The sequence below is a fragment of the Capsicum annuum genome, chromosome 6 (assembly GCF_002878395.1).
Source record: "Capsicum annuum cultivar UCD-10X-F1 chromosome 6, UCD10Xv1.1, whole genome shotgun sequence".
Lineage (NCBI taxonomy): Eukaryota > Viridiplantae > Streptophyta > Magnoliopsida > Solanales > Solanaceae > Capsicum > Capsicum annuum.
Genome location: NC_061116.1, coordinates 64,251,035 through 64,323,123, shown reverse-complemented (window position 1 = coordinate 64,323,123; position 72,089 = coordinate 64,251,035). Strand labels below are relative to the sequence as shown.

General features: G+C 36.3%; 1 protein-coding gene across 2 annotated transcripts; it reads right to left on the bottom strand.

The window, feature by feature from the left end:
- Positions 1-38,254: 38,254 nt before the first annotated feature.
- LOC107873375 (autophagy-related protein 3) lies at positions 38,255-53,709 on the bottom strand. Of its 2 annotated transcripts, XM_016720213.2 has the most exons (10): positions 53,284-53,709; positions 52,703-52,773; positions 51,477-51,593; positions 51,227-51,393; positions 43,462-43,547; positions 43,298-43,349; positions 42,607-42,672; positions 41,387-41,514; positions 38,628-38,746; positions 38,255-38,528 (listed from the first exon to the last, which is right to left on the bottom strand). In XM_016720213.2, the coding sequence occupies exons 1-9, from the start codon at positions 53,442-53,444 to the stop codon at positions 38,650-38,652; spliced, it is 945 nt and encodes a 314-aa protein (XP_016575699.1). In that variant the 5' UTR covers positions 53,445-53,709; the 3' UTR covers positions 38,255-38,528; positions 38,628-38,649. The 2 variants fall into 2 exon arrangements, with proteins under 2 accessions (XP_016575699.1, XP_047270697.1); XM_047414741.1 differs by lacking the exons at positions 38,255-38,528; positions 38,628-38,746 and adding an exon at positions 38,950-39,034 and having other exon boundaries at positions 53,284-53,678.
- Positions 53,710-72,089: the final 18,380 nt, after the last annotated feature.

The window sequence follows — 72,089 nt, the reverse complement described above, 5'->3', positions numbered from 1 at the left end:
AAATGGGTTTGAATTAATTTTGTCACCCTTACTTGTAAGCTATTTATTTGATCACGAAAAATTGATTATAAGTTGTCTGCATGAAATTATATACTTGCAAGCTACTTCTTTGCTTGCAAGGGTTTTCATGAAATTATAGGAATATTAATTGAATATTAACAATTTATTGTATATATAACATTAATGACTAATCTGATTCCAAGCTTGGTAATTGTGATTATTCTCAATCTGAGAGTTATGCTAAACTACTGCTTCATTGGATTTTTAATCAAGCAAGTGATGGATAGACACCGGGGCTTTGGGCTGTAGGTGACAAAAAAGTATTTAAATGAGGTGTAGGCGGCACAAGTCTTAATAATTGAGTGGAGGTGACAATTACTTAATTATGGATTAAGAAAGTTTAGAAAATTTTAAAATAACTCACAAGTTTTTAAATTTACACTTTGATCCAAATGTTAGTTAATATAACGAAAAACGAAGGAAAAAAAGACGTGTTTTTCTCTCTCTTCATCGTTGTTATTTTCTCTTTCTTCATAATATTTATTGTTCATTGTTGTTGCTGCTTTATTCATCATCTTCTGATTCATTATCATCATCTTATACTTCATTATCATCTTTATATTCTTCTTGTTGACCATTGTTGTTGTTGTTGTTATTGCAACTGCTGCTCTTTGACCAATTTTTTATGTCAAATTTTATTTTGTACATCACTTTCAACTTTGGCATTTACTTAAGAGAAGACTTTGGTAAGTCAAACTATGCTTTTTAGTTGAATTTGTCATCTGGGTAACTGCTAGTGTGCTATTTTTTCAACAATAGCTAGCACACGAACATGGATGCAACATAAGAGCAATCTGTTTAAACAGATCCATCATCTGTGGCACCAGATAAATGTTCTGTTGCAAAAATAGACTCATGTTGGATTCATGTTTATAAGTCTCGGTGCCCATAATATGAATCGAATAGATGGGTATTCTGTTGCATCAAATTAATAATCTGTTACACCAGATTAGTAATCTGTTTCAACAAATAAATAATCTGTTGCACCAAATTAGTAATCTGTTCCAACAGAATATATATCTGTTGCAAAAGAATATTTATCTGTTGCAAAAGAATATTTATCTGTTGCAACAGATAATTATTCTATTGCAACAGATGAATAATCTGTTTTGAACAACAAAATACAACTCCTGTCGTAAACCCAACAGATAACTCAACTCAAATGTTGATCTCTTGCTATTGATACTGGATTCAAATTATTTTTTAGTTGTAGACATGTCATTTTTTGAGAAAAAAATAGACAGCATGAAAATTAAATAAGAGTTAATACGTCAAATGCATCAAACATAAATTTTTACTAAACAAAAAAAATAAAAATACATAGGCAAAAGAAAAAAAAGCTTAATTATTATTATTATCATCTTCATCATCAATATTATTTGTATGGCTAGCCGGCTAATCTTCAATCAGCAGCAGCAGTGCCCTTCTCAGCCTGCGGATCTCCGGCAGTATCCTTACTCTGATGGCGGTCAACTCCCATTGCAGGTCATGAACCTCCTTCTATAGTTCCTGCATGATTTCTCATAAAATAGCGACATCCCACATTGGATCATCCATATCTAGAAAATACATAAGTTGACAAAATGATAACGCTCAAATTACACCTCTCATGTGAGAATATAAGCGATCGTTGTCAATATATAACCCAACTAGGTTGGGGTCGAATCCCATAGGGAATATGGTGTGAACTTAAGTCGTTTGCGATTTAATCAACTGATAGTTGGATGTTTCCTAAAATAGGAGGTTTTGGAGACTAGCAAATAATCGTTGGTCACTTTAGTTTCAGTGTTTGTAATCAAGAGTTTATGGAAAACCATAATTATGTTCACTATGGGTTTTGGTACTTAACAGATGCTAATAGTGATTCAAGATTCTCACGATAGGTAGGAACAACAGATTGTCTTTATCGAAGTTATGCCTAAATGTCTCTCAACCTACTTAAACATTTAATTACCTATCCTCTCGGACTTAGGGAATTTATATTCACTGACCAGACTTCACCTCAGGTTAATTAACCTTGTTACAACGTTAATTATTAAATGGAAGGTTGGTAGCTTCCAAGTCCCTGTCAATAATTCACTTCCTACTATAGTTGATTTCTTATCTCAAGCAAATCAAAGTAGGTGCTATCTATCATTTGCAACCAATAGACAATAATTAAAACCTCGAAATTATCAAGGAGTCCTATTACCTTTAGAATATTGAACACTTAGCAACTTACCAAGACCTAACCCATAGATCCCATCATTCAGGTTAAAGGGATTTAGCCACTCATAATGTAATAATCGATACAACAAGTTGAATTCATAATTTGAAGGATGAACTTACAGCAAGATGAATAGCAATGAGTGTTTCTCAGATTAGATCAAAGGAGAAATCCCAAAATATTGATGATAATCTCTTCAAAGTTAATTGTTTTGTTCAAGCCAAGAAACTCGAGAGAAAATAACAAAATACGTGTGTTCCAAAATAGGTTTAGAATGTCGAGTCCCCCCCAATAAAACCCTAAACAATACTTTAAATAGTTCACCCTAATTATGGAAACAAAATCACAGAGTTTAGTAATTTCTCAGACAGGTGACGACGTTTTGTGACGCCTTATTAGGAGTCTAACAACTTATCACAAATGTCATTAGCTCTTCTTCGTTTTTGACATTCGCTGCCTTAGACTGACGGTGAATCCTGATGGCTTATCAAAACTATGATGACATATCATACAATGTCATCACTTCTCCACCTCAGCTCTCATGTTTTGTCTAAGGCTGACGGCGACTCTAACGGCTTATCACAAGGCGACGGCTTATCATATGTTATCATCACTTCTTGCAACTGAATCTCATTTTCTGTTTAAGGCTGACGATGAAGCTGATAACCTATCAGAGTGCTGACAACTTATTAGGAATTTCATCAGCCACATTTCTCTTCTATTTTCTTCAGATTTCAACTCTTTTACTTCCATCATTGTTAGTTCTCTTGCCTCTTGACTTCCACTGCAAAATCAAAGATAAAACAATCAAAAACGACAAAAGTTGCTTAAGACTTTGCAATTATTCTCAGTTAAAAGCCTCAAATGTGTTAGCATCTGCTCACACATCAGCACCCTCAACTTAAAACAATTGCTTGTCCTCAATCAACTAAAACACAACCAAGAGAATACATAGTACATTCAGCAGTCAACCATCCATATTATCTCAAAACATCTTCACCATCTCCAAGCTCAATCAATTTACATACAACTGTGTATGTTATTGAAGAGCAACAACATGACACATAGGAATCAAGATATGGCATCAAATTAGCAACAACAACCATGCATGTATCAATCTTACACTATCCAAACAAGTTAGGCAACGTAACCAGTGTGCCCTCACTACAAAGAAGTCCCACTTCACTTATATCAGACATTACATATGTAACCATGGGGACAATCACCAGACACTCACTCTCAGAATGAAGTTCCAATCAATGTATTCCAAATACCATTTTTGCATTATTTTCATTACCAAGACTTTTAGACAGGTTATCTAGGATCACTATAGGTCTTCTCTTAGGCTTGTAATGTAGGCTAGGGGCTGGTATGACACTCGATGATATTTAAAGTGACTAAGTCTCCTTGACACTACACTAGCTTTTGGTGTTTCACTCATTAGCATTTTCTATTCTTCTCTTTTTTTTATCACACTCATTTAGGATGGGTGCGGTTCTTTTCTACAATCACTTCTTCTTTTTCAGAACCTTTCTTTTCTTGATCTTTTCCATCGCACCCAGCTTTTTATTCTATTCTTTTACTCTACCTTTCTTCATACTCATTTTACATCACGCACCCCTATGATAGCCACCCTCAACTTAGACCATTTGTCTAAGTCAAGGTGCAAGTGCTCAAGGAGGACCAGGGCCAAAACAGGTTTATTATGATATAAAAATGGGACGGTGATAGGTATCATAAAAAGAAATAGGCTATTCAGGCTCAAAATAGGGATCAAGGGATATTTTGCATACAGGGAAGGTCATTTAGGCTAAAGTGAGCTAATATTAAAATGGCCTATGATCCTTTCCTAACCCCTATCCTTCAACCTAGATAAGACTAACGGGGCAAGTTCTGAATCTAACATACAAAGGGAACTAAGTAAAATCTCACCCGCACATGGCACACAAGTATATCACAAGTTACTACTTATCCGGTTCATGCAATTGTTTAGCAATGGTTATCAAGTTACTAGAACTAATACCATACAAAGATGAACAGTGGTCACAATTAGATGCAAATCACATAGTTAAAGAATTAGACCACTTGAGAGGTGTTCAAAAAATAACAAAACCATGTTAACTGCCTCAGGTACTTGTATTTCTCATAGTCAACTACAAAATGTTACAATAACAACTCACCCTACACTCTCAACTTAAAATTAAAGAAAAATTGAACTAAGGGTTAGGGTATACTTGGAGTAGATCAAGCACAGAAATCATGGGTCCCTGACCCTACTGTTGCATCCTCAGCTGCCTTATCTCCATTAGGAGTCCCCCCCTTTCAGACGCATTTGGTCTAGCAGTTGTTGGAGGCCTACTAGTTGAGGCACCCACGGCTCTCGCTCACAGGGCCTCCTCCTATTTTTCATTGTCATCTAGTGACTTGATCATCGCCTTCTTCGTCTCCTCTTTTTCAACCTTCTTTCTTGCCCTCTTCTCTGTTTTTCTTTCTTCATCACTATCAGGCCTTTCTCTCTTACCCTTACCATTCTTCTCACCCTTTTTCTTCTTTTTATTTATTGGTTCCCCTATGAGATCAAGCAATAGTATTTCACCCTCAGACTCATCAACAACTGGATCTGCTGATACCATAAGTTGGTGTTGCTGTAATACTCTAACATCCGCCTTCACCTTGTCCAGGGCTGCTCTGAATTGTGAAAGGTCTTAGCCTGACATTTCTCTTACCCATGTATTAAAATGATTTTCTAATTCATCAATTCGACCAGGCAAGGCTCGAAAGGGCTCCAGTGCGATTTTAATCCTCTTGTCCACTGCAGAGGCAAATTTCTTGGAAAAAAGTTGCAGCTGGGCCTCACACCACTTAGCTTGTTTGGCCACTCTATTGAAATTCATCAGGTTCAAGGCAAATTCTATGGTAGAAACAACATCTGACAGATTTGTTTTATTTATAGGCACTGATTCTGCTATTGCTGAGGAGGTCGGTGCTACAGCCTTAGAACCCTGTACTGCTACATTAGGTGCTGAGTTGGTACCTGTAACTGGTGGGTCTGTTTCAAACAATGCTTCTCTGTCAAGTGTCAGTCTCGGCTATTTTTCATCATATCGAATAGGATTGTGGGTCTTCTTGGCAAGCAGTTCTTCGTCTAACCCCACAACCTCAGGTACATGGGCTACCTTACATAACCTTATAATTAGACAAGGGAAAGAATATGCCGTATCGATCCATGAGACTCAAATTTTTATCTCCTCAACAATGATTTCCCCAAAGTTTAACTTGAATTTAGCTGCAAGACTTGCGACCAATATTGCTCTATCATCTCTAAGGATATTATATCCCTTAGTAGGCATCAAATGGGTGCGCACTACACCTCACCAAAACTTTGCCTCTTAAGTCAGGGAAGCCTTAAAAATCCTCTCATTAGGGTTGGTCAGCCATTCAGGTTTTCCTTCAGCTATGAGGGTCGTTAACCAAGACCGTTGATTCTCACGATGCTTCAACTGTGCATAGAAAGTAGGTGAATTGGCTTGAGGAGTGAATCTGGGGCCATGAAGAAATATGTTGATTGTCATTTCTAAGAGATCCACTATCACACCCCATACTGGAACTCTACCTAACAAGGGTTGATCTGCTAATTTCTCCTCTTCTTTACTCATGTTTCCCAATCAATCCTGATAGTTTGCATAGAAGTCCCTAACTAGTGTAGGGCAAAATAAGCTTCCTCCTTTTGCGGTCCATCCCAAGTCGTAGTCTCAAAATTTTTGCTCCACTTCAGGATATCTGTTCATCTCGGTAGTGATGATTTTATTTTCTTCAAAGATTGGCCTTTTAATGGGCCTTTATTTTTTTCTGCGAAGCCCATCATAGAAAATTCTCTGTGCCTTGGGAATTTGCCACCTAGCACTGTCTCGAACCTCAGGGTTCTTGCATTTAACCATAGTTCCTCGAATCAGAGATTCTTCATCATCTTGTGGCTCAACAGAAGGGGACTTTGATGATAGTCCCTCAGATTCATGTTGCTCAGACTCATGTTCCTTAGAATCAGGATGATCTGAATTATGCTCTTCAGATTCAGAATGTTCAGACTCTTGTTTCTTAGAGATCGTCTACTCAGAAGCTGTATGTTCAGATGTTGTTGGCTCAGTATCACTCTCTTCACTCTCCTCCACCTCAACTGGTGGAGGTGGTGAAAGTTTTTTTGAGCTTTTTTTTTCTTTTGTTTCCTGAGCAGTGGCTCCTTCTCCTCATAATCGGAGCCTTCATGAAGAGTCTCCGAGGTACACTTCCCTTGGTCCCTTTCTTTGAAAATTTTGGGTTATTTTCTTTGGGTGCCATTATAAGACCTGTAGAAAGAGGAAAACCATTAGTCGACGCTCCAGAGTATATACACAAACACAACAGTCATTGAAGTTCCACACCCCTTGAAAGGGTTTATTAATGCTTCAGGTCAAAAGTGTGACAATATTCTGATAAGCCATCACTGTTGTGATAGCTTATCATGAACGTCGTCAGCTCTAAACAGAACCCACAAAATTTTATCAACTTCTGACGATGTGTCTGATAAGCCGTCACAAATATGATAACTTATCAGCCATGTTGTCGGCTCAGGACACAACCCCAACTTGACTTTAACTTGATTTTTAATCTAATTTTTTCTTAAAATTCCATCGATTCATGTTTTTGAGATGAGCTTTAAGTCCCAATCTTGCACAACAAACCCTAGTTCCCGATTTTCACACATTGGCAAGCTAAACTTGACTCAATCTTCTTAGGAACCTTGGTTCACATCAGTTTATTACTTACCAACTGAAGAGAAGAGTTAGGTTTTGAGCATACTTGATAAGTGCCTTCAACTTGGTTACACGAGTAAGAGGAAGTAGATAAAATAAGAACTCTTGATTTTGACTTCAACCCACACTCACAAGGAAGGAAGTTTTCTTTTGTTTTACTTGGAAATACTCTAGAAAGGGAAGTAGATAAACTAAATATGGAAGGAAATAAAACTTGAAGAAAAGAAAGAAAATACGCAGGAAGGTGGAAAGACAAAGCTGTGGGCAGGGTTGGATCTTTATAATTTGGCTCAAAATTTCAGCTACTCTTTTAGTCTTTCTGACGACAAAGGCTGATGGCTTATCATACTTGTGATCGCCTATCACGAATGTCATCAGTCTTAATAGAACGTGCCTCAGGTTTGATTTATTTGATGACAAATCTGACGGCTTATCACAATTATGACATCCTATCAAATATGTCATCAGGAATACTTAGATGGATACATCGATTCCACCTTCTTTAAACTAGAACCTAACTACAAAAATAGATACTTTGCTGGAACATAAAAATTTTGGGTTGCCTCCCAATAGTGCCTGATTTAATGTCACGACACGACTTGGTTATCTTGACTACTCAGACTTCGTCAAGACAACCTGCTGATATCTCTTTACCATCTTCATGGAATACATCTATGATTGAGCAAACACTCATCTCCTTTTGCTGGGTTATGGATGAGTGTATTTTGAATCTTGCTTATTTGTCATTTAGCCTGAACTTCAGCTTATTAGCTCTATGTCCACTATCACTCTCCAGTTGTAAGGAATGGTCTACCCAGGATGATGGGTAATTTGAAGTCCACCTCATAGTCTAGGACTACAAAATTAGTAGGCAATATAAAGTTGGCCACCTTTACCAATACATCATGTAATATGCCTACTGGCCGCTTTACAGACCTATCTGCCATCATCAACCGCATGTTTTTTGGGGTAGGATCCCCCTAACCCATCTTCTTGTACACAGTAAATGGCATTAGGTTTATAATGGCTCCCAAGTTACATAGAGCTTTTGTAAAATTCAGAGACCCAATAGTGCATGGGATGGCAAATGCTCTCGGGTCTGCCTTTTTCTGCACTAAAGACCTTGTGGAGATAGCATCACAATGATGGAGATTTTCCTCTGGCTCATGGCTAACCTTCCATTTCTTCGTGACATGGTCTTTCATAAACTTAGTGTATCCTGGCATTTGCTCAAGTGCCTCCACCAATGGTACATTTATTGTTAACTGCTTCAACATCGGCATGAATTTTCTAAATTTTGTGTCCTCAACCGTCTTCTTCAATCTTTGAGGAAAGGGAGATGGTGGTCTTGGGAGAGTTTTCACCACTACTTCCTTTTCCTTCTCTTTCATTTTTTCTAAAGCATAATCAGAACCATCCAGCTTCTCAGACTCCACTGGAGCACCTTCTTCATACAAGAAAGATGGCACTCAATTCTACTTCTACTATGGTGTCATCGGAAAAGACACACAAATTAGAAGAAGAAGTAGTTTCCAAGACCAGACATTCCTTACCCTTAAGAGTACTTTCATCTTCCAAGAAGAGGTTTCCTTCTTTAGGAGGAATGTTGTCACACCATAGTGGGTTAGTATATATGCTATGGCTTCCAAGGAAAGCTATACCATCATTTTCACCACTAGGTCTATTAGGAGTGTTTAAACTATCTTCAAACAAGACATTGTACCTAAAGAGTGAATGATCTAACCTGCGGACAGATTTGGAACTTTCACTGTCTAAGGAATCATTATCAAGTTCCAAAGATATGTCAAGAATACGATTAACCCTATGATCCAAGCAAACATTAGAATCCTTATAACAACATAGGCTCACGAGTTCACTCCTTTTTTCTTGACCAATATTTTCAAATTCTTCACTCACTTGAGACTCATTAATCACATCACACATATTCTCAAGTGGTGGGAAAGTTTTACACACAAGTTGGTCAGTACAATTTTCATACGATGATGTACTTTCATTCAATACAACAGCTTCAACACTAGGTGGACACAAATCGATCTTACTAGAAGAGTCGATTCAGTCATGTATAGGATCAACTAGTGTATCCACTCACACAACATTTAAATTATCTACAAGTGGTAAGGAATCAATATACTCATACGTAGGTAAGCTACCACACTCAATGGTTTATTAGTCACACGTTCATCATCCATATGTACCAAAGTATAAGAGATAGCTATTTTACATTGACGTTCATGAATATGTTCGTCTTTACCTTGGTATGAAAGTCCTTCACAAGTTTGGGCAGCAACTTCCTTCAAGAAGATCTCACCGCAAGGTTTTTGGACCTTAGGTTTTGAATTTGGTGGGATAAGTGTGGATACCAATTGGCATAGCCTTTTAACGTGCCATTTCATGTCTTCAATATTGTCGGTGATGCGGTCAAACGTGGCATTGAGATTGGTGGTAGCCATGGTACCTACAATAAAAGACAACAATGAACAATAAAACAAATAAAATTGTTAGCTCAAAAATGCCTCACCACACTCTCACTCTCAATTTTTACCTCACACTTGGTTTCACAATTGTTAAAAGTCGGCTTGTACTTCGTGAGTGATTGAGGGAGGAGTCCACCTTGGTGTGGAGTAGATTTTCGTTCGAGTTGACTCAAAGAAAATTTGCTTACGGACTTGAACCATTAAGATACAATGAATTCACAAAAGAGAAAAGCACACAAAGAACGTTAACACGAACAAATGGACACAAAACTAATTTACAATTTAGTAGGAGTTTACTAGCTTGTCAATTAGCGTTTGGACCAATCAAATGAAACTACGGAACAATAAAAAGAAACTAAGAAAATCTGAAATTTGATGCATGAACAAGAACTTGATGACATGGCAGCCACGTATTGGTTGCGGTCTTTCTAACGAATTGTTATTCTCAAATGTTCATGTCTTGGTCAAAAATTTAATTTGAATTGGTTGAATTTTATTTTAGGAGGGAAAAATAAGTCTTGGAGCCTTTTTCAATTTTTAGGACTTTGACTTTACTTGTACTTCTCCTTAAACATAGGTCCTTGGATCATGGAAAGTTGTTGGAAAATGGTTGAGATGTGATTGACTAGTTGATGAGTGAGTCTTTCAAGACTAACAAAGCTTCACCTTTGTCACTTCACCATTATAGATATAAAGTTCACTTTATTTTAACAAGCTATGAAGGTTGTGAATAACTTCGAGAATAAAATCAACAATCACCAAGAACAATCAACAACAATCTCCAAGAACACCAAAAATTTTACACGGCCAACTTCCAATTTTCACAGTACAATATCTCCAACACTTGGCTAAGACAACTACAACTTCACCAAAATTGTTCTTAGGCCACCAATGAACAACAATATCACGTGGCCAAGATTATAACAACAACAAGATGAAGTCCACAAGGACAAAATAGTCCACCACAATAATGTTCAACAACAAATCGGCCAAGTCCAAGTTCACGACTACAACTTCAACAAATACAAGCTCAAACTTAGATTTAGACTCAAAGTATTAGTGGAGAACAAAACTAAAACTAGAAACAATCAATACAAGTAAAAATATCGGCCAAGACTCAACAAGAACACAATTTTTGGCCAAGAACACAAAATAGACAGATTGTTCTTTTTCTGAAATTTTTAAATTTTAATTTTTTTTCAAGTGAGCTAGCCCAAGATTTGATCTTGTAGGAACAAGATCATTCTTTGATACCAAATGATACAAGAAAGAAAAGAGAAACAAAAAACAAACACCAAATCAGTCCACAAGTTTGAAGAACCGAGGACCCCTTTAGTGACCACTCTCGGATTCACTACAACAACAATGAAAACACAATAACAACAAGATATTGAAGGTGTAAATACACCAAAACAGAAATAATATGATGATATGGACAACAATAATAAGATAGGAACAACACATGGTTTTACTAACTAGAGATAGAAACGGCTACAAGAACACAAACTACTACAAGATTACTATAAAAGTAAAGGGATAGTTAGATAGACTTAATGAAGGTATATTCTTAAGAACCCAAGAGCATATTACACTCTTGGACCCTTAACACTACACACAACATTCACCTATCTCTTACGAAGACACAAGGTCAGAATCTACCTCCCAAGCATCACGTTTCCAAGCCATGAGTCAACAAGAGTGATTCCACACTCTCTATGCCTAATTTCAGTTTTGGTGCATCAAGGAGAGAAGACTTGTGTTTTTTTGTGTTTCAAGAGTTACAACATCATGAATAATCTAAGTCTAAAAGCCCTACAATGTTCTATTTATACTAGGTTACAAATAAAATATAAAATATCCAAAATGCCCTTTAAGAGCTAGGCTCCCTTCAAGTGTATTTTGGGGCTGCCTAGTTGTGTTCCAAGGCTCCTCTTTACACTCCAAGTGTGAGATTAGGGTTGGTTTGGTGTGTTTTAAGTCCTTTACTCGTACACTCTAAGCCCCGGTTTATTACATTCTCACATGAGTCCATCTTCGTGATCGTACTTGTATCACTTCTTCTGGTTCATTATCAACTACCTCATCAACTATATTTTTTCCCACAGAAGGGCCAGGTAATATCTTACCACTTCTAGTGGTAATATCCATACATGAGCCATCATTCTGTGGATTCTGGACTGTATCACTAGGTAATTTTTCACTTTTCCTCTGATTTAGCACGGTGGAAAGTTGGCTCATTTGCTGTTCCAACTGCTTGATCGAAGCGAAGTGCGAGTTTACTAACTGACTAATAGATGACAGATCGATCTTTATAGTAGTCACTCTTGAGTTGGTAGCCTCCACTCCCTTTAACAATTTAGCTATCATGTCCTCCATGGACATCTTTTTAGAACTTATTGTAGCAGCCTCACGATTTCCAGGAGGGACATATAGCCCACTCCTATCGTTATTACTCCTCCACTTTCCCTGCTCCCTATCTTTATAACCAGGCTTATCATAATAATTCCAACCTTGATTCCCTTTGCTATTGCCTCAAAAACCCCCTAATTATTAACATAGTTCACCTCTTTTTCTGGATCAGCATCAACTCTATCTTCCGATCCCATAGCTTGCACCTTTTCAGTCTTGGCTGATAGCAAGTGCTTGGTTAGCAAGTCCATCTGTATTTTTAGGTAAGCCATGTCTTGGTCATGCTTCTCGTCTCTTCTGTTTTGTTCTGCAGTCATACCCATAGAAACAGTCGGGCTTGCTACCATAGAGTCTCTGGTATGCCATGCCCGACTTTGTTTGGTCATTCTCTCTAGTATTTCTGAAGCCTCTGGGAATGTAAGATCAACAAATGAACCACCAGCCATATTATCTATAATTGTTTTTGTTACAGAGTTAAGATCCCTGTACAAAGTCTCCATCAAGTCTATGTCTGTCATATTGTGGTTTGGTACTGCGTCAGCTTCTTTTTGAATCTCTTCTAGGTTTCATGTAAGGCTTCAGTTGGGAGCTGTCTAAATTGCTAATCTCATCCCTCTACTGTACCCTCCTGGAAGGTGGAAAGAACCTTTCTAGGAAAGATTTTTTCAACTACCTCCAGTTAGTTATAGAATCGGGTGTCAGCTCGTTAAGCCACAATGTTACCTCCCCAGACAGAGACAATGAAAATAATCTCAATCGGATAGTATTCTGACACACTCTTGGGTTATCAAAAGATTTACAGATGGTGACAAAGTTCACCAGATGCAAGTTTAGGTCATCCTCAAGAAGGCCATCAAACAACCCCTTTAAATTGAGGAGTTGAATCATAGTACTCGTAATATTGAATTTTGCCCCAGGTGCCAACAGTGGAGAAATAATTACACCCGTTGAACCTGATCCGTCCATTCCATCATCATCATTATTGAGGTCATACTGGACCGGCTGGTAATCTTTCCTTCCTCAGAACGGACGGTACGTGTTAGCATTACACTATACTGGTTCAGCTACTTGCTCTGAATGCCTTGGGTTACCAGGGTTTATCAACTCGTCGTCTCTAAAATCTTCATTCTTAGGATTTGGATGTCGTACTTGTTGACCGACATTCTGTACATTTACCTGAGCTCTAGCTAAGGCTACTAACCTATCAGCCTCCTGTTGGTCTGCTATTCTTCTAATTCATTGCCAGATTAAATGGTAATAATGGTTCTCCAGAGCTTCTAGTTCTTGGCATACACCACAAAAGTCCTACAAAAAACAAAAACAACAAATAAATGTAAAACTAGGAAACTTGACTAACAGTCAATTAGTGCACACAAACTTTAATTTACAATCATATTCCCCGACAACGACGCTATTTTTGATAAAGCTCAAACTACACCTTTTATGTGAGAATGTAAACGATCGTTGTCAATATATAACCCAACTAGATTGGGGTCGAATCCTACAGGGAATATGGTATGAACTTAAGTCACTGATAGTTGGATGTTTCCTGAAATGGGGGGGGGGGTTTGGAGATTAGCAAATAATTGTTGGTCACTTTAGTTTCAGTGTTTGTAATCAAGAGTTTATGGAAAACCATAATTATGTTCACTATGGGTTTTGGTACTTAACAGATGCTAATAGTGATTCAAGATTCTCACGATAGGTAGGAACAACAGATTGGCTTTATCAAAGTTAAGCCTAAATGTCTCTCAACCTACTTAAGCATTTAATTACCTAATCCTCTTGGACTTAGGGAATTTATATTCACTGACCAAACTTCACCTCAGGTTAATTAACCTTGTTACAACGTCAATTTTTAAACGGGAGGTTGGTAGCTTCCAAGTCCCTGTCAATAATTCACTTCCTACTATAGTTGATTTCTTATCTCAAGAAAATCAAAGTAGGTTCTATCTATCATTTGCAACCAATAGAAAATAATTAAAACCTCAAAATTATCAAGGAGTCCTATTACCTTTAGAATCTTGAACACTTAGCAACTTACCAAGACCTAACCCATAGATCCCATAATTCGGGTTAAAGGGATTTAGCCACTCATAATGTAATAATCGATAAAACAAGTTAAATTCATAATTTGAAGGATGAACTTATAGCAAGATGAATAGCAATAAGTGTTTCTCAGATTAGATCAAAGGAAAAATCCCAAAATACTGATGATTACCTCTTCACAGTTAATTGTTTTGTTCAAGCCAAGAAACTCGAGAGAAAATAACAAAATACGTGTGTTCCAAAATAGGTTTAGAATTTCGAGTCCCCCCTAAGAAAACCCTAAATAATACTTTAAATAGTTCACCCTAATTATGGAAGCAAAATCACAGAATTTAATAATTTCTCAGACAGGTGATGACGTTTTGTGATGCCTTATCAGGGGTCTGACAACTTATCATAGATGTCGTCAGCTCCTCTTCACTTTTGACATTCGCTGCCTTAGGGTGATGGTGAATCCTGATAGCTTATCAAAACTGTGATGACATATCAGACAATGTCGTCACTTCTCAACCTCAGCTCCCATGTTCTGTCTAAGGCTGACGGCAACTCTGACGGCTTATCACAAGGCTAACGGCTTGTCACATGTCATCGTCACTTCTTCCAACTAAATCCCATTCTCTATTTAAGGCTGATGATGAAGTTGATAACCTATCAGAGTGCTGACGACTTATCAGGAATGTCGTCAGCCATATTTCTCTTCTATTTTCTTCAGATTTCAAATTTTTTACTTCCATAATTGTTAGTTCTCTTGCCTCTTGAATTCCACTGCAAAATCAAAGATAAAACAATAAAAAATGACAAAAGTTGCTTAAGACTTTGTAATTATTTTCAGTTAAAAGCCTCAAATGTGTTAGCATCTGCTCACACATCATAAAACACACACGTAAAAACAAAAGCAAATAAAAGAAAGAATTCAAATGTAATACAATGAATATTTACACAAATATCAAGAAAAAAACTTACCAGAGACAAGAAAAAGCTATCAAGTCCTTGAAGAGAAAGTAATTGAAGGTGTAATAAGAGCAAGAAATAAATAGAGTTTAGTAGAATGAACGATTAAGTAAGGAGGGACCTATTTATAGAGGATTAAACTTTAATGTGTTAGGAAAAAAGTCGCAATTGTTCACCTCCATTTATTAATGACATTTCTTGCTTACTATGAAAACTTATGACTTAATTAAATTAAGCAATATGGTGATAAGTCATGACTTTTCAACTTATTATTATTAATAATTAGTTCTTTTTGGGAACTATTTTTATATTGAGTGGTGACAACAAATTATATATCTGTTGCATCAGATAACTCATCTATGACAACAGATATATCATCTGTTGCAACAAATAGATAACTTGTTGGATCAGATAATATATCTGTTGCAACATATAATCTATATATCTTTTTTTAAAAAAAAATTATCATTATGACATCCAAATTTTTTGAATTATTAATTATATAAATTAATAAAACAGATTTAAAGGCGCAACTGTTCACCTCCATTTATTAATGACATTCCTGATTACTGTAAAAAGTTATGACTTAATTAAATTAAGCAATATTGTGATAAGTCATGACTTTTCAGCTTATTATTATTAATAATTAGTTCTTTCCCGGAACCATTTTTATATTGAGTTGTGACAACAGATTCTATATCTGTTGCATTAGATAACTCATCTATGACAACAGATATATCATCTATGGCAATAAATAGATAACCTGTTGCATCAGATAATCCGTCTGTTGCAACATATAATCTATCTTTTTTAAAAAAATATTATCATCATATTATTAATCTAAATTTGCTGACTTTTTTATTATATAAATTAATAAAACAGATTTAAAAACAAAAATATTTTTGGTGAGTTTTTTACGGTTTAAATTGTGTTTGTCATTTATTTCCTTATTGTTGCCTGTGAAAAGAAATGAGTTAATTAAATCAAGCTGGTGAGTTTTTTATTATTGTGACAAGTCATGACTTTTCAGCTTATTATTATTAATTAGTTCTTAAATTTAAATTAACCTTTTTTCTCAATTTAAAAATTGGAGACACCTAATTTTCAATAACTATTTCTTTAATAAAATAATAACTATTTTTTTGAGTTATGACAACAGATTGTATATCTATTGCATTAGATAACCCATCTGTTGCAATAAATCGACCATCTGTTTTAGGAGCTTTTTTTATTTCTTCTAACAAATGATTCATCAGTCGCAACAAATGGGGAATTTGATGCATCAGCAACGTTGTTTGTCTGTTGAATGTGTTTTGACAAAAAGTCACAGTCATGACTATTCATCTTTTTCTTAACAATCATCATATGACTTAATTAATTCAATGTTGTTACTTTTTTTAAAATTAAATAATCTTTTTTTAGGGTTATAAATTGTGTATATTATTTAGTTCCTTATTATTTATTAACGAACTATTTTTAGGAGAATCATGACTTTTCACCACCCTCTGTTGCCACAAGTGCTCAATCCCTACTTCTAACCGTTGATATATTGAGAATAGGGAATAAATAGAATGATAATTAAATATTAAATAAGAATTAAAAATTCAAAGTCGACCAAACCAAACCAAACAAAACATATACATAGATTTTTGAATCCCTTATAGGTACATCCGATATAAAAAAGAAAATTACATACGCTAAAAGAAAGAAAAAACATAACCTAATTATTATTACTACTATTATTATTATCATTACTATTATTATTATTATTACTATTATTAATGTCCACCGGATAATTTTCATCCGACAGTAGTAGGGCCCTTCTCAGCCTTGCTCCGAAGTCGGCCAAATCCCTCTGGAGTTCCCGCAAGGAATCGATATGAATCTTCTTCTACGAATCTAAATCAACCATATTTGTATTGTAAGTGTAGTAGAATGAACAATTGAGAGTAATGAAGGGAGTAAGGAAAGGAGGCCGGAGGGACCTATTTATAAATAATTAAATTGAAAGGGGTGACTTAGTCAAACAAAAAGTCACGACTGTTCATATCCCTTAGTTAAATAAAACTGGTGACTTTTTGAATATGTAAACTAAAAAAATGGATCTAAATACAACATTTTATTTTTTTATTGTATTTTGGAAAGAAAAGAAAATTGCTTTAAAATAAATCTAACAGATGGGTAATCTGTTGCAAAATATATTCCATCTATCAGATAACTTACAACATATTGACAATCTGTTGCAACAGATGAATATATTAGTTTGTTTTTCCAATAGATGTGTCGCCTATTGCAACTTGCTAGTTATTTGTTTATTCAATTTAAGCCATAGATTGGCTAGAAAGAATAAGGTACGTGCAGATGGATCCAGTATCATATGTGTGTTAGTTAAGTAGTATTACTAATAAGGTCACTAGGAAAACACACACAAAGTATAATGTTTTTGTGAATACAATTTTTAACCGATTAGGCACTGATCAACAAGATCCTGTATTTTACAGTTAAGTTTGATGGGTTCAAATTGATAAGGCTGATGGCCTCATGAAGATGAGGAAGATACCCTGTTACAAATTATTGACGGTTGTTGCTCGTTTTTATGCGTGTCAAGTTTTGAGAAGGGATCAATATTTGGTGTCATTGTAGAGAATCAATAGCGATTGGACTTAAATTTAAGTCTGCATTGGCCTCTGAGAACATATTCGAAGCCTCGCACTACATTAAACATGAACGGAAAACCAATAAAAACTCCCCTAGCCCAAATTTATATGGAAGGGTTGATCAAGAAGATGATTATACGCCAGAAGGATTCGAAGGAGAATGTCTGCGAGGGAAAGGGTAGTTGATGAAAGACTATATCATCTAAGAGCTAATTGAAGAAGAGACATAGGGTAGAAAGTAACTTCTAGCGAATCTGGCCGATGGATTTATCTTAAAACATGAGAAATATGAATCACATGCAAATATGAAAGTGTATCCGGTCATGTAAATTCATTTTTTGTCTCTCTGAAAGAAAAATAATGTAAATGGACACTTTGCTAAGGATCTGTGAATAGGTAGCATTGTCGGGATTATCACCTAGATAGATAATAGCAGAATACTAAGAAAGCAGCCTCAAGGGCATCGTGGGTTGAAATGATGTACAGTAAGTCTATAAAACTTGCGCCAATAGCAACTGCAATTAAAGTGAGGAATCTAAGCGAAGGAAAAAATTTTTAATTTTAAATTGCATCTCATGCCTTTTTGTTTATGGTTCTGATTAGATCCACTGCTGTTGACCTGATCGGAACCACAAACCTAATTGAAAGACAAATTGAGTATCATTACTTCCTTATCAATATAGATTAATTGATTGTGTTTTATAGCCTTAGCATGCTTTTAACATTTCTTGGAGAAGATCAGAGGCTTGCTCTAGTTTGTGAATTTCGATAATTTTCAAGCTTACCTCCAGCTTACTGATTCTGTATTCAAGCTGGTTGTTATCGTCTTTGAAGTTGGTATAGAGCTCCTAATCTATTGTGAGATAGATCAGAAACACTACCTTCAAAGTTGTGCCATTGAAGAAAGTCTTCAGAACACTTTCTTCAGAAGCCTTAAAGGATACATGGAGGGTTGTTGTATTTGTTTTAGTTAAAAATGTGTTGATGTACACTGAAGATGTGGTCCCAACAGTTGAACAACACACTTTTATCAAGCGTTACTCAATACAGATTGCTCAACTAATTTGATAAATTAATAAGCAAGGAGTTACGTAGCGTATGATCTAAACCGACTCTATCGAGCCTATCAAACGTTACGTAACTCCAGGCTCATTACCCTATCAAAAAATTTGACCGAGTTAGTGCATAAATTAAACGAGCTCAATCTCTCAGCCTTTCTACTGATCACTCTTCTCTAATATAGATGACAAGATATTTGCTATGCAAAAGTCTATACCATCGCCAGAAATGCTTGCTAGGGCGTAAGTCTTCAGAAGGCATCAAAAGTAATCTCTTAATATCAAGTGATATTGAGAGATTACTAGTCATGCCTTCTCAAGATGTTTGCCACGACAAGAATTTCAGCTGATGACAAGATATCTGCCATGCTAAGGTCTACACCGTCAGCGAAAATTCTTGCCAGAGCGATAGTCTTCAGAAGACATTATTAGTAATCTCTCAATATCAAGGAAGTCTTGTACAAAAGTCTTCAGAATATAATCAAAAATAAGAAAGTTTTCAGCAATGACTACACATAATTACGGCATCAACAACCTTACCAGATTCACTCCTCATACAAAAGAAAAGGCAAAAATATTTTAATTTACATTCGCATGTTATTTATTTAACAAACTAAACAAAGATGAACTAAATCTACCAATTAATTCATCTTTGTTTGGTTTGTTAAATAAATAATATGTGAATGCAAATAAAAATATTTCTGCCTTTTCTGTTGTACGAGGAGTGAATCTGGTGAGGTTGTTAATGATAATTATGTGTAGTCATTGCTGAAAACTTCCTTATTTTTGAATGTCTTCTGAAGACTTTCATATAAGAATTATTGATATTGAGAGATTATTAATAATGCTTTTTGAAGACTTTCGCTCTGTTTAGAATTTCTGCTAATGGTGTTGACTTTTGCATGGTGGATATCTTGTCATCAGTAGAAATTCTTGCCATAGCAAAAGTCTTGGGAAGACATGACTAGGAATCTCTCAATATCAATTGATATGGAAAGATTACTGATGATACCATCTGAAGACTTGCGCCCTGGCAAGCATTTCTGACGACGGTATAGACTTTTGCATAGCAGATATCTTGTTATCTATATTAGAGAACAACGATCGGCGGAAAGGCTGAGAGATTGAGATCATTTGATTTGTGCACTAAATCGAGCCAATTTTTTTGATAGGGTACTGATCCTGGAGTTATGTAACATTTGATAGGCTTGGTATAGTCAGTTTAGATCACACGCTTTGTAACTCCTTACTTATCAATTTATCAAATTAGTTGAGCAAGCTGCATTGAGCAATGCTTGATAAAAGTGTGTTGTTCAACTGCTGGGACCACATCTTCAGTGTGCATCAACATATTTTGACCTAAAACAAACACAACAAACCTCCATGTATCCTATAAGGCTTCTGAGAAAGTATTCTGAAGGCCTTCTAAAATGCCATAATTTTGAAGGTGGTGTTCTTGATTGAGCTCACAAGATATCAAAAACTCTTGACCAACTTTGAAGACGGCAACGATAAGCTTTAATACAGAATCAGTAAGCTGGAGGAAAGCTTTAAAATTATCAAAATTCACAAACTAGAGCAAGCCTCTAATCTTCTCCAAGAAATGTTGAAAGTATGCTAAGGCTATAAAATACAATCAATTATAACCATATTGCTATGGAAGTGATGATACTGAATTTTCCTTTCAATCACGTTTGTGGTTTCAATCAAGTCAACAACAGTGGACCTAATCGGAACCACAAACAAGAAGGCATGGGATGCAATTTAAAATTCAAAAATCACCGCCTTCACTTAGATTCCTTAATTTAACTGCAGCTATTGTTGGTGCAAGTTTTCTAGACTTACTGTACATCATTTCAACCCTCGATTCCCTTAAGGCGGCTTTCTTTGTCTTCTGCTATTTTCTATCTAGGTGATAAACCTCGCTACCTAGTCGCATCTCCCTAGTAAAGTGACCATCTGCACTATTTTACTCTTAGAGAAATAACAGACAGATTTTTTATTACCAGATACACTTTCATATTTGTACTTGATACATATTTCTCTTGTTTTAAGATAATTTCATCGGCCAGATTCGCTAGAAGTTACTTTCTACCCTATGTCCCCTCTTTAATTAGCTCTCAGATGATATAGTCTTTTATCAACCACCCATTTCCCTCAAAGGCATTCTCCTACAGCACCTACTGGTATATAATCATCACCCCGAGCAACCCAACCATATAAATTTGGGCTAGGGAAATAACTATATTAGTTTTCCATTCTTGTTAGATGTGGTGCTAGGCTTCAAAGGCCTTCTCAGAGTCTAATGCACCCTAAAAGATAGTCCAATCGCTACTGAATCTCTTTATAATGACACCAAAACTAGATCCCTCCACAATGCTTGACAAATAAACATGTGCAACAACCGACATAAAATCTTAACAGGGTATCAGAATCATATTCATGGTCCCTCAGCCTTATCAGTTTGGACCTACCAAACTTAACTATAAAATTGCAGATATCTTATTTGAATGATCTATGACTAATCGGTAAAAACAACATTCATAAAATCAGTGAATTCTATATTTGTTTCCATGATAACATTATAAGTAATACATACCTTCCACATATGAAGTGGTTCCATCTGGATGCAGCTTATTCCTCCGAACCCATTTTTACTACAGCCTCTTGTGATTGTCGGGCAAAATTTGATCAACTTTTAGTTCCTTATATCTATAAAAAAGAGAAAAAAATAATGTCATAGAAAGAACATTATCCATCTATTGCAAAAGATATAGAGTCTGTTACATCTGATGAGGAGTCTGTTGCATCAGATGAGGAGTCTGTTGCATCAGATATGAAGTCTGATGCAACAGATGTAGAGTCTGTTGCAACAGATATGGAGTCTATTAGAATACATCAAACTAGCCTTGCTGGTGGTTTGATTTGTTCCAAGAATTACTCTGTCTATTCCAACATCAACAACAACATAAACTACAAAGAAACAACAAATAAAAAGCATCAACAACAAAGAAAAAACATCAACAACAAAGAAAACAATAACATTTGTTCCAACAACAACATCAACAACAAAGAAGCAACATCCTATGTTCCAACACCATCAACAACTCTACACCACAAGTTCCAACAACGCCGACCCCACCAATAACATCAATAACAGTATCAACAACAAAGAAGCAAACAAACTACATATAAAAAATGACATTGTCAATAAGGCTTTTAAACTTCTCCCAACAGATGACTTTTTTTACATATTGTAATAAAAATTCTCGGTTCTTTTATTCAAAAATTAAAAGTTCCTTCAATTTTTTTAAATAAATATGATATGGGTAAATGGTAATTAAATTAAAAAATAGATGCAAATAACTTACAAAGAAGAAGACGAGAATGAAAGAGCAGTAGTGAACCATACCTTAATGTCAAAAGGGGATCAAAACAACAATTTCAGTCAAGGAATCTAAGATATGGATCATTCTAGATCCGAAAGGATCTTTATAAGAAAGAGGAAAGAAAAAAGATTTTGATGCCCCTAAAGAGGAGAGAAAGAAAAAAATGAGACACGGATAAAATAAATTTAGGGCTGAAGAAGAGATAAGATAATTCTTATTTCTAGATGTACTACCCTTAATATTAAATGACTAAACAAAGTGTATTTATTCAAATTTATATTTTCAAAGCATAATTAATAAGGCAAATTTGGTAAGATAAACCCTTAATTAATATTTTCTTAATGGGTGTGTGTAACACCCCGATTTGTTGAACCAAAAAGCTACATGGTGCTCATGACCCCCAGGGACGATAAGCTAACCCATGACTGATATCTGTACCTGTATACTGCAAATCATGAAATAATAATACGGAATACATAGAACTGTAAGGCCATAAGGATCAACTGAATAAAATCATGTGGGTGAAAATACCCAATACAACTCAATTTGAACGTAAATCTGAACATAAATCTGAAAGCCTCTAAAATGTCTGAATAAGGAGTTAAAGGAACATGTCTCCAACTAACTCTGTAAAACTGAACTGAAGAAATAAATAAATGAATCAAATCATATTGTCCTCGAGTCAATGAGGACTCACTGTGTCTCTGCGACTGGAATGCTACCGTTACTGCTGGGTTGGGGCTCGTGTGTCGGAACCTATGGTGTAATATGAAAATGAAGCACCATAGTGCAAATGCGTCAGTACAACTGGAGTATTGAGTATACGAGAAAAGTAGGCTGAACATAAAGGGTTTCATGCAAGAACAACACTGGCTGACTAATATGAACGTGGGAGTGCAAACACACATATATAGAAACTGAGACCGTGAATACGTGATAGCATGACCTGTAAGCTAATACATGGTTTACTAATAACTATCATGACTGATACTGAAACTGATAACATGGACGACTGTATCTGAAAGTCTTGTCTATACTGAAATTTGAAGAACGCCCTGAGTTCTTTTACTGAGACTGATATTGAAACTGATAACATGGACAACTGTCTCTGACAGTCCTGTATATATTGGAATCTGAAGAATGCCCTAAGATTTTTTACTGAGACTGATACTGAAACTGATAACATGGACGACTGTATCTGACAGTCCTGTATATACTGAAATCTGAAGAACGCCCTGAGTTCTTTTACTGAGACTGATACTAAAACTGTGGGAAGTAGTGTTTAACCGACATACCCCATGTATACCATTATAGCTAAGCGGGGGTCCAATCTCTGCCCCGACTGGAGGGGTGTCAATACCGTGCCATGGGTAAGGACAGCCTGTGAGTGACCCTTAGCTGGTGGGTACTCAATGAGAACGGTGGGAACCCTAAACTGACAGATTAAGCCACCTCATCAACCCTAAGCTGACGGATTAAGATATCTCAACCTACGCTGGCTACGTAGTTCTAGAACACAAGGATTGCTACTAAGAATCACACTCTAAACTGGCGGGTGAGTTCCCATCCTTGGGTTCACTCGATGCTAACCTCTACTCCCATATGAAGGGACTGGACATGAATAACTGACTGCACATGACTTAATCTTACTGAATTCCGTTGACTGGCGGAATGTTACTAATATCTGACAACTGACTAAGATCATGATGTTTTCCTGAGTCACATGACTGACTGATGTCTATGGAATCATAGCTTGAGTTCGAATATCGTAAAACATGACATGGATCTAGGCACACATCTATAGTTTTTGGGTACAAGTACCCCCAGGACTCGATGGAATGAAACTGACACACATGACTGACTTGATCATAATAGTAGAGTCCATAATACATAATATCATAAGTAGGGATCTCATACTATGCATAGTTATCAGCAATGTATTGCATGGAAAGGATTTCATATTAGATGGAAGTACTTGCACAATCTTAATATCATGTTCATTACATAATCATATTGGCAACACATACCAATAGCATGGAAGTTCATGTGGATTGCATTGTTATCATACATCTTGTTCATAAGTAGGATTTACAAGTAAACATAGCATAATCTCATAAGAATAGTTCATGAGTATTCCAACAACATTTATAAGGCACATTAACAACATAGAAGTCATTGGAACATAAGGGCATATCATGAATCCTTCACTTAGTCACAATTTAGCTATATTGCATGATTTCTAGCCTCTTAGGCATTTTATCAAACACCTTACATACAAAACTTAAGCATAGGTGAAATCATCAATTTATACATCATGAACAACCAAATTTACATGTTTCCAACTCATATGATATCATGAATTCACAAAAACATATAAATATTCCATCTTGGGAATCACCCAATATCAACAACATAATCATCAACACCCAACAATATAGAAATCATACTTTATAATGAAAAAGAGAAAAACAAACAAGCATCAACATGGGTATGATCATATCACCACAATCAACCAAGCTTTTGTATTTTAAAGATTAATTCTTTAACTCCACGAACGAAAAGAATCCGTGGATGAACACTACGCATACCTTAGAAGGAATATTCTTGATGATTGATGGAGGAATTTCCTTGAAATAGGATCTTCAAGCTTAATTATGCAACCCTAATTATTTTTCTCCTTTAGTGATCTTGGATGATGAGCTTTGAGATGAAAATAGGGTTGTAATATGTTTAGAAGCTATATATTTCGTAGGGTTAAGTTTAGGGACGTGTAAGAAGTATTTATGGACTTAATTACCTTTAAAATAACTCAAAACGGAGTGTTTTTGACACCTAGAATTGACTTAGGCGGCGCCCAAGTGATCGCCTATGCTTGGGTTGGGCGGCGCCTAACCAATCGCCTATGCTTACTGTCTCTCACAAAAATGGGCATAACTTTTCGCTCGGGTATTGGATTAAGGCAAAATTGGTATTTTTGGAAAGCTAATTTGATTCTCTACAATTTGGTGGTTCTAAATCAGCCAAAATACCACATTAACATCGAGTTATACTCATTCAAATACGACCCTTGCAAAATCGAACCCTAAAACTTGATGGATTCAAAAACTCTTAGCTTGTATTACCTTAAGTGACTCATATGAACATGCTTAATGCATCATAAGCTATCCTATCACTAGGATATTCATGGTAAGTCATGTACTCAAGTATGAATCACAGGATAGGAGATTCCATACGTAGGAATACTTATTCACTTCCTAGCTTAGAAATATGTGGGGTATTACAGTCTGCCAAGTCAGTAGGATGTCCAACTAATATGAAATGGAGGAAGTATTAGGGGTTTCAATATTCATTAATTAATATTCATTAATAATTTGAGGGGCATGAGGAAGAAAATGGGTGACATTGAAAAGACATGACAAGACTACTCAACGAGATTTTTTAGTTATTCAAGAAATATTTTTTACCGCCTTTAGTAGTACTACTTTATCTACTCGGACAGAAGCTTGCCTTAAAATTAAAAGAAAAAAAAGATTTTCAAATAGATATGTCATCTATTGCAACAGATATAAATATGTGTTTGAAAAATCCTAACAGCTCAGTCATCTATGACAACAGATGCAAATGTTCATTTGATAACTAAATCAGATATGTCATCTGTTACAACAGATATCAATATCTGTTTGAAAATTTTCAATAGCTCAGTCATTTGTCACAGCAGATGCAAATGTCTATTTGATAATTAAATCAGATATATCATCTGTTGCAACATATATGAGTATCTGTTTGAAAATATCCAACAGCTCCGTCGTTTGTTATAATAAATTTTATTTCAATTGATTTAGGTGGAACCAGGGATTAATGAATGAGCTCACAGGGTCAAAAACAACTTCAATTGAGTCATTGCATTTGTATGGTGTTCGTATTGCATTCATCTCGGCCCGATTCGTTGATCGATCACTTTGAGTTGAAATGAGTTCTCATTAACTTAATGTTAAAATTAATAGTACCTAAATTGATTTAGGTGGAATTAGGGATAAATGAATGAGCTCATAGGGTCAACAACAACTTTAATTGAGCTGTTGCATTTACATGGTGTTGGTATTACGTTCATCTCGACCCAAGTCATCGATCGATAACTCTGAGTTGAAATGAGTTCTCATTAACTCAATGTTAAGATTAATAGTACCTAAATTTATTTAGGTGGAATTAGGGATGAATGAATGAGCTCACATAGTCAACAACAACTTCAATTAGTTGTTGCATTTGCATGGTGTTGGTATTGCATTCATCCTGACTCGAGTCGTCAATCGAATACTCTGAGTTGAAATAAGTTCTCATTAACTTAATGTTAATATTAATAGTACCTAAATTGATTTAGGTGGAACTAGGGATGAATGAATAAGCTCATAGGGTCAACAACAACTTTACTTGAGTCATTTCATTTGCATGGTGTTGGTATTACGTTCATCCCGATCGGAGTCATCGATCAATCACTCTGAGTTGAAATGAGTTATCATTAACTTAATGTTAAGATTAATAGTACCTAAATTGATTTAGGTGGAACTATGGATGAATGAATGAGCTTAAAGGGTCAACAACAACTTTGATTGAGTCGTTGCATTCGCATGGTGTTGGTATTGCGTTCATCCTGACCTGAGTCATCGATCAATTACTCTGAGTTGAAATGAGTTATCATTAACTTAATGTTAAGATTAATAGTACCTAAATTGATTTAGGTGGAATTAGGGATGAATGAATGAGCTCATAGGGTCAACAACAACTTTAATTGAGTCGTTGCATTTGTATGGTGTTGGTATTGCGTTCATTCTGTCCCGAGTCATTGATCGATCACTCTGAGTTGAAATGAGTTCTCATTAACTCAATATTTAAAAAACTATATCTTTTGAAATTTTAAAAATTAATTAAGATCAATTTGGACCGAATTAACAATTTTAAAACTTGTCATTCTTTTCCAAAATTATAAATCAACCCATACAAATAATCCATTTGCGAGAAAAACTTTTCCTCATTTCAAATCTCAAGCTCTCGCTTCTCTCTCTCTGTCTCAAAATAATATAGACAACAACTACTCAATATATTTCCTAATCCTTCAAAATAGATCAATTTTATTTCCATTTCCGATCACATAATTGTTATTTTTGACTTCATTTTTGCTTGTCCATCATTTTCTCTGTCTTCATAGGTAACAGAGTTTGATAAGAGTTTTACATTTGTTCTTTATTCTAAAAATTAGGGATTTTTAGTTAATAATAAAAAAAAGACTTTTAGTTGTATTATCTTCGAGAATGGATTAACAATTTTGTGTTTTGATGCTAAAAAGTAGGAAGCACCTGAAAAAACTCTAATTTTTATCTCAGTGTTTTGTTGACTGTCCTGGTATTATTGGATGGTATTTGTGGTATTGTTGGTGGCTGTTGGTGGTGGTGTCGGTATTTGTGTTTTTGGTAGTGGTGTCGGTTGTCTTGGTATTGGTATTGGCATTGGTGGTGGTTTTGGTGGCATTAGTGGTGGCATTGGTTATGGTGGTGGTGGTTCATCTATTGCAACGGGTGTAAGATCTGTTGGGAGATATTAAATAGGTCTTCAAACAGATTCCCCATCTGTTCCAACTGATGGGTTATCCATTGGAGTATTTTTTTGTAATGTGGCGTAGAATAATTTATTGAAATTTGTCTAACCTGTTTTTAAAAAATTATGCAGACAACATATACAATGTATTTTTTATTTTTCTATTGTTTGTAGTTAAAAAATGTCTCCCAAAATAAAAAAAAAAACTGAAAGTGGAGAAAGTGGATCAACTTCTGATCACAAACAAAAAAGGCTAGAGTACAGAAAGATTCGGAGGAACTTCTAGAACAATCTCAGTTTGGGCAAAATGAATCTGAGGAAAGTGATAACTCCTTCTCACCAATGGGGCATGAAATAATATCAAAATTATAGCATGATTTTGTCAAAACCATTTGTATTGACAAGTTTTGAGTTGCGATGCCGATGAATAGCCCAAACGCAGTATTTGGTGATCTTGTACTTAAATTTCAGTTGGGGAAACCTTTGACGAACTTAGGAGTATTATGAAGAATGAAAACATAGATGGACTTTTTAAGAAGAGCTGCTTTGCATACTTTCTCGAGCTGTTTGAGGACCGCACTATCCATTTCCCAATGAGCATGGTATATGGCCTTCTCAAGCGCAGGATCAAGTATGCAGGGGATGATAAAGATTCGAAGAAGGGCGGAAAAAAGATGGATGAAGTCTGGATTAACTACTGTGGCATGCCGATTTGTTTTGGATTGAAAGAGTTTGCCATAGTGAAGGGCTTGAGATGCGATAGTCCAGAAGAACCTCTCACCAAGGAAACACCCCACAAAGGGTCCAACAAACATAAGGTAAAAAATTGGGTTGTTGGGCATTGTTGGACCTAGCTACAAAAGGGAGGATTTGATGGCGGATCTCGAGAATAAAAACATACCGAACCACTACAGGGAGAAATTGTTCATAGTTTGGTTTGTCCATTCCGTTTTATTGGCAAGAGACGTTAGAAAAGTCATAGAAAATGATTTGTTGGTGTTTGCTGATGATTTTGGGAAATTCAATGATTATCCCTGGGGATATGACAGCTACTACTTGACTGTTGAATATTTACTAACAAAGCTATCCCCAAATACGATCACATTATATGGCTCTCCCTGGGCTTTCATAATAAAATTGATCACTATTTTTACTCATCCATTAATTTATATTGAATATAGTTATTATGATTTTTTTTTGCTTGCTCTTTGTTTACATTTTTTAGGCTTGGGAATGTGAATCCATTCCTTCCCTCTGAAAGTAGTTCAAGGATTACCTGGATAAGGTTTCTCATCCAAGGATCCTTAGGTGGTTGGCTGCAAGAAAAATCAGCACAAAATATATTAAGGAGGCTGATCTCTTTAACCCTCCGGATGATGCAGTACGTCTTATTTCCACTAAAATAATTTGCCTCAAAGAAAGATATTGAAATAGATGTTTCATCTGTTGCAACAGATGGGTCGTCTATTGCAACAGATTACCCGTCAACTGCAACTGGTGCAATAGATGGGTAATCTGTTGCGACAGACTATCTATATTTCATAATATATTAACCATCTATTGCTCTGGTTCTCTGAACCCAACTCAATAGATTACCTATCTGATGCAAATTATGCAACAGATGTGTAATTTGATGCAACATATTTTCAATCTGTTGTGACATACAGATCAGCTGTTGCGAAAGGTAGATCTTCTGTTGCATAAGTTGGCTATGTTAACATCCATGTAACCCAACTGACTGCAAATTATTATTATTATATAATTTAAATACCTCTTATCTTTTTTATAGATTGTACATCCTTGGATCGTGCCTACCGTTGATGAGCTGGGGATGACTTCTTTTCTTACTCTAGGTCTTGTTGATACAAAAGAAGAGTCAACGGTGGAGTTAATAAAGAAGAAATTATCTGGAGCAACATCTATAATAAGAGCACTTAGGCAAGGTCAGCCTAATGTTGAAGCTCTTTACGACCAACCGCAAACTGCAACAAATCTGGGTGCTTCTTCTGGGGGTGTTGCTAGTGGAGTTGTTTATGATAGTGGTAGCCATCCTGATGCTGCTGCTACCAGTTATGATTATGAGCATGTTGGTGCTCCATAAAATATAAATACTTTTGAAAACACCCTTTGCACAGGTCCCTTTCACCCCTACACCGGTCCCTCCCACCCTAACAGTGGTCCTCCTCACCCCTCTTCACCCTCATGTTCTCATTGCAAATGCAAAGTGTGTAAGGACAGAGAGGATAAACTCCATGAAAAGCTAGAGGCTATTGCTGAAGGTGCCAAAGAGTTGAAATCTAGGAGGAGTGTCATACCATCTAATGAGGTGAGGGATCCATGCACTCCTACATTGGCGGTTAGGAGAAAGAGAAGAAAAATTAGACAGATTCTCTCTGTTTTGAAAACAACAAAAATTGCAACTCCTCCGATCCAAGGGTTGTTGAAGTTTAGGGGCCGCTGAAGGAGGTGGATATATTAGCGGCACTTGGCAAGCAAAAAAAAGAAGGAACTGTAAGAAATCATGAATGGTAGGACGAAGGTTCGAAAAGACTACACCATGCATTCATTTGCCTCCAAAGACTTCACGAATATGACAAATATGTGTGAGTGGTACGAGTACAATGTAAGTTTACTTTTGCTAACCTAACCTTCCAATCTATTCCATGAAGAAGAATCTATACAGCAGATGTGTAATCTGTTACAACAACTTGGTATTCTGTTGCAACATAATACACATCTGTTGCATAAGTTGCATTGGCTGGATAATTTGTGAACTGGTTCAGAGAACCCTCTGCATCGAATTCTTTACATTGTATTTTAATTCTTTATAATTACTAACTTATTTAAAAATTATCTTCTTATACCATAGTATATTGATGAAATTCTTTGCCTTACGAGGGGCAGACAATTAGCATACCCGAATGCTTATGATGTTGTCGATAGGATAATAGACCTCAACTTCTACAATAATTTTAAGGATAGGTACGCTGATCTCCGTAAGCTAGCTGATTCTGGTGGCCCTAGATTTGATAAGTTAGTTTCTACATTCTAATGGGATGAAGAAGTGATTAAATATGTTAGAGGAAAGAGGCCATATCTATACGGCAAAAGTTGGACCAAGGAAAAGAGAATCCTTATAGTCATGAACGTGGAAGTCAAATATTTTCTCGCTGTTGAGATACTACTCTACGAGGGAAAGATTAAGGTTTATGACGGTAACTTACCTGTCTTCAGCGAGGACATGTTTTTAGCCTACATGCAGCCACTCTTGAAGTTATTACCCAAGTTGTTGATGCAGAGTAAGCTGATGGATCATTTGCCGGGTGAAGTCTTGACGAAGGAATCATGAGATTTTGAAGGTCAAATAAGAACATCGAGCTCCCAAAAAATAAAACCAGTGCAGCGTGCGAGCCATACTCGCTTGCATACATCGAGTGTTTGCTGACCGACACAGAAATAATCGGTATGTGCAACGCCGTTGTAGGAAAGATGCAATGGGTCTGGTCTTATGGAGTACTAACTAAATGGTTGGAGCCCGTGTATAAATAGAATATGTACAAAGACGAAGAAGAACACGATAATAATTTTTCATTTCAAGCCACTTCACTTTACATGTAGTGGCAATAATTTTTATACTGGCTAAGTTGAATTTTTATAATACAATAGATAGTATATCTTTTGTAATAGATATAATACCTGTTGTGAAAGATTGATTATCTATTGGAATAGGTTGGTCATCTGTTGCATTAATAGATGTTTCCTAGTCTGTCTGTCGCAACAGATATCCAATCTGTTGCAACATATAATCTATATGTTGCAACTGATAGGTAATCTGTTAGAAAAAACAAGAAAGTAGAAAGATCTATTATATAATTTCCACCAGATGACCTACTTGTTGCATCTCATGTTGCAACATATGTCTAAATCTATTTGATAAGATATGTCATCGTCTATTGTAGCAAATGTATTATCTGTTACGATATTTGAATCTAGTGTTCTATTTCAATTAATATGTTCAAAACTAAGGATTAAATTATATTCATAGACAACATAAAATAAGTTGAAGCTTGCGTAAATTACATGAAGTAACTCAACAAATAAATGAAATGTAAGTTATTATGGGTACAAATGATCTACTCTACAAATAAATCAACAAGTTAAACCAAGGAGGATAAGTTATTACATTGACGGACTCAAGCTATAAAGATATACTCAATATGGATAAGTTGATTTTCATCTGGCTTGCAAAATTCGGCTTTGGTCGTCGTGGATCTTTAATGTCACTTGCGTACGGTTTCTGAGCTTTCGCATCTCCGTATTTCCATAAAAGAGCAGCATATCTTTTACGGAATAATCTAACATCAAGTTCATCATTTGGTACTTATAATCCATCGCTTAAATACTCAGCAATAAAAAAACCATAATCCCTGTGTTTTAAAAAAAATAGATAATCCATATCTTGCCATTCATGCAAGCATTGTGAAATTTGTGAAATGAAACTAAATCATGACACTTAAACTTACAGGCTACCAATGGTTTGTTGAGTAATTCCTTCAACATATTATACATCAAATGGATTACCTATTTTATCCCGGTATGCTTCAATCGTTGACCAATCAATACAAACTTTTTGGTCAAAAAAATCACTCATATCAAGGTAAGTAGGCAATATTTTGTCTAGCTTTTGTATCTCAAATGACGGTCTAAAACGTCTTCTTTGTAACATCGAGTCATAAACTCGGATGCGCTTCTTTTTTAGAATGACGACAGCCAACACCCAATGGAATTCATCAGCACAATTGATTGGGATGTACACTTCGTCGACCAACTGCCAAGGTAAGTCAGCCGGAATGCTAAAACCTTTGATGATGTTGATTAAGCATTCCTCATTTTGGGAAACTTTCAGTTGTTGTTGACAATACCTATTGTAGGCATTATTGATGTAAACTTTGTACAAATAATTGCATGTCGTGTATCTGTATTGCTCTTGTATTTGCAACTTGGCCTTTTTTTGGAGGTAGTAAAAAATGACATCGATGTGCTGCACATATTATCAAACATTTCAGATTACGTGACAAAAAAATTAATACGCAGATGCAATTAAATAAAGTATTAATTAATAGTAATATGTATGGCATTTAAACCTCATCATTCCAGCACGTTTGGGGTTGTGACATCAAATAGAACCAATTCTTCATTACAGAATATGGAATAACAAAGTCGAACATATCAAAATCAAGACTCGATTCGTTCACTTTGTAGCGTTCGTCATTTTGTTTTTTACTTGATGATTTATATGTATTAATATCACGTTCTTACAACAAGAATCGTATAAACCAATATCTTTAAAAATTAACTTATGTACCTACCGGCATGATGCTTTAACAGTCCATCGGTAATCTATTCTGAATAGTCATTGATCAACTATGTTAGTTTTTTTGGAGCCTCGTCCAAGATGTTAACCCTTCAAATGGGTAATTCTTCCATTCTCCCGAACAGCTAGGCTCCACTTTTTCTTTTTCTTTGGAAGTAGTTGATAGATTATCAACTGTGATATTTTCTCTTCAACAATGGCTTCTACTATGACATCCGCCTGGGAAGCCAAAAATTATCAATACTAATTATAGATATACAACAGATTATCCATCTGTTGCAACAGATGAGCCTTATATTGCAACAGATGGATCATCTGTTGGGAAAAATTCGAACAGGTTAATCAGAGCAGTATGATAATTTCGAATAGATAACCCATCTGTTGCAACATAAAACTCATCTGTTATAACAGATAACATATCTGATGCAACAGGTTAGACAACAGTTGCAACAGATGTATATATCTGTTTGATAATTTTTAGCAGATGTACCAGCCGTTGAAATAGATATATGCCTGTTTTTTGTTGGAACAGATGATGTACATTCACCTTCTGCGTCTCATACTGTTCTCTTGTGGCCCTTGCACACTAAACAATGGTGCAAGACAAAGACAGAGGCATTGCAATTTTGCTTTTTGCGATACTTGATGATTTTTTGAAAGTATCTTTTCTTCTTCTCTTAGCTGCCTTGATCTCTAGTGGAGTGTATGGATATAGAATCCTCTTTGATGGAATGACACACCTCTTAGATGCTATTATTAGTGCATTAATATTATTAATCACTCCATCGTGTTTCGCCTTGCAGTCTTGACATTTGCATGCAGAACCTTCGCTAGATGTGGCAAAATCTGGAGAAAAATCTGTACAACTAATATGATCATAATCATAATGGTTTTTTGTTTCAAAAACTGTAAGAGGAGCATCATTAGCCCCAATAGCAGCACCACTACCACTATCATCATCAACAGCAACAAGTCCATCCTCCAAAATTATTTTTCTTCTGATGGTTATTGCTCCAAACAATTTCATTTTATTTCATCAATGACCTTAGGGTCTGAAAAAGTTTGCACATGCCGTAAAGTAAGAAAAAATGGCATCGTCAACTCTCGGTTGGTTGGAACAAGCCACAGATGGACAATTTAAAATAATCAGTACATATATTAGAATGATGATGAAATCATTTAAAATAATCATTAATTAAAACAAAAACTTAATTAGAATTAGACTTACTGCTTCCTTCGGGGGGTTGAAAAGATCAAGAAATTTTGTATTTTTATCAGTTTTGGCCGACAACCATCTCAGGATTCTTGGACAGGAAACTTTTTCCTGGTAGTTCACTTATTGTCTCAAATAAGGAATGGTTTCAAATGCCCAAGCTTATAACATAACACCAATAAATCAAAAGCATTATTGAATAAAAAATAATGAATCATATCATGATAAAAGAAATATTTACCATGAAGGCCCATGAAAAGCCATAGAAGTTGACTGTCTTTGGCATTAACGGAGTCAACAAATATTGGACAGTCATTTTGAAGCTTTCATAACCCCAAGGATAGTTGTTAAATGCCTCAAGATCCTTGGAAAGATTTATTAAACCGGGGCTTATGTTGATGTTAACGTCTCTTGCCTAAATAATATTATGTACAAACCAAACCAAGCACAATGATTGCTTGTGCTTCTTTAAGAGTCCTTTACCTTTCAACGTTTTTATCAAATTTTTGTTTTTAAAGCTTGGACCAATAATGGACACCAGGTCCTCAAGATCACTCGATTTGTCTTTGCCTTTTTTGGGTGTGCGGGGTGTTTTTTTGGGTCAGAGTAGGTATAACTTGAGAAGGAGAAGGAGGATAATATTTTAGTCCGGTAACTATGGCAAACTCCTATCAACCAAAACAAACAGGCATGCCACAGTAATTTATCCACACCTCATCCATTTTGTCTTTGTTTTCATACATAAACCTATGCTTGAGAAGATCGTATAACATTTTCATCTGGAAATGAGCATTGTTGTCCTCCGACAAATTAAGATATTGCCCAAAGCAGCTTTTCCTGAAATAAGCATCCAATTTTTATTCTCGAAGTATTTTTCTGAAAGCGTCGAAAGATTTTCCTATGGATGACTTAATCACGAAATCACCTGTTAAATTTGTGGCACCATCGTACTGCATTGTCACAGGATAATGATCAATGCTGAAGATTTTGACCAACTCTTCGGCAGAAGGGCTATTATTAGCATTTGGATCATCTCTTTTGAGACATTCCTCCTCCCCGTGTTCATTACCTTCTACTCCTGATTGAGATAACACTTGTAAAGTAAGCTCATAGAGTGGTGGATGTAGTCAAGCTGCTGCACTTGTTCGTTTACTTAGACTTGATTCGATTTCTTTTCTTTTGGGAGCCATATTATCTTAAATTAACAGGAACATAAACTAGACTATAATTGATTAATGCATCATTAAAAAAGGATAACAGTAAATCTAACATGCACAACGGTAAAATAATAGTTCTAACAGACCACATATCTGTTGCACCGAGTATGTTATCTATTGCAACATATAACCTACCTGTTGCAACGGATGAGTAAATCATTAGAAATAATAAAAATAGATTACTAATCTGTTGCACCAGGTATTTTATCTGATGTAATAGATAACCAACCCATTGCAAAGGATGAATAAACCGTTGGAAACCATAAAAATAAATTACTAATCTGTTGCACCAGGTAGTTTATCTGTTGCAACATATAACCAACTTGTTGCAAGGATGAGTAATTCATTGAAAATAGTAAAAACAGATCACTAATCTATTGCACCAGGTAGGTTATCTGTTGTAATATATAACCAACCTATTGCAACAGATGAGTAATCTGTTGGAAACCATAAAATAGATCATTAATCTGTTGCACCAGGTAGTTTATCTGTTGCAACATACAACTAACCTGTTGCAATGGATGAGTAATCCATTGGAAACCATAAAAACAGATCACTAATCTGTTGCACCAGGTATGTTATCTGATGCAACATATAACTGACCTGTTGCAACGGATGAGTAATCCGTTGAAAACTATAAAAATAAATCATTAATCTGTTGTACCAGGTATGTTATCTGTTGCAACATATAACTGATCTGTTGCAACGTATGAGTAAACCGTTGGAGACAATAAAAATAAATCACTGAACTGTTGAAACATATCACTCATCTGTTGCAAAATGAGTTATCTGTTGGATCAATATTGTTTAGATTTCTTCCAAACAAAAGAGTCGTCTGTTGCAACAGATGAATGATCTGTTAGATTGTTCATCTGTCGCATCAGATTTTCATAGTTGCATCAAATGTCTTCATCGTCGCATCAGATGTTTCATCTGTTACATCAGATGTTTCATCTGTTGCAACACCATTTTTACCAAGGCAAACAACATATCAACCCAGCAACACCAACACATCACATACACGCACACTAAGAACATCAATTGTGAACAAAAACCACCAACAAATCCGAATCAACAGTACGACAACAAGAAGAAGAAATGTCAGAAATTAGGGTTTTATTTAGTCCACATTTCAATACTAGAAGAGTAGTTGGCTCAAGTTCCTCTATTTCTTCATAATTTTTTACCTGTGAAAAAAGAAATGGGACGACGAAGAACTCGAAGTTGTTGTCGCCGGAGAAGTCTTCACGTCGATTGACGGTTGAAAGTCGAAAGGGAACTCGCCCGATTATTTTTCGCTGGAGGTTGAAGTTGCCGAGGATTGAAGGGAGAATTTTGTAGAACTGTTGGTTGAGAGAGTTGAGAGAAGCTGTCGAGAGAGAGAGGGAAGAGAGACTGGTTGATTTGGATTGAAGAAGGGTGTGGATTGATTTGTATTTTTGAAAAGATTAAAAAAATTTGAAAATATTTATCAAGTCCATAATTAACTTAATCAAATTTCCTAATGATGTTTGACCCTTTAAGAAAGTTAATGTCACCAATCCTTCAATTTTCTCTAGACCCGCATCATTATTGAGGATTTTAAAAATATACTTTATTTTCGTCCTATTACATATTCTAATTATTCTACTTCAATTATTTTTCTACATAAAGCTTATTATAATCAAACAACCAGACAATGAGGATTCTGATTCCGCGTTGTAATTTAAATTTGTTCATGTATTGTTCGACTTGGCATATTAAATTTTAAGCAATTCAACTGGGTAGTTTTGGTTTCTAGTCTAGATATAGGAAAACAAAAGTGAAAAGAACAATTAACAATATGATTATTAAGCAAACAAACAATTAAAGTTATAAACAAGAGCAGACAAAAATGAAATTGCGTGAAGTCAAGAACTATATAAAGTGAGCACCTAAGGGTTTGACCTAATGTTTCAATGAAGTTTGATTGAGCATCATGGGTCTCAGGTTTAATTCCTAACCTAGATACACCAGGTGATTTCTTTCCACATGTTCAAACCTTGATGGATAGAAGTACCCGATATTTGTTGCTGGTGGAAGGGGGCAGGTATCCCACGAAATTAGTTGAGGCCCGCACAAGCAGATCCGGACACCAAGATTATTTAAAAAAAAAAAGAACTATATGAAAGTGGCTGTTGCCTCAAATATGTTGCTTTTAGATGAAAACTTGATGAGCAATCCGCTTCAGAAATAATAAGTAACGCACTGCAGTTATTAAGCTTCTTGTCGAAGTGTTGGAATAATACCTCTAGTCCTAATTAAATTACTTTGCATATAAAATGCACCGATCACTTCTCCTTAATGTGCAAATGTAAGTTTATTTGCCAAATTCCCCACCACGATCTGACATGTATCCTAAATCCTAATTAATAAGAGGAAAATTACCGTAAACAAAATTATCGGAAACAGCCTCTCTACTTCTTTAGAGGTAGTGGTATGGACTGCGTACATTCTACCCTCCCCAGACCCCACTACGTGGAAATATACTGGGTTTGTTGTTGTTGTACCGTAAACAAAATGGTTGTATTAAGCAAGGATTCAACTTAAACTCACCGACAAGTCTATAATATCATCATAATTTTTAGATAGCTGAGCTAACTTTTAAATAAATTGATCCATGATTCAGTAGTCGTAACGTAGAGTTTTAGGAACACTACACCATCTCAAACCACATACGAGTTTTAAGGAATATTACCATCTCAAACCACATATATTCTTATGAAATATGGAGAAGAATAGTAAAATGGAGATTTGATGCAAGTCCCAAGACATTTGATACAGAAAACAGACACCATTTTCATTTTTGTAGCTTTCATCCAGTTAACTTTCGTTAATAAACAATTTCAACCCTCAAGAGGATCGTGCAAACTAAAATAACATTAATTCTTCTTACTAATATACAATAAACAAGGCATGCTGACAATTCATCATGCATGCTCCACATTTCTAGAAGAGCGTCTATTAAAACTGTACAAATTATTGCTCATCACACCAACAGATGCATCATCATCAGAATATTTGGCTTAGACATGTTATGTTGCAGCATTTATCTGGAAAACATACAAGTAACATCCATAATCATCATCTTGCTAGTTCAGCTAAAGAAACAAAAAAACAAAAAAAAAAAACTGAACACCATTGCTACTAACCAAAGGAAGTTGAAGCTGCAGCTCAGCTGCTACTGCTACCAAGATCAAAGTCCATGGTGTAATCATATTCAATTGTTGGAATAACCGAAGCCACAAACTTTAAGAATAGGAAAAGGTACCTGCAAATGGTGCTTGAGATCAACATTTAATTTAGAGAAACTAAAAGGAGATCCAAATTTAGTAAGTTCATGCATTTCAGTTGTTGGGTCACGTCTCATATCTTTAGTCTAAAACAAGCACATTTTACTCCTGCATATCTGCTCGACTTAACTTTGATGATAATGAAAGAATCAGCTGTACTAAGAATCAACATAATCATTACCATTGGATACAAACCCTCTTAGTTTTTCTTTCATTCAGTGACTCCAACATATGACTGTAGCGGGAAAGTCAACCAGCACTTGAAACTGTCGAGAAATGCCACATATACACTACTTAGGATAAGTAAAAACAAAATGGAGCATATGAACTCCAAGATGAGAAGAGTACTAGAAGTTTCTAGATTTCCTATTGGCATAATAAATCTCTAATAGGACTAGAAGACTCCTACAAAGCATAAGACCTACTAAAATATAATCTCATCTAATTGGTATTTGCTTATAGAAATCTTTTCCTACTATTATGCTCTATCTTTCACCAAGTCTCCGTTCATTTTAAGAGATGGTAAGTCTATCAAGACAACCTCCTTCCATGTGATTTTAGATCTACCTAAGAATCTTCACTTTACATGACTTACACACCAGCAGACCGGTGCATCTGGAGGTCAACACAGGATATGACCAAACCATCTCAAGCAACCTTTCATCTTACCCTCAATGTGTGTTACGTGCACCTTCAGGCTAATGTGGTCAATTTTTATCTTGTCCAATCTCATATACAACACATCCGTCTTAACCATTTGCATCTCTGCAACACTCCTCTTGAGGATATGTTGAAAAGTCCAATGTTCACTCAACATTGCTAGTCTTACAACTGTTTTATAGAACTTACCTTTCATTTTGTTAGATATTACATAATACCCGGAGCACTTCTCCATTTCAACCCTCCAATTTAAATGCTGTGTAATATCTTCGTCTTGAGCAGAATGATATGGTAGATAGAAATGTATCACACAAGTATAACATGATAGCACAAACAGAGGAATGTTACATCCCCAGGGCTTTGGTTCAAACAGTAAAGTCAGTATATTGGGGGATGTGTTAAACATACGTCACAAATCTGAACCCATGAGGACCAAAGCCCGGTACTTAAATGGGAGGATGATAGAGGAGCTTCCCAAACTCCCCAGAATTTCAAACCTATACAGCCAACTGTAGCTGAACCAACTAACCTACAAGGAGATTCTCAATTATCAAAAATGATGGAGTATCACGAAAGTGTAACACTATAAAAAGATACCTAACAAGATGGAATGCAAGTTTTATAAATGGTTGTGAGACCAATAATGCCCTTTAAGGCCCAACAGATACATAAGATGACTGTTGTAGAATGTGAATATTAAATTGGATTTACGATCATACAAAATATGACAAGATTTGAAATAAGGTGACTGGTGCAAGTAGTAAACATAAGAGGGATGAAATGAGAGACCGGCTTACATAGTTTGCTCGTGTTATACATGAACCTTCTGATGCACCAATTGTAGGTGTGACAAATGATGATTGAAGCACATGAAGGGGATGGGGAAGATAAAAGATCTATTTGCATCAATAGAGACTCAAAAAAAACAGAACGAAATTAAAATGATGTATCCATGTAGGTAGGTGGTAAAAACCAAATGATTAAATCAATTAGCCACATAGGAGTAACTGAGATTTAGAGAAATCCTGACTTTGTCTTAAAATTGGTATTGGAATGAAAGTTCATTGGTACAAACCAAATGATTAAATCAATTAGCCACATAGGAGTAACTGAGATTTAGGGAAATCCTGACTTTGTCTTAAAATTAGTATTAGAATGAAAGTTCATATAACTGCACCAATTGTTTCAAATTGCAGCACCGTTGGTTGAATAATTGAGATTCTCTTATATGCAATGAAACAAAGTAGATAAATAATAGTCTTGAGAAAACAAGAAATATATTTCTATAATCTAAGGAACTATAAAAGTATCAATAACAATTCTTCTTCCCAACTATTCTATTTATGTCAAAAGTATATTCTCCTCCATTTTGTAATCAATAACTTAAAGTATTGATAAAAGCTAGATGGAGGAGGGTAGGACTAAAATGATGCCTCAGTCATGTCAAGACTAAAAACAGAAATCATCATCGTGGTGCATTAATTTTTGTTCCAACAAAAGGGCTAAACATTTCTTTAAAAACTTAATACTCTGTTTCTGATCACATGAAATTCCATTTATACGATTTCTGCTACCATGCCTACCACTGCTCTCCTGCAGCTGCAGGAAACCTTCTCATGGTAAATAGATGTGAAGAAGAATATGCAAGGCAGGTAAACACCTATCAGGGGAGACACCGGTGAATCCTAAAATTTTGAATGTCAAAGCATCAACTTTTTTTGAAAAACAGCTGTCACAATGAGCAGAACTTCCATCTGGTTTGTCGCTACATAGTATAGCTCTTTTAATGCAACATATTAACAGAATTAAAATATTCATAGGCATGCTTTATACAAACAAACATACATCTATGAGTTGCAAGTATCCCCACATAACCAAAACATATGGGTATTATGGGTGTGATTAAGTATAATGCTTAACAAAATACAAGGATAACTAGAAGAGAAATCAGAGTGTACTTGTCAACTTCAGGTTCAACTCCTCTCAACATCAAAACATCAATAATTTTCTTCATTACAGCCCCGTGTCGGCAAGGATGCACAGAAGCATGTTTCCCTGGAAGATGTGGATGGTCTTCAATGGTCACCTAAGTTAACAATGTTAAGAATAAGAGATTAAAAGGAATTCATCGACAGAAAAGTTGTTGTGGTTAAATAAGTACAAGGGTTATAAAAGGGAAGGAACTTGATAATCAGTGTGACGGTTCATTCAGTTGTTTAGTTGTCATCTAAAATTTGGTTCATGAACAAAAAAATCGGTATTGTTGGTCAACCGAAATAGTCCTTGGTGGGTTTAGTTTTGTACTGAGTGGATAATGCAATTACCATTCGCAAATCAGTTTTGGCATTTCTCATAAATCAAGTAAAAACTAGAGTTCAGATTAGAAAACCCAAGCAGAAGTCTGGATGTTATTCACACATAAGCTGTATCATCAACTCAAAGCAAGCATTCAAGCACCTCCAGATGCCAATAGCAAGAAAGAATCCAACCACCTATCACCAAACTACTAAACCATGTTGGTATAGATTTGCAGGATATTATATTCACCACTCTTTCATACACTTTGGATAATTTCTGAAAATCTTCGCCACACCATAATACTAAGCTCGCGTTTGGCCATAGATTCCCAAAAATTTTTGACAAGTCATTTTTGGGTAAAGTTTCACCATGTGTTTGGCCACAGTATCTGGAAAATATATTTCACTTTTAGAAGTTTCCAAAAAAGTGAAATTTGACCCAAATACTAGTTTTTTCTAGTACTTGGGAATTTGGATTATTTATCAAAAAATTTTGCCAAATAAGGACAAATTGTATGGACAGACACTATTTGCCAGGTTTTTTCTCGAAAACTACTTGAGAAATCTATTGGCCAAATGGGTCCTGAATTTTTATCTAAAAAATTGGAATGGATGTTTGAAACAACTACAGGTAAGCTGAACCGATTCAGTAGGTGAGTTTCTTCCTTGTAACTTGAATAATGGCTCGGCGCTGAGATTGCCGAGCAAACAACAATACCATCTAGGTTAGAACTTCTCAAGAAATTAGATGAGGAGCAATGTTCTAATTTCCAACTTTGAATGTCTTGTATTACTTGTTCATTTACAAAAAAAACAACAGCATGGAGAAACCTATTTAAGCTTGTCCTCAAGTACATCAAGACTTAAAAGATGTATCTCACCGTCTTGCGTGCATGGTCTTGACTGACATCTTCAAGTACGAGCTCTGGTTGCAAAAGCATCCTTGACTGTCACATAAAATCAAGAATAGTGCTTACTACACATGATGAATATTATTACGGAAAAATATCAGACCTCACAGTTGCAAAGAGTTCACTGTATTGCAATCAAATCATAAAGTTCCGCAAGAACTTAGAGTTCACTGTATTGCAATCAAATCATAAGATTCCCCAAAAGACCATGATGCATATCTAAGAAAAAGACAATCTTCTGTTTTCTGGAAGCAACATTTACTTAAGTTGACAGAACTCATATCTGGATAAGACTAATAAAGAATGTATAATATAACATAATGAGAAGGTCTGTGTTTACCGGCATATAAAGAAAGTGATAACAGAAAGAAAAACATAAAATAGCACTCTAAGTTATTTGAGTTGACAGTGATCCACCTGAGGTAACAGGAGAAAAATCAACTTTCTCAAAAATACACCAGTAGATCTACCCACTAATCCCCAAAAAAAAGACGCCCATAAATCCAGGTGAGGTCTCGATGTATCATCCGTTTATTCAAATGTATGGGTACTAAGTTATTTATTTCATGCATATGTCAAACCATCCTCCAACTCTTTGCATTATAGGACAGAAATAAAAACTGTAGTCTTCAAGGCAATTAAAAGTTTTATTTTGACTGACCTCATCATATCCAGTGAGCCACACACGAGGTGTTTGATAATATTTGTCATACCTACACAAAAGTACAGATGAACGGTTGGCAAAACAGTTATTAGCACTTCTCTTTAATCGGAAGTGCATGAAACAGCTAACATTACAAAATCTAATGAATAAAAGCGACTTACGTGATGCTGACATCATAGGTTCGTGTTCTTAGAATATTGTCATCATCAGGCTCATTGGCCACAAGATATGTAGTCTGAAGGGTAGCCTGCAACATCATGAGAAATTAACCATTTTGGTACTATATGGAATAATCTCAAAGCTGATTATTTAAAGAGATCCAACAAACAGAATTCGGCAAACTGAATTTTGTGCCCAAACAAAGATCGGGCAGCATTCTTTCACTTTTATTTTTAAAAAGTATGGGAAGGTAGGCAGTAGTTGTTGAACTGAAAGAAAGCTTCCATAAAGTTTGGAAAAGAGCTTTCTTGCATATAACAGTATCAAACAGAATTTTCTTGTATATATATTATACCAGGAGAAAGTCAAATTGAAGGCAACTATTGGGTACAAAAAAAGACAAAGAAAATGAGGGATTATTTTGCTTGTTTATCCAGCAAGATTCCAAAAGGAGGAAGTTGTCGAGCCTTCCCTGCGAACATAAACTTATCTTAAAATCTTGTTCACCTGCTCAGATCCATGTGTGGGCAATGAGATGCTAACAATTTCACTGATGAGGAATCATGTGAAATCATTGCACTTCTAAACTACTCAGTATCTACCTTTAGCTGTTTATAAAACCTACCAATACTAACCAGTCAGTTTTTATTAGACAGTTAAAGTCCAAGTCAAGTGTCCGAATCCTAGCCATATAACACCTAATCCTACAGCCATCGGCTAATTAATTGCAGTACTATATTATATGTAGAGTCCTAAACTTAGGTGTCGCTGCTTGTATATATTCACCTCATGTATCAATGTAAATCAACGAGCAAGAAATAATACAAGAGCATTGCGTTCTGTCTTTGTGTTCTATCATGGTATCAGAGTTGCCATCGGACTCGTCGTCCACCTCACGTTCTCAAGCTGTCACACTGAATTCGGGCTGCCCCACTTCTCTTTCACCCCCCAATATGCACATCACTTTATTTCAATCAAGCTAAATTCTTCTAACTACCTTTTCTGGCAAACACAGATTCTACCATTCCTTCGTGGACAAAACCTCTTTGGATACATTGAAAATAAAGAAGTTATTTCTCAATGGTTCAGCGGGACCAAGTTGTTCTTAGTCTCCTTATCTCGTCGCTCTTGGAAGAAGTGATTCCCGTTGTACTAGGTCTTTCCACCGCCAAAGAAGTTTGGGACGCGTTGAAGGCTGCTCTCTCCTCATCTTCAAATACCCAAATTCTGAATCTTCATATGCAACTTCAAAACATGAAGCAAGATGATCTAAGTATCACTCAATATCTTCATAAGGCCAAACTCATATGCGCGAAGATAAGGATTGAGCATGACTTGTATGTTTTCTCTGTCTTCCTCTGAACTAGTTCCTGCCATTTCCCAACGTTTGGATTTGGTCACAAAAATTTCAAAGTTTGAAATTCAAAATCCCGCCCAAAATTCAAAAGCCCTAATCTTTTGTCTATAAATACTACCATTTGGGAAAAAGGTTGGGAAGCAGCCACTTCTCTCTTAAAAGCTTTTGCTCATCCTTCGTTGAAAATATTAAGCTCTTTGGTTTTCTTTGGCCTCTGTCGAGACTCAAGTTTTCGAGCTCATCATCGTTCGAGTTTGAGCATAGGCCTGTGAACAAAGTACCCCCCGCTTGCTGCCCTGCAGCCGGTAAATCCGCCTCCTTTTCCTTTGTTTAATCTCTGTGATAAACAAATGTCAGGCTATGTCAAGAATAATTTGCTTAACTTTATGTTCGGATATTTGCTATGTCTCATTTGTAACAATGTTGACAGTGATGCATTAATATTCATATGAGGTGTTTCAAAGATCGCGACTCTTAAATTTCCTTCTCTAATTTGATTTCACGTAAATCGTTTTATTAGGAGTTTAAATAGTTATGCTTAATCTGATTCTATTTGTGTGTTTAGTATCAATTTAGCCCTCATGAACTTAAAGAATGATTTTGTTTTCGGATTAGATACCTGCACGAAATCAGTCTTTGTTTCCAGTTAGCTATTAGTCATTCTGTATCTTTATATGGTGAAACTTGTTAGTTTATATAATTCTCGGTTAATAAAGAGCACGTTTAAGGGAGAAGTTTGCTTTTGCTTGGTTCAATGCTACCTTTGTTAATCCATATCCTTTAATAAAATGTGAATCCCCTTCTTACGTGTTTATTTTACGTGCGCATACATAGCTTTTCTTAGTCATTGCACATGCTCTGTTTGCAGGAGTATGTGCATATACATATTGTCCATTTAAAAGCATAAATTACATTTTATTCTCCATGCTTTAGGTTGGTGGATTTACTAGAATTTAAACGTAATAGGTCCGAGGATTAGTTTGTGCTTAAGACAGTCATATGTTTTAAGATTTAGCCATTTTGAGTTCGGTTTCAAAGTAATCTCATTCGGCATTTTCACATGTCTCGTCTTTTGGATATTATATTCAATATGCGACTTTTACGTGGCCACACTCTTGAATTTTCTTACTTATTTTATTACTCTCTTTTATTTGCTTGAACACTTCCGGAGCAAATCGGAGTCTTCATAAAAGGCTCTCATCGCGCAAGAAGCCTCATTTCGGGACTCACCGTCGCTGCTAGATTTGAAAACGTGCATCCTCTCTTTCACTTTGTGTCTCTCGCTCCTCTAAACTCATCCAAATCGAAATGGCAAAGACGGCAAGGAGATTTGAAAAATACTCCTCAATATTCTATTTTAAATGCTATTACATTATGCTTGTCTTTTGATTATTTTTGCACTTGTATTATATGATACCTATGTGTTCTTTGCTTTTATTTTCAAGATTATTACTTTAGTCAATAACAGTAGTTTGTTTTGGGTTTGTGGGATATATATGTGTGTGCGTGTGATAAGCTAGCCGTTGTTGGTTGTCCTCTAACGCTTTCTGAACAGAATATCTACATATTCAAAGGCTTGCAAAGAGATTTTAAAGATATCGTCACAACTCTATCTGCTCTTCCAAAACCTGTCACGTTCAGTGAACTGCATAGCCTACTTTTAAACCATGAGTTTATTCATGGCCAAACCCTCTTGCCTCTGTACATCACTAGCTCGTCATCTTCAGATCTTACACCCAACGCTGCTACTAACTTCAGCCAACAATCTTCCCCACCACATCACACTTCAAATAATAGTTGTGGTCGAGGCCGCAACTATGGTCGCGACAAAGGAGGAAATCGTGGGGAAGATCCAATTCCTATCGAGGCGGCTCAACTACAGGGCACCAATGGTCTACCAATGATTCCCGCCAAAGGTGTTAGATTTGCAATGGTTTTAATTATCTTGCCCCAACGTGTTTCCAAAGGTATGATCATATCACCAATCCTACAACATATTTGTCACATCAAGCTCCAGCATTTTTCAATCCACAATGGTATCCCACCGCTCGGGTTACTCATCACATTACTCCCGATCTTGCTAGCCTACAACAAATGTGTAAAGAATGACTCTTGCGCCTAACTCTAACCTCAAAAGCTAGCTCGTGAGGGGAGAATTGTCCAAATCCATATAAAAAGACCAAGTACCCATCTTTTCCGATGTAGGACTATTAACAGTCCCCCGCACGCCCAGACCTTATTAATTGAAGTGTGAACAATATAATATCAGGGGCCCAACATTGGTGAACAAAGAATTTGGATGGGCCTGACTCTGATACCATGTAAAGAATGGATCTTGGGTCTAACTCAACCTCAAAAGCTAGCACATGAGGGAAGGATTGTCCAAATATAAGGAGACCATGTACCCTTTAACTCACCATGTGGGACTTCAACATGCCCAAGACTGGACATGAGGAGCGTGGACAATATAAGACGAGGGGCATAACATTGGAAACAATGAATTGACTGAACCTGGCTCTAATACCATGTAAAGAATAGATCTTGGGCCTAACTCAACCTCAAAAGCTAGCTCATGAGAGGATGATTGTCCAAATTCATATAGGGAGATCAAGTACCCATCCCTTTTCCAATGTAGGACTCTTAACAAAGTGGAAGATTATCGGGGAACGGATCAAGTTCATGGTGGTAATGGTCAAGGGCTCCAAATTCATCATACCGGTATTCAACTCTAGCTCTCCCGTTGAAATCCCTTCTAAAAATATTCTGCATGTCCCTTCAATTACAAAATGTCAACTCTCAATTCACAAATTTGCACGAGATAATAACATTTTTTTTGAATTCTATCCCTTTTATTTTCATGTCAAGAATCAAGCATCCCAGAAACTTCTTTCAGGTCGAAGTAGGGGGGGTCTCTACTCGTTTCCCTTTAAATCAACCTCCAGGAGTCGTACCTGCAAAAATGTCATATATCGATTGGCACCTTCGTCTTGGGCATCCTCACCAGCGTGTCCTTCATCAGCTCGTAAGGAAGAATAGTTTACCTTGTTCTAGTTTTAATTTCAGTCATATTTGTAGTGCATGCCAACTTGGCAAGTTGCACAAGTTGAATCTTCCAATTTCAATCAATAAAAGTACCTCTATGTGACAATTACTTTTTGTGGATGTTTGGAGACTTGCTCCCACCTTTTCATGTGATGGTCACAAATACTTCCACGCCTTTGTTGATGATAGTTCAAACTATACCTGGGATTTCCTTTGAAACTAAAATTTGATGTGGTTCGCATATTTCACCATTTTAAATTGCTTGTGGAAAAACAATTCAATACACGAATTGATTCAATTCAATCCAACTAAGGTGGTGAATTTCCTTCACTTTCCCTTATACTTGCAAGCTTCAGAATTGTTCATCTTCTTTCCTGCCCCCACACTCACGAGCAACAAGGGAAAGTTAAGTGAAAATATCGTCACATTGTTGAAACCGAGTTAAGTCTCTTAGCTCACTGTCCCATTCCATCTCGTCATTGGCACTTTGCCTTTGAAACTGTTGTAAATCTCATCAATCGACTGTCCTTACCCTCCCTTACGGGGCATTCTCCCTTTGAACTTGCACTTAACAAGTCTCCTGACTATTCATTCCTCAAAGTATTTGGGTGTCTCTGCTTCCCATATGTTCATCCTTCTAACAAACATAAGTTTGACTTTCTAAATGTTTTGTGACTTTCTTGGGTATAGCTCTACACATCTTGGGTGTCATTGTCTTGATCAAACCTCTGATCGTATACACATAGCTCGTCCTGTGCGCTTTGACGAAGTTATTTTTCCATTTTCCCCGTCGTCGATACTAGGTCCTCATCCCTCCACAATTTCAGCACCTCGACCTTGGGCATCTTCCCCAATCTCTCTACCTCTGTTGTTTCCTCCCCCTCCTCAATTTCACCTCTCCAACCTACAGTTTCGGCTTCTGTGTTGACAGATGCCCAATCTAGTTCCCCACCACCATCGTTATCTATTCCAACATCTCCACAACCGACTGCCACTACTCCCTCCATAAGTACTAGTTCGACCATGGAACCGTCACCCACTTCCCAACCCACTCTTAACTTTGGCAGCCCAACACCTCCTCAAGGCACTCATCACATGATCCTAAGGCATATGCAGCCCTTGCCTCACTTATTCATTGATGATCCCTCCTCTGTTGATGCTCCAATATCCACTATACCATCCAATTTCACCGAGGCTAATAAGCACAAAGTTTGGCGTAATGTCATAAGCTCTGAGATGGATGCTCTTCTCCACAATGGAACATGGTCTTTGGTCCCTTATAAACCTTCCATGAATGTTCTGGGTAACAAGTGGGTTTTCCGAATTAAGAGAAACTCATCAGGTACACATTGAACGTTATAAAGCACGTTTGGTCGCCAAAGGGTTCCACCAGGTTGAAGGTCACGATTACTTTGAAACATTTAGCTACTATTTGTGTCGTTATCACAATTGCAATCTCTAAAAGGTGGCCCTTGAGACAACTTGATTTTCGAAATGCCTTTCTTCATGGACAACTTCATAAGCTTGTATTTATGGCTCAATATGCTGGTTCACTCACCCCTCATACCCTCATCATGTTTTTCCGTTGCACAAGTCGTTGTATGGTTTCAAGCATTATGTCCGTGCTGCTAATGATGTCCGTGCTTATTTGTTCGTCATGTTGATGACATTATACTCACTAGCAGCCACTCTCACTTCCTTAATCATCTCGAAATTGTGCGCAAAATTTTCCATTCATGACTTGGGTCTGCTAAGTTTCTTTTTGGGTGTTAAAGTGAGACGATCTAACACCGGGTTGTCCCTCTGCAGCACCTATATATTTGCATTGCACCTTGTTGTCCAAGACAAACATGTTGAACTGCAAACATGTTCGCACACCTATGGCTCTCAATACAAAGTTACATGCTGGAGATAGCTCTCACTTCGATGATCCAACCTTGTAAAGTAATGTTGTTGGAGCTTTAGAATATGTAACACCCATAATACCGAATCTAGCATTTGCCGTCAACAAGGTGTGTTAGTTCATGCACTCTCCAACTCAAAACCATTCGGCCATTGTCAAACGCATACTTCGATATCTCAAGCACATTGTTGTAGTCATTTCTTCATTCCCAACTCTGCTAGCTTTGTCCTCCAAGCTTTCATTGATTCTGATTGAGCAAGGTCCTTGGATGATCGCAAGGGTCCTTGGATAATCGCAAGTCTACTGGTGGTTATGCTATTTATTTAGGGAAAGCACTAGTTTCCTGATTCTCTAAAAAGCAACGCACTATTGCTTGATCTTCTACAGAGTTTGAATATAAAGCCCCTGCCAATGTTGTCGTTGAGCTTACTTAGCTCCAATCTTTGTTGTTAAAAGTTGACATTTCAGTCTACAGCCCTCCTACTCTTTAGTGTGATAACTTAGGAACCGCATATCTTTCCATCAATTCCGTCTTTCATGCTCACACTAAACATGTGGAGATCGACTTTCATTTCGTCTGAGACAAAGTTGCGCGGAAGGACCTGTTTGTGCAATTCCTCTCAACAACTTGCTGATGTTCTCACCAAGCCCCAGGCTACTGCCAGATTTTTATTTCTAAGCTCCAAGCTGAATGTTGTTTCCCCACCTTCAGCTTGCAAGGGGAGTATTAGACAGTTAACGTCCAAGTCAAGTAGTTCGAATCCTAGTCCAAATATAACACCTAATCCTGAAGCCATCGGTTAATTGTTTGCAGTATTATATTATGTGTAGGAGTCCTACACTTAGGTGCCTCTTCTTGTATATATTCACCCCGTGTATCAATGTAGATCAACGAGCAAGCATTAAATGTTTGCAGTATTATATTATATGTAGGAGTCCTACACTTAGGTATCTCTGCTTGAATATATTCACCTCATGTATCAATGTAAATCAACAAGCAAGAAATAATACAAGAGCATTGAGTTATGTCTTTGTGTTCTATCAGGTTTGAACAGTTCTATTCCTAACATAAATTATTTGTAGTACAGATGCACATTTTACTCTAAACATCATGAAAACTATAAGGAGAGCCATTTGGTTGGTAAGTTGATTTAACAAGTATTCATCGTGACACTTGTAGGAACAATTCACCAATTGAAATGAAAAAACTTTTTATATTAACTCTCAACTAGAGCACCAGGGAAACATCATCAAAGACCATGAAGAAAAAGCATCAGGAGTTTTAGTTTATGAGCATGAACCGCTGGAGACAAGTAGCCAACAGATTGGATCACGATTCTGCAGGAAACCATTGTGGTAGGACTTTTGAAGATCAAATACACAGTGAAACAGTACGCTGTTAAGATTAGTCATGAATGACACAGTTTTAAAACTATAATGCGTGCAGATAGAGACAGCTTCTTACAGGGTCTGTTTCTATAAGATTGTCAGCTTCCTCATACTCTCCCATGTCAGGTATGTCTTCCTCTTCCTCACCTCCAAAGTATGATGGGATTGACTGGATAGTGTTCTTTTTGTTGATTTCTAGTGTGTCTATAGATGGCAAGCTCTCATCCTCAGCACCGTTGTTTCCTAAGAAATAAATGGGACAAAATATCATGAGGCAAAATGCATAAAACTCAATTTATTATTGGAAGTAGTGATATACGAGATACCTTTTGGTTTTCCATGAGTTGCCAGCCAACCATCATTGTCATCATTATCAAGAAGAACTTCACCTCCAGCAGCCTCATATTCTTCCTCTATTGATGCAGCTCTTCTCAGACAAGGAACTGTGTACAAAGTTAAAGTGGCATATGATCTATATTAGTGCATAACAAAAGCTTGAAGGGAAACCTTGATGCAACAGTAAAGTTGTCTTGTGTGACCTTCACGTCACGGGGTCGAGTTGTGGAAGAAGACACTAATGCTCGCATAGGGTAGGCTCTCTACATCACACCCCTTGGGGTGCATCCTTCCCCAGACACTCCTGCTAACAGGGATGCTTTGTGCACCGGGCTGCTTTTTTATTTTAATAAGACAAGTAGATAACGCCTATGAATAAAGAATATCTAAGAGAATGGCCAAAGAACTACAAGATACATAGTTCCACCTTCTTCTAGAAGAATCAAGTGCTAAAATTCTTAAGAAGTTGTTGAAGATTAGAAAGTTCAAAATAGAAATAATTTACCAATTCCAATGAAAAGGTTAGTGAGCTAGGGGGGGAGAAGATATAGTACTAGGCAACAGAAGTATCCTTAGCAAGATGCTTAAGTTGATATTAATAGAAGCAGATTGAAACACATAGATTCAGCGCATAACATGTCTTAGGCAATACAGTTCTCAGTCCTATTTCCTAACCTAATAGATACTTCCCAAGGTCATCACAACATCATCTGAAAAGAAAAAGTACGCTGAGCATAACATGAGTTGGGACAACGAAGTTATGAGTCCTATTTCCTTACCTCATGGCTACATACATACCCATCAATACTATTTGTCTTATTAGATTATCAAACCTCTCTTTCTCAATAAGCTCTTGAAATTGCATATGAGGTTTATCGATCTAGCACTAAGATGATCAGTTCGGGATTTTGATGATGCTGAATTTCTGACATCAAGATAACATCCCCAAAAGTTACTTGGATACATCAACTACATTAAGACTATCAACTATTGATCAGAGCTTACTTATTGGCTTTTTGGTTTCTTTTCAAGATTAGTTTAGCTTAAATCAAGTCTTGCAAGATTATAGCTTAAATTAAGTCGCGTTATTCTAATAAAAAGTATATAAATTTAGTAGTAATTAGGTTAAAGAATGAAGTCAAGCTAGCTCATATTTGCCAAACACGTTGAATTTTCAATGTAAACTACTAGCAGGATGATGGTTGTAGATACGTACCATTTCTAGTTATTAAGAATTGCTTGTCGGCTGGTAAATAAGACTTCCTCTTACTAGGCTCACCTGATTCCCTGTTAATGAACAATCAATCATCACATAAGACTTAGATGCAACAACAACAAATCTAATCAGAACTTTAAAAACAGCAGAAAAACGTAACATTGGGTTGACTACTACATAAACAGAATCATGGAGGGCAAACACTTTTTATTTTTGTTTTCTAGCAGGAAAGCTAACAAGAATTTTGCATCTTCAGAGCATTTGAAACATTTGAGAAATCAATAGTCCCATCAATCAATTTTCTCTTTAGCATCAAAACGAACTCTTTTATCTATTATACGAGATAATGCATCATTGACCAACAAGTTGGAATCTATGTCAATTGTGAGAAGTACAACATAACAATTATGTATGTATACATATAAAATCCAGTGTTCCTATTATTAGTTGTACCATCAAACATAAAGGTCCGTCCAAAAGAAGCATAGCAAATACTAATTAAGGATGAATCTTCGTCCAATTTAATTCTTTGAAATTAGATCCAAATTGATTGAGCAATAATTAGCAGTTAAGGAAATTACCAAGACCAGGTAGGGCATTTGGAGACGAGATTATCGCCAGCTATTACGAACTCGCTGACGCTAAGAACTCCCTTTTCTTTGAAAGCGGAGACGGTACGAGGACTAGTGATTCTCTCCACCGTACCTTTGAATGCTCCGTGAAGATGTGAAAGCACCATCATATACTACTACTTTTACGATTATGGATGAAGCAGCTTATGATACAAACAAGTTACGTCTTTTCTACACTTTCCGATATTGAGATTTTCTTGAGACCCAAAGAAAAGACGTGCGGTTTCGTCTGCTCCGAGGATGATTTAATGCTATGTTTAATTTTTTGGGATTATGTTAATGTAAAGCTACACCTCACCTTCTTTGCCCTAAACCCCTTCCAAGGAAACCAGATGATTTTGAATGGAATGGAAATGTTCTTTTCATATTTTGTATGTGTAAAAATTATTAAAAATAAAATTATAAACTATAAAATTAATTCTGCCTAAAATTTATAAATGGAATTTAAAATTAAAAATAAAATTATAAACTATAAAATTAATTCTGCCTAAATTTTGTTGTGACTTAATTATGATATTATTTTTATTTTATATTATTTTTTAATCTATTCATTATTATGAATTTTGCGCATTTGATATTGATGGCTATATTAAGGGAAAACTAGATATTACAGGTGAAACACCTCGGATTTTGGCCCTTGAAAAATTCCTGAGCTTTGAGCTCACTGTCCTAGTAACAACCCATCATACGAGTCGTATGGTGTGATTACGGATCAGGTGACCCTAGTCGTAAAGTGTCTAGTGGATGGTGGTTAGGTTTTCTGTCTTGGTTACGACTTGGGGATGCGAGTCGTTAAGGGTGGTGATGAGTCGTTAGGACAAACCTTAACCAAATCAGTAACTTAGTGACTCGACTCTGCTCTGAGTACGAATGGCTTGCTAAGAACCGAGAGGATAGGTTACGAGCGGTAGAGTTGAGTCGTATGTTGTCTAGTATCTAATCCCTTGGTTTCTGTCTTGGATGTGACTAAACCGTATAAGTCGTATGGTTAAGTCACGAGTGGGAACATGAAGTCGTAAGGAGGACAGTGTATGGGTGTCTAACTCACTGTCTAGGATACGACTCATGGCTACGAGTCGTATGATGTGGTGACGAGTCAACCCGTTGACTTGTAACCAAAGACGACATTTTACAGCTTTTAAGTTGAGGGTATTCCAGACATTTCCCATTTTAAGTCCCTTTGATACTGTGACTTAAAACTTTCCTTGGGACTTTATTAATACATCATTCCCAATAAAACACTCTCAAACTCTCTGTTCAAGCTAAAGCTAGGGTTTCATCAAGCTAATCAATTAGGGGTTTTCAGGGATGGTTTCTCTCCATAATTCTTAGTGTCTAAAGCACGTTACTCCTCTCTTATTGTTATTTTCCAAAAAGCACATATTTTAATGTATGGCTTTCATGGTATTGTTATGGTCTTGAAATAAAGGTTGGGGGTTCTAGATGTTCATTGTTGAATAATGTTTTCCCATGGTTTAATTATGATTTTTTTTTCATGTTTTATTATGATTTTGAACATGTGGTTGCGTGGTGACACGATCCGAACTAGGGCCTAGTCGTGTCGGGAATCTCAAGTCCAACCAAGATCGGAGACCACCCCTAATACTCAGCCATAACTGCCCTACACCCTATGTCGGATGAATTCCGAACATATAACAAGATAAAACAATAATAGTTTAAAGGTAGTAATGAAACCTAAAACCATAACCAACCAATCACAACTAAATATCCAACTGGTGCCAACCCCGAATGCCAATACCAATACCAAGGTTGACACCAATACCGATACCGTACATGCCCATAGTAGTTCGACAAAGCCTCTAACCAGAGCAATAACATCTGGTTGGGACATGCCCCCAACTATAGCCAAAACCAAACCAAAGAAAATAACAATAATGAGATAAGTCCATAGCATGAAATAGAGTCTTTCAAATTATGAAAGCTCATCACTTCAGTCTTACTCAAAGTTGTCTCCGAATCTACTTCACTGAGCAGGAGGAATATTAGTATAGATGGTTTCTGCATTGCGTGGGGATACAACGCCCGAAGATGGTTAGTGGAGTGAACACTAGTATGTACTCAGGGATAAAGATAAAATCATGCATTCAAAACCAAAGGAAATAACCATATGCAATCATATATATACATATATACATATATACATATATACTCTGCCGGGGTAGGGAACAAGGTTTACCATGAAGTTAAAACCTTAACTTGTACTGTGTAGCTCTGTCGTTCTAAATGTCCACCCACGGGCTATAGGGGTTCAGCTCCCTCTGCTGAAAGGGCCCTGGTGTGTGTTAGCCACATGAACTGAAGAAAAACATGAGATGACTAGTACATCTCCCAAATATAAGTGTGACATCATGCATACGGTCACCATGACCAAACCTCATGTAAGACCCCGCAAAATTTCAAGCTTAACTTAGTCCGTTAAAGCTTGAAAAGAGGTCCTCGACTTAGAAAATTTTCAGCTAAGTGTTTATACTTAGGAGTATTTTAACCTTCGTAAGTTGGTGATCCTATTTCACGACCCTTATGACCTTAAAGTATCAACTTTTAGGTTTATTCATGATCAGGAATGTCTTTAGGTCACTTCGGGTGAGTTTCGGATTTTTTGAACATCGTTTGAGGCACGTTTGAAAATCCAAACTAGTGGATCGATGCGATCTAGACGCGCCGCACCGCGTCGCCTATCACATTGATAAATATTTTCCTCAGCTCCCAGTGCCAAATTCCAGTAAGTCAACGCGTTGCTTCGCCCATCACATCGACAGTTAATTTTTTCCCCAGCTTTCAGTGTAATTCCAGTGAACCAACAAACTTAACGAGGCGCGTTAGTCATTGCGTTGATGCCATTGACGCAACACGTCGGTCTACGCATCACTGGATATATTTTCAGTCATTTCGGTCTATGCATCACTGGATATATTTTTATGCATTCAGCCTTACCTCACTTAGCATACTAGTACATTCAAAGTACTGACACATACCTTTCTTTTGCACTATGATGTCTTATATCATAGGTTCAGATGCACAGGCTCCTAACCGTACTTAGCATCCCGGATTATGTAACACCCCGCATTTTGGGCTAGAATGCAAACCGTTATTTCTACGTGTAGATATTCTAAAATCCATAAATCCTATGCAAATTTGGTATGTTAATCAATTATGTAGTGTGTAAACCTATTTTGGCATGAATTGAGATCATAGAGATCCCCTAACTCAAAGTCAAGTTGAAAGTTTTCCTATCATTCGAGTTTTAGTGAGCGTCGAAACTTGAGTCGACTTCAATCGACCATAACTCCTTGTATATAATGAACTGGGTGGCCTACTATATATCAAATAAAATCTTTTCGAATTATCTTTCCAACTATACCAATTTCTCCAAAATTCGTTATCGGAGCAAAGATTTATGCCCATTTTACTCAAGCGTATCAGCCTGAAAATTTCGTGACGGCTTGTCACAAAATGTCGTCACCATAAGTAGAAAGTCACAAAATCCAACATTTTGTGACGACATTTTGTGACGACTTGTCACAAGTTTGACGGCTTGTCACAAAATGTCATCAACCTTAAGTCGAAAATCATAAAATCCACCCTTTTGTGACGACATTTCATGACGACTTATCACAAGACTAATGACTTGTCACGAATGACATCAGCTATTTTTTTCAGCAATTTAATGACGTTTTTGCAAGGGTATTTTGGTCCTTTTACTGCACTTCCCATGACTTATAACCTTCAGAGAACGTATTTTCTTTTATTTCTCTTTAGTTAAGCATCTCAAAATTCTCTGCACACCTTCAACCACAAGGTTAGGGTTTCAACATAAAAACCCAATTATCTAGAGATTCAACCGTGAAAATTCAATAATTCTTACATATTTGAATTTCCCGTTAAGAGGGCTACGAGGGGCACCCAATAGTTCATGAATAACCTTCCGAAATTTTTGAAGTTATCCAAAAGCTCTAAGTTTAAGGTATGTGGGTTTTGAACAAGAACACCCTTCCGTTCTTGTGCCCAAAAGTTTTAGTTTTCTTAAAGAATTTTGTATTTCCAAGATGAATTCATATTATTTTGCTATATTTCAAGTTTATGAGATTATAAAATTGTTCACGTCTTGAATTGCATATTTATCTTGTTTAATTATGAGATAAATTGAGAGTTCATGATATAAATTGCACATTTCTATATTGATTTCATATTTTCAAGTATTCCTAAGACTTGTTGTTATGAGTTGAGCCTTATTGTTGAATTATGAGTTTTGAGAATGAGTTGTTGATGACTTTAAAAGAATTGCAAGAAGTATGTTCATATTTCCATTATTATGAGATCTTTAAAGCTTTAATGATAAGTCTATCAAGATTTCAAGAAAGAAGTGAGTTTTGACCCTAAGCTAAGAAAGAAATCCACATTCTTGATTTTGAGATAAAGGGGGTGCGTTTTGGCTCCCATTGCATATTATTGAAATATGGGAGTAGTATTTAGCACCGAGTTGGGCTTGATTCCGAGGACTCATGTCCCAAAACTGCGTGGCTCCGTAGGTTTCTGATATACCCTAAGTGGGTTAAGATAGTGATCACTAAGTTAAGGTTCTATCCGATGGCAAGGATAGAACATATCTCCCAAACGTGGGTAAGACATTGGACTCCATGTAGCTCACATGGTATATGTCGGTTAGAAGAAACTCCCAAAGTAGTCCCCCACTCTATCTAAGATACAAGTATATGTATTTTGAAAGCTATGAGTCCAAGATTTCTAAGGCTCTCAAGTGTCAATATCTTTAAGTTTCCAAAGAAGTCCCCAGTTTTCATGAGATTAAAGTGTATGCTCTGAAAAATGTTGTTTTAAGACTTTATTTATCTTACAAGTTTGAGAATAAAGAAAGAATGCAGATTTAGAATGAAGTGCAATTACTCACGTAATTTATATTACCTGTTTTCTTATTCATGTTTATGATGGTTTTAATTCAAGCTATGTGAGTTATCTATACTAACATGCATGTTTTCTATAAGGATTTATGATATTGATTATTTAATTGCATATACCCCCATATACTGAGTACATTCCCAATGTGCTAATCCACATATACGTCTATATGCTACATTGTCTCATAATGTAGGTACAAGACTTAGTGTGCACATTCAGATTCAGTCTGCTTAGCTTCCAGTCAGCAGGTAATGAATCCTTTTAATTTAAGGGTTTGAGCCAGATAGACGATTTGAGCAGTTCTTTATTTTCCTATTTCAGTCATATTGAGTTGGGATAGTTGGGAGTCATGATCCGGCTATCTAAAGTCAGTACTAGTAGAGGCTTCATAGACAGTCAGTAGACTTAATATATTCAGTTTCAGTTTTATTTTGGTAAAAGCAGAGTTATAATCTTGTAAAGTTTAGATTTATATTGATCAAGTTCAGAAAAGTTTTATGTTCTCACTGATTTTATACAGATTTAAGCATTTTATTCAGTTGCTTATGAGTTATGCCAGTAGAAGGGTTAGCTTGGGGTCACTTATGACCTTAAGCACTGTGTGACGTCTCAAGACCCGATTTTGGGGCATTACAAACTTGGTATCAGAGCACAAAGTGCAAGAGTCTTAGGGTGTCTATGAAGCTATATCTAGTAGAGTCTTGCGAAACGGTACGGAGATGTCTGTACTTTTCTTCGAGAGGCTACAAGGCATTTAGGAAATGTATCCATTCTTGTAAGTCTCAGATCGTGCTATAGAAATGTTCTTTAAGAAACTTATACAGATTCTCATCTTACTCTATCCGAGCTATCTCTGCCTTATTTTCAAGGTATCAAAAACAATCAAGCTTAAATCTTTCCAGATAATGCTTTCTCAAATAGTCTCCACACATGTTTATTGGATTGTAAGTAAGCTAGAAAGTATCCCATCAGTGCTTTTAAGTTTCAATAATTAAAGTGCTCTATTTATGATTCATAAAAATCGTGCACTAAGACCAAGTAAGATGTACTTCCAGATTCCTCCTCAGAATCTATAATGTAAAGCTATACTTCCCTATCCATGTATTATTCTTGAGATAGCATGATTAGTAAGTTCTATTTTCTCTCCAGATAACGCTCTCAGATTGGCTTATAAAAAGTTTCAGAAGTCACACAAAGCGGCTTGAGAGGAGCCTTCTAGTGTGTTATAAGTCCCTCAAATTTAAAGTTATACCCTTATTCTTTTGAGTCATTTCGTTAAGATAGAGCAAGATGTGTATTCTTAGATCATTGAATATGATGTGTCAAGTTTCTATATCTTGTAATATGTAATCTTGTTATCATTGTGTTTTTGGAACCAAAAGTCTAGTGAATCCGCGTAAGGCCTATTTTGACTAGCAACTTATTGGTTATCTTGTTGTTCTTATGTTAGTTAAAAGTGTGGGTTTAGAAGTGTGGTGACAATAAATGTGGTAAGGGCGATTTATTGAGCATTTATATCTGAATTTTCGCTTATGATTGAATTAGTAATGAAGTGATATACCCTTGTTTGTTAGTTTAGTGAAAGTTAGAGAAAGAGATTATTAGTTAACATGGATTATTGTTTGCTTGAGGTAAGAAAAGAGTTATTAATGGTATTTGTTGTGCTAGAAAAGTATAGGTTTTGATGGAAGTACTTGGTGGGTGACTGTTGTTAATTTAGGCTTTCTTGAGATTGTAAGAGAAAGTTTAGTTGAAACTTATAAAGCTATAAAGGAGTTTAGATGTATAAGAAAGGTAAATAGTAATGATGTGTAGAAGGAGGATGCGTTAGTAGATATAAATAAGATAGGCCATATAATTTTGCTCAATTATTGTTCTTATGAAGTTCTAGTGGACTAGTGTTTTTTTTTATGCTTTATTTTATAGTTTCCAAGTGAGAATAGTATATGAGGTTTTATTGTTAATCATGCTTAGCATTAGACATTAATTTTGAACAGTTAATGGTCATCAAGGTGATGTAATAATTGCCTGGTTAGTGATGCTAGTTATAGGGAAGTGATATAATAGGCTTGAATAGTGTGTGCAAGAGCATAAGTTTACTTAATTCATTATCAAGTTTGACGTTGTATGTATGATGCAGAAGTATACCCAAGGTGCTATGGGGCTGCATTATTTTTTTTTTAGAATTATTGCATATTGTGTAGTCAGTAGTACCGCTGAGATGTTAGGTGGAGAAAGACTAGTTAGATAATGAGTAATGTTCTTGATAGCTAAGTTAAGGAGTTATGATTGAAGATGTTGAGTCTTTTTAAGTATGAATGAGATTCTCATGGCTTAGAAACATAAGTTTACAAGCGTGATATTGGTACACTATGACAGAGGTTGTATGGTCCATCAAAGGTTTATAGATACCCATGTTAAGCGTTAGAATCTAAGTTTGAAATTTCGAAGATTTAGCTAACAGGAATAAGAGTTGAAGCACTAGATGGTGTGCACTCCAACTATGGGGATGCTCGTGCAGATTCAAAGTTAGTAAGTATTCAAGTGTTATATGATGGCTATTGGGGATATAGAAAGATAGGGTATAGCTCACAATTGAGTATTAAAAGTTGGTTTTACGCTTTCAGGTGTAGTCATTTGGGTTAAGTTCTTTTTTTCATGTGCGTTGCTATATCTCAGACTCTAAAGTAAAGTGATTATAGTTAGACTAGAGTTTATATAGTGGTTCACAGCCTCAGAGTGATGGCTTACATCTAAGGGGGAGATGATAGAACAAGTAACCAAGTCAAGCCTTCAGATTCTAGTAGATGTACCAGTAAGTTGTAGAATAGTTGTAAGAAAGATTAATGCTTGACCCAATCTTATTTCAGTATTTTTAGTTGTCCCAATACCTACTCATGCCTTACATTTAGTTCCATGATCTTAATTCGTGTTCATACATATAATGAAGAATTATGTACTCTCCTAGTTCCCAAAAATGAGGAGTTCTAGTTCTTTCAGCAGTTGGAATCACATTCCATAAGTTATGAACTCCCAATTTAGGTCATGTAGCTCATGACGTATGTACTCAATCTTTACAGTATGATCAGTCCAAGTACTCAAGCAATACTTTTAATGATCAGCAAAATTCGGATTTATATCTTGCATGTCCTTAGATTAGACTTCTTTGATAAGTCCATGATGCTATATATTCTATTCCTTAAGCCTCAGTTGAGTATTAAGTTATTCATAGTATCCTCTCATATTTCGGGCCCTTATGTTCTAACCTTATATTACCTTTCCCTCGATCAAGATAGTGAGGATGATCAGTTGTCTGGATGGGAGAGAGTAAACATTTCTTGTTACTGGAAGATCATTGTATGCTTATTTTAGCTAAGGCAGTAAAGTGTGAAGTAAGATTGAAGCCAAGTCTTTAATACCTATCATGGTTAGTCGAAGTTTTATATAAGATGTTTGGGTAGTTGAAATCTTATGTATGTCTTCTTAGGAGTAGTGCATGGAAGTTGTTCTTGATAGAGGTTTGTAAGTTGTGACAAAGGTATTTTAGGGGAGTGTGCTTAGAAGTGCATATATGGTTATAGAAGTGAGGCTTGAACATCATGTTTGTATATTTAGATAAATGAACTGCACATTAGTAAGATGTCTAGTATGAGGTTGAATGTGGTTGTTGGAGTAGTAATAAGGATTTTCATGAGATGAGAAGTTGTGAAGTGCAGGGTGTGTTGAATTACGATTCAGACTAGTTGTACAGTGTTATGTGGTGTACCCTATGATTGTAGGTTAGGCATGAAGATGGTGAGGGAATTTAGTTCAGTTTAGACATGAGTAGAAGGAAATATCAACGACCTTGTTAAAATTAGAAGATGAATCAATAAGTATGGTTTTTAAGGTAAAAGAATAGTTGATAGAATATTTTAAAAGTGTGTCTAAGTTTCAAGTAAGGTGTTGCATTTCCTAAAGCCTAGTAAATTCCACCCTAGTCTACGATTCAAAGGCCTATGATTCCAAGCTATGGAATTATCGCAATATTGTAATCCCTTATTCAGATGTCTTGTTCAGATCTTGACCAAAATTCTTGGCTCCATCAAATCACTATAACTCCCTAGAGGGGTGTTGAAGAAACCCTCCACTTGAGCATGAGTATCTAGTATGATTCAGTTTAGATAGACAACAGTTCAGTTTAACAATCAGACACATAGATTTCTATGGATTTCCATTTTTCGAACTAGCCTAGTTTTACTACCTGAAGTTTCATAAGTACGATCGCACCATGAGCACATCAAGAAAATTCTAAACTCTCAGTATGAGTCATCTCTTCGTAAATAAGTAAAAAAGGCAAGTTAGCTCAGATTCAGACGAAGGTAACAACCTTCCTTCATTCAGCTCCTTTCTAATTAAAGATTCAGTTAGATAGCTATTCTTATCATGAGTATATGCATTCATCGAAGTATTCCAAAGTTTAGAAAGATATTGATTCAGTTTAATAAGTTATTTCAATTGTGTATCCTCAGTTTTCTCTGTATTCTTAACCAAAAGAGCAACATTCGGGGACGAATGACCCCAAGGGGAAGATAATGTAACACCCCGCATTTTAGGCTAGAACACAAACCATCATTTCTACATGTAGATGTTCCAAAATCCATAAATCCTATGAAAATTTGGTATGTTAATCAATTATATAGTGTGGGAATCTATTTTGGCATGAATTAAGATCATAGAGATCCCCTAACTCAAGGTCAAGTTGAAAGCTTTCCTATCGTTTGAGTTTTAGTGAGAGTCAAAACTTGAGTCGACTTCAATTAACCATAAATCCTTGTATATAATGAATTGGGTGTCCTACTATATATCAAATCAAATCTCTTCGAATTATCTTTCAAACGATACCAATTTCACCAAAATCCGTTATTAGAGCAAAGATTTATGCCTATTTTACTCCAGCGTATCAACCTGGAAATTTTGTGACGACATTTTGTGACGGCTTGTCACAAAATGTCATCACCATAAGCAGAAAGTCACAAAATCCAATATTTTGTGATGACATTTTGTGACGACTTGTCACAAGTTTGACGGCTTGTCACAAAATGTCGTCAACCTTAAGCCGAAAATCATAAAATCCACCCTTTTGTGACGACATTTCATGACGACTTGTCACAAGTTTGACAACTTGTCACGAATGTCATCAGCTATTTTTTCAGCAATTTAATGATGTTTTTGCAATGGTATTTTGGTCTTTTTCCTGCACTTCCCACGACTTATAACCCTCAAAGAATGTATTTTCTTCTATTTCTCTTTAGTTAAACATCTCAAAATTCTCTGCACACCTTCAACCACAAGGTTAGGGTTTCAACATAAAAACCCAATTATCTAGAGATTCAACCGTGAGAATTCAATAATTCTTGCATATTTGAATGCCCCATTAAGAGGGCTAAGAGGGGCACCCAATAGTTCGTGAATAACCTTCCGAAATTTTTGAAGTCATCCAAAAGCTCCAAGTTTAAGGTATGTGGGGTTTGAACAAGAACACCCTTTCGTTCTTGTATCCAAAAGTTTTAGTTTTCTTAAAGAATTTCGTATTTCCAAGATGAATTCATATTATTTTGCTATATTTTAAGTTTATGAGATTATGAAATTGTTCAAGTCTTGAATTGCATGATTATCTTGTTTAATTATGAGATAAATTGAGAGTTCATGATATAAATTGCACATTTCTATATTGATTTCATATTTTCAAGTATTCCCAAGACTTGTTGTTATGAGTTGAGCCTTATTGTTGAATTATGAGTTTTGAGAATGAGGAGTTGATGACTTTAAAAGAATTGCAAGAAGTATGTTCATATTTCCATTATTATGAGATCTTTAAAGCTTTAATGATAAGTCTGTCAAGATTTCAAGAAAGAAGTGAGTTTTGACCCTATGTTAAGAAAGAAATCCACAATCTTGATTTTGAGATAAAGGGGATGCGTTTTGGCTCCCATTTCATATTATTGAAATATTTTAAGATGGATTTTCTAAAATTCTAAGCTAAGTAAGGGAGTAGTATTTAGCACCGAGTTGGACTTGATTCTGAGGTCTCATGCCCCAGAACTACGTGCCCCCGTAGGTTTTTGATATACCCCAAGTGGGTTAAGATAGTGATCACTAAAGTTAAGGTTCTATTTGATGGCAAGGATAGAACATCTCTCCCCAATGTGGGTAAGACGTTGGACTCCATGTAGCTCACATAGCTTATGTTGGTTAGAAGAAACTCCCAAAGTAGTCCCCCACTCCATTTGAGATACAAGTTTATGTATTTTGAAATCTATGAGTCCTAGATTTCTAAGGCTCTCAAGTGTCAAAATCTTTAAGTTTCCAAAGAAGTCCCTAGTTTTCACGAGATTAAAGTGTATGCTCTGAAAGATGTTGTTTTAAGACTTTATCTATCTTACAAGTTTGAGAAATAAAGAAAGAATGCAGATCAAGAATGAAGTACAATGACTTATGTGATTTACATTACCTGTTTTCTTATTCATGATTATGATGGTTTTAATTCAAGCTATATGAGTCATCTATACTAACATGCATGTTTTCTATAAGGATTTATGATATTGATTATATAATTGCATACACCCCCATATACTTAGTACATTCCCAAAATGTTGATCCATATATACGTCTATGTGCTACATTGTCTCATAATGTAGGTACAAGACTTAGTGTGCACATTCAGATTCAGTCAGCTCACTACTTCCAGTCAGCAGGTGATGAATCTTTTTAATTCAAGATTTTGAGCCAGATAGACAATTTGAGAAGTTATTTATTTTCCTATTTCAGTTGTATTGAGTTAAGATAGTTGGGAGTCATGATCCGACTATCTAAAATTAGTACTAGTAAAGGCTTCATAGACAGTCAATAGAGTTAATGTATTCAATTTCAGTTTTATTTTGGTTAAAGCAGAGTTGTAATCTTATAAAGTTCAGATTTGTATTAATCATGTTCAAAACAGTTTTATGTTCTTGCTGATTTTATATAGATTTAAGAATTTTATTCAGTTGCTTATGAGTTATGCCTGTAGAAGGGTTAGTTTGGAGTCACTTATGACCCTAAAGCACCGTGTGACGTCTTGGGACCCTATTTTGGGGCGTTACAGATTATCAACAGCATATTTAGTAGTGAGTCCTCATCTATGAGGGCATGCTTTTATTTCAGTATTAGTTTATCAATAGTTTAGTAGTTGGAGTTAGTTGGGGGCTTGTCCTATTAACTCCACTTCAGACAGTTCAGTTAGAGCCTTTTCAGATAAAGTATTTCAGATAGATAGTCAATTTTCAGTATTAATTTATTAGTATTCAGTACGTTGTTTTCAGTTGTGAACCTTATGGTGACTTCCCCTTAATTTCCATATTTATCTTAATATTATTATTATTATTACTGTGTGATTATTTAGTGCTCACTGCAGATATCAGTCATGGGTTAGCTTGTGGTCCTTTGAGGTCGTAAGCACTATGTAGCGTTCGGAGTGTAGACTCAGGGCGTTACAAACTTGGTATCAGAGCCTAAGGTTCAACAGATTCCTAGAAAGTCTGAAAGCCGCGTCTAGTAGAGTCTTGTGCATGGGTGTGTAGCACACCATACTTACTGACAAGAGGCTATAAAGCGTTTTTAAGAAAAGTTTTCCTTCTTTCAGTATTCATATCGTGCGAGTGAGCATGAGCTCAAGTCACAGTATTAGTCTAATCCTTTTCTTACTTTCATTTACAGAACATGCCTTTCAAAAAGAACAACAGAATAAGAACAGGAAATCAGCCATCCCCTCAGCCCGTTCAGGCAGATCCTCTGGACGAGCATGTCTCCCATGTGGAATTCAGGGCTACATTTACTACCCTATCTACTTCAATGGTAGCCCAAAATGAATGCCTAGCTGCTATTTGGGCCAACCCAGTGGCCAATACTACTACATCCATAATTCGGGACTTCACCCGAATGAACCCTGTAGTTTTTACCGGGTCTAAGTCAGAGGAGGACCCATAAAAATTTCTTGATCGGGTGCAGAAAGTCATAGATATTTTGGGGGTGACAGATAGTGAGAGTGCTGAGTTGGCCGCATATTAGTTGCAAGATGTGGATCACTTATAGTTCAAGCAGTGGAAGGCAGAAAGGGTCGATATGTAGGGCTCGTAGAATGGGAGGAGTTTGCTACTACTTTTTCGGATAAGTTCTTCCCATTGGAGTTGAAGGATGTGAAGATGTTGGATTTTATTAATCATAAGTAGGGCAACATGACAGTGAAAGAGTATTCTCTCAAGTTTACTCATTCTGCCAGATGTGCTCCTCATATGGTAGTCGATAGCAAATCCAAAATGAGTAAGTTTGTATCGGGTGTGTCTAATAGTATGGTTAAAGAGTGTAGTACTATAATTCTGATTAAGGAGATGGACATATCCAGGATCATGGTCTATGCTCAACATATAGAGGAGGCTAATAATAAGGAAAAGGAGAGGGAGAACAAGAGAGCTAAAACAGGTAGCTTCAACTTTGCCCAACCTAAGTCAGAAGGTGGAAATCGTTCTCAATTCTGCCTGAAATCCTTAGTCCAGCTCCGTCCTTAGCCATTGCTCCAGTGTTGAAATTTAGAGATGACAATAAAGATAGGGCACTAGGCCCTAAACCTCAGGGTAGTGTTAGCAGTGCCCGAACAAACCCTCTTTTCCAGAAATATAGCAGAAACTACCAAGGTATCTGCAGGGTTGGCAGTGATGTATGTTTTGGATGTGGCAAGCCAGGCCATAGGGTCAGAGATTATCTTCAGTCAGGTTCTTAGGTTCAGTATAATTGTCCTTCAGCTCAATTTAGCCGCCCGAATCAGTAATGTGCCGCTTCCAGTGCCACTAGTGCGTAGCACCCAAACAGACTCTATACTCTTCTGTCCCGATAGGATCAGAAAAGGAAAGTTCTCCTAATATGGTCACTGATACGTTACAAGTTTATCATTTACATGTTTATGCTTTGCTATATCTAGGAGCTTTCTTGTTCTTTGTAACTCCTTATATAGCTGTTAACTTCGGAGTCAGTCTCAAAATCCTAGTAGAGCCTTTTTTAATCTCTACCTTAGTGGGTAAATCTATCATAGCCCGGCGGGTATACACGAACTGTTCGATTATGGTATCTCAGAAAGTCACTTTAGCAAACTTAGTAGAATTAGAGATAACAGATTTTGATATCATTCTCAACATGGATTAGGTTCATTCATGCTATGCTTCAGTTGACTGCAGAAACAGAATTGTCCACTTTCTGTTTCCAAATAAACCTGTTCTTGAGTGGAGGGGTAGTACTTCAGCACTTAGGGGTCAGCTTATTTCTTACCTTAGGGCAAGAAAAATGATATCTAAAGGATGTGTCTATCATCTCATTCGAGTTCAAGACTCTAGTTCAGAGACTCATAATCTTGAATCAGTATCAGTATCATGTGAATTTCCTAATGTGTTTCTTGAAGATCTTTCTAGAGTTTCTCCCAAAAGGGAAATTGACTTCGAAATTGACCTTCTTCTAGATACGCAACCCATCTCTATCCCACCATATAGAATGGCACCTACAGAACTCAACGAGTTAAAAAAACAATTAAAAGATCTCCTAGATAAGGGATTCATCCAACCTAGTATTTCCTCGTGAGGCGTACCTGTTCTATTTGTGCGTAAGAAAGACGATTCTCTTAGATGTGTATAGACTACCGTCAGCTAAATAAAGTCATGGTCAAGAACAAGTATCCACTTCCCAGAATCGATGACTTGTTCGACCAACTTTAGAGTGCCAGCTACTTTTCTAAGATAGACCTCAGATCAAGCTATCATCTGCTCAGAGTCAGAGCATGTGACATTTCGAATATAGCTTTCAAAACTCGGTATGGTCACTTTGAATTCCTAGTCATGTCATTTGGTTTTACCAATGCCCCAGTAGCTTTCATGAATGTGATAAATCGGGTGTTCAAGCAGTACTTAGACATGTTTGTCATAGTCATCATTGATGGCATTCTTGTCTACTACCGTAGTGAACATGATTATGGAGACCATCTCAGAATAGTGTTACAGACCCTTAGAGCCCATCAGTTATTCACCAAATTTAGTAAATGCAAATTTTGGCTAAGTTCAGTAGCTTTTCTTAGCCATATAGTTTCCGGTGATGGCATTAGAGTGGATGCTTAAAAGATCGAAGCTATAAGAAATTAGCCCAAACCCATCTCTCTATCAGATATTAGGAGTTTCTTAGGTTTGGCTTGCTATTACCGATAGTTTGTCGAGGGATTCTCGTCTATTGTATCTCCCATGTCTAGATTGACTCAGAAGAAAGTTAAATTTCAGTGGTTAAATTCTTATGAGAAGAGTTTTCAGGAGTTAGAGACTCAACTCACTATATCTCAATTTTGACTCTACCAGATAGTTCAAACGGGTTTGTGGTATATTGCGATGCTTCCAGAGTTGGTTTGGGGTGTGTTTTGATGCAGAGAGGTAAGGTCATAGCCTATGCCTCTAGACAGCTTAAGCCCCATGAAAAGAATTACCCCACTTATGATCTTGAGTTAGTAGTTATTGTCTTTGCCTTAAAGATTTGGAGGCATTATTTGTATGGGGTACATGTGGATGTGTTCACAGACCACAAGAGCCTGCAGTATGTGTTTTCTCAAAATGATCTAAACCTGCTTCAGAGAAGGTGGTTGGAGTTGTTGAAAGACTATGACATGAGCATCCTGTACCATCTGGGTAAGGCCAATATAGTGGCTGATGCTCTCAGTAGGATGTCTATGGGTAGTGTGTCTCACATAGAGGATAATAAGAAAAAGTTACTTCAGAAAGTTCATCATCTTGCCTGACTAGATATTTGCTTAGTCGATTCAGCAGAGGGAAGTATGTAGGTACAGAGCAGTTCAGAATCATCTCTGGTTTTTGAAGTAAATAAAAAATAGGATAGAGATCCCAGTTTAGTTAAGTTGAATTGGTCAATTAGAGAACAGAAAGTAAAGGTTTTCTCCTAAGAGGGAGATGGTGTGTTGCATTTCCAGGTCGATTATACGTGCCAGGTGTAGATGGCATGAGGCAACGAATTCTTGCAGAAGTGCATGGTGCGTGTTACTCTATTCATCCAGGGTCCACTAAGATGTACCGAGACTTGTGGGAGATCTATTGGTGGAGTGGGATAAAGAGAGACATTGCAGAGTTTATAGCTAAGTGCTCGACATATCAGTTGGTTAAGATTTAGCACCAAAAAACTAGTGGTTCTATGCAAGAGTTCAGTATTCCCACATGGAAGTGGGAGGAAGTGAACATGGACTTTGTGATGTGTTTTCCCCATACTCGTCATTAGCATGATTCAATTTGGGTCATCGTGGACAAAATAACCAAATTAGCCCATTTCCTACTAGTTCATACCTCTTATTCAGCTAAGGATTATGCCAAGCTCTATGTTAGAGAGTTGGTCGATTGCACGGAGTTCCGTTGTCCATCATCTCAGATAGAGGTACACAGTTCACCTCTCATTTTTGGAAAGCCTTCCAAAAGGGTCTAGGTACCCAAGTTCATCTCAGTACAACCTTCCACCCTCAGATAGATGGTCAAGTTGAGAGGACCATTCAGACTTTGGAAGATATGTTAAGGGCGTGTGCTATTGACTTTACGGGTAGTTGGGATGACCACTTACCCTTGATTAAGTTTGCGTATAACAATAGTTACCATTCCAGCACTCAAATAGCTCTATTTAAGGAGCTCTATGAGAGGAGATGTTGATCTGTCATTGGTTGGTTTAAAGTTGGTGAGACCATAGTGGTAGGGCCTGACTTTATATGTATTTGAAAATCTCTCCTATGAAGAGAGTGAAGAGGTTTGGCAAGAAGGGAAAGCTCAATCCTTGGTATATCGGTCCTTACCAAATTTTTAGACATTTTAAAAAGGTAGCTTACAAGCTTGAGTTGCCTTCAGATTTAACTTCAGTCCATCCAGTGTTTCATGTCTCCTTGCTAAAGAAATGTATAGGTGACCTAGTAGTTGTAGTCCCTATAGAGGGTGTAGATGTTCAGAATAGTCTCTCTTACGAATAGGTTCCAGTCGAAATCCTTGATTAATAGATTCGCAGACTGAGGAATAAAGAAGTTCTGCTAGTCAAAGTTCTTTAGCAAAATTAGTTTGTTGAGGGAGCTACTAAGGAAGATGAAGCAGATATATGACCAAGTACCCTCACCTCTTCTCTGGAGACTCAAACTCAGCTCAAGGTACCAGTTTTTCTTGAATTTACTCAGTTCCATGCTTAGATTACCTTTACAACTCTGTATCAGTTCAGCTGCATAGCATTCTTATATCATGTATACCTTCATGAAATAGCTCAGTTATGTGTTATGTTTTCAGAACTCAGTCATGATTCAGATATGAATGTTAGTATGATAGCTCAGTATATTAGTACTTTCAGTCATGTAATCACACTTCAGTTGTGCATGTTCAGTATATATAAATTTAGTCTATCAATATTCTAAGATTAGTCGGTCTCATTCGAGGATGAATATTCCCAAGGGGGAGATATTGTAAGACCCCGCAAAATTTCAAGCTTAACTCAGTCCGTTAAAGCTTGAAAAGAGGTCCTAGACTTAGAAAATTTCAGCTAAGTGTTTATACTTAGGAGTATTTTAGCCTTCATAAATTGGCGATTCTATTTCACGGCCTTTATGACCTTATATTATCAATTTTTAGGTTTATTCATGATCAGGAATATCAGTAGGTCACTTTGGGTGAATTTTAAATTTTCAAACATCGTTTGAGGCACGTTTGAAAATCCAAAATAGTGGATTGATGCGATCTCGATGCGCCGCATCGCCTATTACATCAATAAATATTTTCCTAAGCTCCCAGTGCCAAATTCCAGTGAGTCGAGGCAAACTCGATGTGTCGCATCGCCCATCACGTCGATAGTTAATTTTTTCCCCAGTTTTCAGTGTAATTCCATTGAACCAACATGAACTTAACGCGGCGCATTGGTCATTGAGTTGATGACATCAATGCAGCGCGTCAATCTACGCATCACTGGACACGTTTTCAGTCATTAAAAAGTCGCATCCATAGGGGTATTTGGGTCATCATCCCACCCATTTTCAGCCCCAAAACATAAAATCAAATGACACTAGAGGCAAAATTGCTCACTTTCTTTCAAATTCTCTCAAAACTACTCATGAATAAACCCTAGGGCTTTTAATTTCATGAGCAAATCTTTAAGAACAACCCATCAGTCTTCACGAATTCAAGCATCCAAGTATGGAAATATTCATCCAAGGGTTTCCTTCTACCCTCGAAGTTCAAGAAATTCTTTTAAACTACAAGATAATTTATTTCAGGAATTCCATGTGGGATTTGAGTGTATTCATGATTATGATGTTAATTGTGTTCTAATCCATAATTTATTCCAAGTTTCATATAAAATTATATCATGTGTATGGTGTCCTGTGAATTCATGTTAAAAGCCCTTGATTTTTGAATTGGGATGTGAAATTATGATGCCTACATGTTGTTTAGTATCATCTGCATAGATTTTGTTCCCCCAAGTGCTTGATAAATTGCTCATGTGTACTAAATGTGAAAATCATGACATGTGAAATCCATGAATTGAGTTGTTTATGATGTGTAATTTGATGATTTCACCTATGCCCTAAGTTGTGCATGTAGGGTGTTTGACAAAATGGCTAGGAGAATAGAAATTGGGTATTATAGCTCAATTGTGACTCAAATAATAAATGCATACTTTACCTTTTATAAAAGTCATATGGCCACCTTAATTTTTGAAAAAATGATTGGAGGTCATCATTTAAATGCTTA

Bases quoted from the DNA above. Each gene is read 5' to 3' on its own strand.
- LOC107873375 (XM_016720213.2), bottom strand. From the start codon at position 53,444: ATGATGGTGCTTTCACATCTTCACGGAGCATTCAAAGGTACGGTGGAG. The intron at 51,394-51,476 runs GTATCTCGTATA...TTTATTTCTTAG, and splicing joins AACTCATGGAAAACCAAAAG to GAAACAACGGTGCTGAGGAT. The intron at 43,548-51,226 runs GTAAGAAGCTGT...ATGATGTTGCAG, and splicing joins ATCTTATAGAAACAGACCCT to GCTACCCTTCAGACTACATA.